The following is a 72,089-nucleotide window of genomic DNA, read 5'->3' on the forward strand; positions in this document are numbered from 1 at the left end:
ATTTAAGAATTTAATCTTGAAAAAAATTCTTTAGAAGTAACATCGAACGACTCGACGAGAAGTAAAAGATGTGCCTCTCATATCATTGACACCCGGTATATGTGAATACTATTTTTTTCAAATTTATCCAGGCTGTACTATCGTTCTTTGGAAAGCTTCTTATCGAAACGACATTTAGAAATAAAAAATGTACGGAAAAGTTGCAAGAAATTAAAGTGAACTTAATTAATTGATGAGTATTCAAGGCACAAAACCAATACATGCAGTTATTTAGGGTGAAACGAATAGGCAACGTCGTATAAAAGTTCCCAAAATATGACTACTGGTGGTAATTAACCCCTATATCAAGTTGGATCCCTGAGAAGTTATAGGGCTTTAGAGTAGGGCCCAAAATTTCGAGAGAAATTAATTTCTTTGAAACCCTTTTGATGAGATTATTGAAGGCATGTTATAATGGAGCAATGCAAGTAATGGTGAGTAGGAGGTGATTAAAGCATTTAGGGTTAATTTTAGGGATGACCTAAGTCAAAATTCCATAGTTTTTTTATCTATCACTCGATTTAAAAAATTTATTCTCATAATGTAAAAAATTAAACGGAAAACCAAAGACATGTTTCCAACAATGTTATTTCAAAAGTTAAGAGTTGGCATGAAATTTGATATATTCTAACGTAAAGTGAATCGACAGACCTTGAAAAAAATATATAACAATTCAAATACTACAAGTACTCGAATGAAAATTTTCAAATTTGACTATTTTGGGGCTTAATAATATTATTGATAACAGTTGATGAGTCTTTGGTTATTAAACTTTTTCTTGAAAACTACAAAGTTTTCGAATTGAGTTATCCATAGTATGAAAAGTATCTCACAAAAAATAAAGTGTAGAAAATATATTATCATATATTTGTAGTCAAATTTAAATGTTTTAAAAGGAAAATCATAGCTAAGAGAAAATTAAGTATATTTCAGAAATACTTGAATAGCTTTAAAAATTATTAGAGAAGAATACATATATTTGAAAATATTATACAATTTCTTCTGCCTTACAATTTTCTTCATTTTGATAATTGCTGCAAGTTATTGTGGTAGTGGAATCATTTTTGCAGACGAATCGCGTACACTGAGAGCAGCGAACCGTATGATTATTGTTTCTATGTTTGCCACAACATGGCATGGACCCCTCCTTGTTTTCTATAGGTTTTGGGACAACTCGAGTTATTTTTCATATTTTGAAAGGAAAGCTTTCAGTTCTAGTGAAAGATTCTTTATTTTGGCTACTTCTTTTAAGTGTTCTTCGACGAGTCCAAACGCAAGCCCTTCCAAAAATTACAATCTCTTTTTTTGTTCTATGATTGTCAGCTGCATTGTTCGCAGTATGAATAACAACAGCACTCTAACCAGCTAAGTCTAAAAATCTTAAGAAAATAGCTAGTGACCATCTGAATGTTTTCCTTTTTGTTGAGTAGTTACCACACTTAAGATCCGCTCCTTTTGTGCAATTATAGTCTAAAATTATTTGAGGCTTTTCGGTTTCAGAGCAAATATCGTCATCGACGTGTTCATCAAATATTAAGGAACCTACAGGGCGACTTGACGATGGTTAGAATTAGAATCCTCGAGAGATATCGGGCTTATGTTTTCTCATTGTTCCTAAATAAGTAATTGCATTTTCAAGCAAAAACATGAATAAATTATAGCTGGAGTGATAATTATCAGTCGTAAGGCTAGTTATAGGCTCTATTAGACATTTTACAATTTCGTTTATTGATTATGTTCTAGCAATTGATGTGATTTGTGGTCTACTAAGACAAAATTCATCGTTCTTTTCGCCTTGATCCAAAAATACATCAAAATCCAAAGAGTTCGCGCAGTAGGTTCAACTTCATCACCAGACAGTTCGCTGGCACTGGAATGATTATCGTTGATAATAGTCTCTTTCTCTCCATCGGAATCACCACTGAAGTGCTGCTTACGGCTCCTCTAGGAACTACAGTAATTCCTCATCAGAATAGAATCTTTTTAATCTACCAAATGAATAAATAAAAACAATAATAGTTAGTTATTGCGAAACTAACATACAAAAATTAAGAAAAAATTACTCACATGACGCCTCAAAAGTCCAATCGTTTGTACACGCTAGCGGCACGGGATACCGCAAAAATGAAAACTTTCTCTTTGGTCTCTAATTGATACTGAGTGTGAATCCCAGATATGCGACGCTCCTGTTCACTTATGATGCGAAAGCTTAATGAATGGTACTGAGGAGCTCGAGGAGTTGTTCATAAAATATACTTGGAAAATTAAAACTAACCGACATTGCGGCACTTAATGGTTTTGACAATCTGATACAGTGTACCAAATTTGGTGTTTTTTAGTTTGAGGGCCGAGAAGAAATATAATGAAGTGGAAAGATAATGGGTGACGACATCTATTATTGGGAAACTATTGTTCTAGATAGTTTCTACAAGTGCTAGGGCATATATAAAGCAGGAACTCACAGTAGAGCCGTGAGTTGAATACTCCTGAAGATAAGCGTCGAACGATATAGCAATTAAGACGGTGGAGTAGTAATATCTAAACTAAAGTAATGTATTAATGGAGTTTTATTATTGTAATAAAGTTTTTCGTATAAAACTTACTTTTACAATATTCGCCACGAGCATTTTACACTTCACAATACTTTCTGAATTTATACTAGTTTTCATTTTTCATTCGAGTAAATCAACAGTGTATATCACAAAAATAAAAGTTGATTATAAAATAATGAATATGAAAGCATTTTGCAAGTAAACACAAAGGGTATTATTTGGATCCCTAACCACATACAGTATTCATTTTCTTTGTTGCAATGCATCCCGAGGTAGATATATAAAAATTTATTAGTCTACCTCCCTTTCATTTGGAAACAAACCCCATAATTCTTTCAAAAGTTCAACTTGGCGCAGACTAAAAGAATTTATTACCATTTTCACCTCCAAGAGTTCACATACGAACTCTCTCGTAAGAACCCAAGCTTGTTTTACTGAAAAGTTATCCAAGTATTATGAAGTTGAGATGTATATCGTGAAGATGTGCATTGAAAAATATGATAAGTACGACAGATGTTCTTACTCACGACTAGAATGATGTGAACACTTGGGGACATTGAAACAAGGACTAGATAGTAAATGAAAATTTAGAATTTCTAATGTAATGTTAAATAATTCCGTCAAAACTACAGATCGCATTTTTGTAGGTGAGGCCATTATATGGAGATTCAATTCGATTTGTTGCAAGTTCCTTGTTTGTCTATTTTGAGTCGGATGAGGCAGGCTGGATTTTTTCTCGATTATGATTATGAGGCATATACAAGAGAATTTTATTGTTACGTTAAATAAAATATTATAATTTGTTAATGATACAATGAAATTATTAAAACACAATAACTAGTATTGTTAATCACACAACAGTTAGTCTTCTTCTTCTTACGACGCTTTCTCTCTACGGAGGTTGGCGATCCAAACGGCTACTGTTGCACGAGAAACCGCAGCTCCTGAAAATTCCTGTAGACATCTGTCGGAGCCATCTGCGCAAGTCTTTCAGCCATGAATTTTGTCCGACTGACCGATCGTTTTTCTTCGATCTTCCCTTCATTATATGTCCTAGGTACTGCAACTTTCTCTCCTTGATTGTCGTGAGAAGTTCTTTATGTTTACCCATTTGGTGTAGAACCTCTATGTTTGTCTTATGTTCCGTACAATATATCCTCAGCATTCGCCTGTATGCGTACATTTCGAACACATCAATTTTGTGGCCTCATCCATGGTCAAACTTTCGCATCCATACACAAGAACAGGAAATATGTAACAGCGAACCATTCTGGCCTGGACTTCCAGGCTGAGGTTGCGGTTTGCCAGAAGTATCCTCATGTTGTTCAGAGTTTTCCATGCTTTCTCAATTCTTGATCTGATTTCAAGTTTTGGCCCGCATTGCTGGTTGACGAGCGTGCCCATGTATCTTAGAGATGATACTTGTTCAATGATGACTCTCCATGGAGTATTAGGGTGGCGCTTCTTCGTATTTTTGGGAATAATAATAGTTTGATCTTGGACTTATTCATATTAAGGCTGAATTGCTCGCTGAGTTCTACAATAACGTCCATAAGAGATTGAAGTTTTGATAGGCCATAACAAGGGGTAGAAATTAAACAGCGATTGAACTTCACCATTTGTCTATTGTCTTAATAGTTTGGAATTACTTTTTACAATGAATGATGACACATAATATTGGTTCATAATTACGATATACTTTACCTACGTAGACAGTAAATTGCAATATCACCAAAACATAGGTTACCTGGTTATAAATAATTAACAGTTAGTGTACAGGGTGTATACATAGATAGAGATATAAAAGAATAAAATAATTGACTTAAAGGGCACCACAATAGTTTTGAATTCTAACAACTAACAAGATAGAATGCTGAGTATTAATCTAGAAAAATATTTTTGTAGACTATATTATTAAGTTTTTTCTTTGGGTGCAAATGTATGTAAATTCCGGGCATTAGATACACGTGAACACGAGACATAGAGTTGGCCATGAGAAAAGCCTGGCTTTTCTAAATGCACTCCTGCTACCTGTAATGTCTGCTCTTGTGCTTTGTTTATAGTAACAGCAAAGCTAAGCTTGACTGGAAACTGAACTCTTTTAAATTGAAAAGGAAGGTCAGTTGGAATAATTGGAATCCGAGGTATGATAACACTTTCTCCCTTGCCGATACCTGTGAAAATAGTAGCACCAAGTATATTCTGCCCCAATTTAAGTAAATTAATAAATAAGTAATTGTACGTACTGTTAATATAACAATGAATGCAGAAAACAACTATCGAAAAATCATAACACAGTAAACACTGAGTTATAAAGAATTTTCAGTCAAATTATTTATATAAATTATTAACAGTCGTTTTAATGTAAAAAAAGTATATTACTAAAATCAATTTTCGCTGCATATCCACCTATTTGTTTTTCAATGAGGAATTGTTGAGGCATTTTGAATTGCATTGAACTTTATGTTTAACGCAGTTAGGTTAGGTTAGTTATATCAAGTATTGACTATGTGTATATACAACATATATCCATATATCAGTTGTAAACTTCACTGCTCAAGTCAATCGTCAGAAGATAAATAAAGTGACTATTAATGCAAACTCCCGTAGTTAATATGAATATTATATACATGAACTAAGTTCACTCCGGAATTTCATGTAACGCCTAGACATTTCATATAATGCTTGAATTATATTATTTGCCCGTAACATATATGTACAAAAATTATTGGGATACTAAAAATTATCTACGACTTGGCCTCACTGTTCATTGAGCAAAATAATCAAGTCTCCGGAGAAATTAGAATAACTGACAAAGAGATATCCTGATCCCCTTGTTATTTCTCCCTCCTGATCTCAGACTTGGAAGCCTACTTTTGAAATCATTGTGCTGAAGGAGTAACTTTGGACAACAATGAAAATAAGTCTCGAATAGAGCTTCAAAAAACCTTAAAATTTTAGAGTCCTAATGTATAAAATTTAAGCTGGAAGTAAATCCCAGTAAAACTAAAATTGTGGTTTTCCATAGGAATGCTAATATGGGTCATAATTTTGTTATAAAGAAGCCTTTATTGAACTATATTGAAGACAGCGAGAACAAAAAACGAGAGTCTGCCAAGAGCTATTCTTAGAAATATAAACTCAGCGGGTATATCATCTCTTAACTCAATAAAGACCCTGTATAATAGTGTTGTACTACGTACCTACATACATGCAAGGCATATTTGGGCGTTAATATACTTGGAACATACAGAAGAAACTCTGGATTCTGGAAGAACCTGTTATTTCTTTAAATACGGACAGCAGCTTATGACATGACGAGGTCGGTTTCTGTATAATGAGCTACTTTATAATAAGGCATACTTTAGAACTCCTTCTAACGATAACGGAACAAAACCCCACAAGATACACTCCAAAAACACGTCTGATACAGTTGAAGGATCCTTACAACCACTTTTGTCAAAAATATAATTGGATTGATCGACTACTCCGCCGTATAATGAAATACTGGTATTATATTATAATCTAGATGTAATTAATTTCAACACAAGCCATATAAATAATGCGTTCAGAAAAACTCTTATGAGGATTTAGATACAATACTCTTAAGTACACGCCACGCATCCGGTGAACACCTTGATATATATATAAACAACTTCGATTTGCTAACTCCGATGTATATGTACGTAATAACAATCACAAACTAACTTGATATGCTCAATCTGTAATGAAGTAATACCAGAAATACTGGAACATATAGTTTTACTGTGTCCAATGTATGCAAGTAGGAATAAGAAACTATTTTATAAAACTCGGGGCCATACGGATGACTTATATTGATTACTTACCTCAAAAGACAGAACACAATTTATAAACGGGCCGATGGAAATCATATTGTTTATAACCAACGAATAACTTGAAAAACTTGAATTAAATTTAATATCAGTATTTCAATGCCAATATATGGGTGTATATAAGAGGTCTGGCTATTAAATAACGAGACTGCGCGTCTAGAGGGCGCCCTAGGTAGATGGGATGAAAAACGAGTAATTTGTGCAGTAGCAGTTTGAAACGAAGGTGTTTTTTTCTCGTGCCGAAAACCATGTGTGACGATAAAAATATCAATCTCAAATTTTCCGTTAAATTGAAAAAACACCGACTAAATGCTATAAATTGTTGCAAGAGGCCTATAGGGACAATTTTCTATCTCATGCGCGTGTTTTTGAGTGGTGTAAGCGCCTTAGAGAGTGCCGAGAGAGCACTGAACATCACCAGCGCCCAGGTCACCCTGTGACTATTTCAACTCCGAAAACAATAACCAAAATCAACCAAATTGTGCGTGCAGTAAACTCCGATAAAGAAAGGGCTAGAAAAATTGTAGACAAGGAATTACACATGACAAAAGTCTGTGTAAAGTTGGTGCCAAAAAATCTGACTCCTGACAAAAAGCTCTTGCGTCAACGGGTTTTCTTGGAAGGTTGGAAAGGTTAGGAAAAGTCGATGGAAGCGGTAAAGCAAAAAACAGCAGAGCTCCTAAAGACCATATCCAAAGAAGACTTCCTGCACTGCATAGATCAATTGAAAAAACATATGGAAAAATGAAAAAAAAAATGAAAAACTGAAAATTCTTATTATTATTTTTTATGTCTGATTGATAGTGTTGTATAGGGTCAAATTGTTTAGAGATAGATGAGAATCTCTCACGACTTAAAGTATAATATTTAGTTACCTATTATCTGTAGCAGTTTTCAGTCCGCCAGATTCACAATTTTCATTATTTATGATCTTCTATATCTCTTGACAGTTTCGACAACGATTCCCCCAACGTTTTTCCCATGTCACCAAAACTTCGTAAAATTCGGATTTATGTGCAATGTGAATCACTGAGATAATCCGTTGTGTTTGAGTTTAAGTCATACAACATTTTACACTTATTTACTAACAAACCATGGCTAGTGTCTAGACTCTAAGTACCTAATAAGAAATTGTGATTCAACATTCTTGTTGAATACTGTCAAATAGTAAACGGTTTACTTTTTACACGTTATTCTTTTCTTGTCTCATTCTTTTTCTTTATATCTTCAAATTATTATTATTATTTCAAAGATTCAAGTTATAATACAAGAAAGTTTCAATGTTTTGTTGTTGAACTTTTATTTGCCTTTCTATGTATTATACTTTCCGTAGTGTCCCAATTTTTCCGTTCACTAGAAGTTGGGTACGCAATAATCAAAATGACAAATTTAGGGATAGAGTACTTCATAACAAAGTTACTCTGGAGGGATTCAGAAACTGAGATAGTACAAACGGTATTCCATATAAAAATTCAATCATTGTTGTCCCTTTTCATGTTATGATATGTTTTGAGCATAGTCTTACGTACAGGGCTGGAAACCAAACCCAATTTCTATATAGCGGCTTGGTTCTCTTGTCCAAATGATTGAAATAGCCATGCCGCGGCGCTGCTATCTAGAGATGTTAAAGATGGACGTGGGTAGAGTACGGTTATATGTAAGACCGCAGGGAAGGGCAGAGATGAAAATTTCGACAGCATATTCACAATTATCATTATTTGTTGTTATTTAACTACTTCTATATAATTACATTACATATTAACTACTTTTAGACTACTATAATAATAACTACTATTCTTAGGATAACACAATTTGACACCATCTCTTGATTACAACGCCGACCTGGCGGCCACAGAGTAAGGTAATTTAGCGTCCGTGAAATGAACCCAACCCGTTATCCTCGTTTACAGACCTGTATGTAAGACCGTTGTTTTCAATTAATACAACCATATAATCCTATAATAAACAAACTTTATCTGTTGATAACTTGTTTCTATTCGTTTATTTCATTTATATAAGGTGCTCAGATACTTCAAACTAAATCCGTATAATCCAATAAATGAAACATCTAATAAGAAAATTTATTTTCCCAGATCACTAAGATTCAACCCTAATTGATTGTTGTTTTTTGTCTTCCACTTAATTTGGATCTTAGATTAATAATAATTTTTCCCTATATCAAGTTCATATTATTTGCAGGAAATTACCCAAAAAGATCTACTAGCTGTTTTCAAGATTGCAGCAGCTTGTGAAAAATCTTGGAGAACTGGCCAAGTCGTATTTTTAACGTGGACTAAAGAGGAATTCGATTACTAATATTTTCAGAATTATACACAAACAAAGAGTTCTAAATATGACAGAATTGAATCAGAAATATTTTTGTAAATTAACATATGTTTGTTATATGTTAAAATCATAAATTGTTTTAGCTATTATGAAGTTAATTTTAATCCATAGATCTTGCGTGTGTTGGATACCCAAGAAAATGATTAAGATTTTATAGTCATTAATTCTACTATTACTAGATAAATAAAACAAGAAATCAAAATAAGAGATAATTTTTTTTAATAAACTAACTATAATAACAAATCTACTATCCATTTTAATTCCGAGAAACTTTTTTCATTCAAAATTAAAAGTTTCTTGATGGATTGGTTTTATATTATAATAATTATAAAAGATCGTAACCAATAGTTTCTAGGTACCTTTTTTATTATTCCCATTGAAAATGATATTAGTTTTTTTGGTTTAATAACTTTAAAACTTATTATTCGGGAATTGTGAATATCTTGTTTGGTTTCGTAAATTGAAATCTGAATAGTACAAACATGGCTCTGAAGTACGATTCCAGGTCTTAGATCATGTCATTGAAAACTAGTGAAAAAATCTTTCTTCTTTTATTCTAAAAAATATTTGTCTCCCTTATTTTTTGTTGTATATCTGGACTGATCAAGGAAACAATGAAATGAATCATGATTTATTTCACTAAATCTATTTAAAAACGGATAATACCAGTCTCTGTAAGACAGTATTTCAATTTTGTAGAAGTTTAAATATAGGATTCATTATTAAGAATGATAAAGGGAAAACGCGATGAGCAACATAACTAGATTTTATTAAAACGTTGAAACGTTATGGAATTAAACTCGCAAGCATTATAATTCGTTTTAATGAGGAAATCATGCAATAACTTACGTCTGCAGTTACATTTGGGAGAGTGATGTGAGACTTGGAAAAAATATAATATTAATTTTCTATAATCTGCTCTTAAAGAAAATATGTAACCCACTAGTTTTCCATTTTCCAAAATTAAGCAATATTAATCAATAAAACTTACGGATCACATTTTTGCTTTCACACACTCACACAACATTCATAAAACTGTAGACTTCTCATCTTTTGCCGCCTCCACTGATATTCGATAACTTGGTTGAAAATTATTCAAATTACTTTCAATTTCAGTCACATACTGCCTTCAAAATAACACTAATACATCCATATTTATGGAATAAATTCAATTCTAGCGTTATCATGTATTATGTCAACAAAACCTCAAGCAGATCGATTTTTATTCTTAAATTGACAATTTACAATATGAAATATCAACCCTCTCCAGCATCCAATTATAAACACACCATCGAAAATTTCAAATAAGAAAGTGGGAGGTGTGGCACCTTGTTGGGAAGAAATGTTAGTCCTCTGCTCAACAATATGAAGTTTTTTAAATTTGGTGCAATCATAACTGAGAAAATTAATTTTTAGGATGTAAATTTTTGTCTATCATAAAACTTTACGTAGAATAAAGATAATAATATTAAGAATGTACTTTCCAATGTAATTTAATTGTATAATTAAATGCTCAGAATAACCATCATTCACTTCACAAAAATCGAAGCGTTTTTGTAATTCTCGTACATTTGACTCAGGGGTTATTTTGTTAATTTCTTCCGTTATCTCAGCTTTCAAATCACCAATATTGTCTGTTCCATTGAAATATACTCTAGATTTTAAATAAACCCATAGAATCTAATCGAAAGGAGTCAAATCGAGGGACCTAGCCGGCCATTTGATCGTTCTCTGTCTTCCAAATCCACCTATCGCTTAAATAATTTTTAACTGTACGTACAAAATGCGGTGAAGCTCCGTCTTGTTGGTAGTAAATAGATCGATCTATCTCATTTGGATTATTAACATCTGGAAAAGGTTAATCAATAAATCTAGATAAACCTCATCTGTAACTGTGCCCTCAAAAAAATAAGTACCAATAATTTTATTGTTAATGATACATACCAGCCCAAACGTTCACTTTTTTAGGGTATCCTCACACATCCTGAGAGGATTTTCTCTGCTCCAGTATCTAAAATTCTGTTTATTAACCGTTCCGTTTGAACGGAACGTCGCTTCACCGGAAAAACCTTTTATTTTATGTACTGCAAATCTGCGTTCATTTTGTTCATCATCAATTCACAAAATTCTTTCCTTCTATCAGAACCATCTTCATTTAACTTCTGAACCAACTAAACGTCGGTGGCAAGTTCTCGAGTTGCCTTATGCGGATTTTCCTCAATCTCTAGAAGTACACCTAACTTTTTTCATCAGTAAATTGAACATTTCTACCTGGTGTTTCAATATTTTTTACATGTCTAGTTTCAAGAAACTTTTTCTCAATTTTACTGTAGACCGCGAAACATGTTGACCATGGTATTTATTGTTATGTGTATGTGTATTTATTTAATTTTCCGAACCTCTTTTTAAGTTCTAAAAATTATTTCAACGAGATTTTTTCCAATAGTTGGATTGGAAGACGGGGAACGATCGAATGGTCGGTCGCCGATTTGACTCCTCTCGATGACTTCTTATGGAATTTTTGTACATTGACAAATACATTCTAAATATTATGCGAATTACGTTACTGAACTTCGAGAAGGCGTTTTTAAAAACGAATTACACGTTGAGAAACGTTTATTCAATACATTGACAAAACAGAATCTTCATATTATTACAAGTTTACAATATTTATATGTTTTACAAAGTGCCTCGTCGGCGTTATACAATAAAGCTTAATAAACAATGTTCATTGACATAACTTGCGACATCTTCATTCTACGTAAAATTTTGTTATACATTATCATAATTTCACATCTTAAAAATTTGAAAACTTAAACATATTGCTGAATAGAGGACTAAAATACCCTCCCAACAAGGTGCCACTTTACCCCCTTTCTTATTTAACATTTTCGAGGAAGTGCTTATAACTCAGAGGGTGCTGGAGGGGGATAATATGTTCATAGTGTAAATTGTCAATTTAAAAATAAAAATCGACGTGTTTGAGGTTTTTTTCACGTACGTAATAACGCTTGAATTGATTTTTTCATACATATGCACCGCAATGTATAATATAAATATAGCATACACAACGAGTGACGTTAATACATAAGTTTTCCAATAGGGACTTAACAATTTTGAATTTAGTTTGTGAACGCACCTTTTCACTTAGCATCGAACTGTCACTGTCGGTTTATTCAGTAGACATAAACTTTTATTCATAGTGAAGTACACGAACTGCAAATCTTAAAAATTTACTACAGAAATTCGGAGTCGGTGGCCGCTACTTTAAGAGCGTTACACCGATTTTCGGTCGTAATTCTCCTCCTAGTAGACAGGCAGTAACAAGTTTAGTGAAAAAGTTTGAGTCTATATATTCGTTGTGTGATGTTGCCGTGCTAGTGAGACTATGGGTTGGTCGAAGTTTCGAAAATATAGCTTCCGTTGATACGTCCGTAGCAAATGATCCAAATCAGTCAATTCTACGGTGTTCTCAAGAGTTGGGCATCGCCAAGACCACTTTATGGCGAATTTTGCGTAAGGATCTTACTTTACACCCATACAAGATCAGGTCATCGGAAAATCATCTTCAGTGACGAAGCTTATATCTGGCTTAATGGGTTTGTCAATAACCAAAATATGCGTTATTGGGCGGGTGAAAATTCACATGTACTTAATGAAAAACCACTAGTGTTATCTCAAGAAATGGACCAGTCGATTGGCCGCCTCGTTTGTGCGATTTAACGCCTCTAGATTTTTTTCTTTGAGGCTACGTCAAGTCATTGGTCTATGCTAATAAGCCGACGACGTTGGAAGAGCTCAAAGCCAACATTGAACGCAAAATAGCAGCCGTTTCGGCCGAAATGTGTGGCCGAGTCATGGAAAATTGGGTCCAACGAATCAACCGCTGCAAACGTGCCCGCGGTGGCCATATGAGCGAAGTAGAGTTCTATTCATAAATGTTTTGATTGTACTTCAACCCGATAATAAAATTTTTTAAATATCCCAGATGGTTTTCATTTTAATTTGAAAAAAAGTTCTTATTGGAAAACCCTTTATTACACTCACAGTTTATTAATGATACAATAAATATTTTTTCTTATCTATATGTTGGTTTTACAGTTGAATTATAGAAACACCTCACAACAAAGCTTTGCGATCCTTTGAATTCGTAAAATCATTAATTATCCAGTCTTATGTCCATCAGGTCTAATTCTATGTAAGAAAGAGCTAAAGCGTTTAGCGTTTTATGACATAATGTGGATTGTGCATAGATATCCACTCTTTTTAAGCGAAGAAAGCGCCAATCATCCGAAAAATTTGTCGTTAGTGTAGAATAATATGAAGTGCTATCTCAAAGTTCGGACAAATGACTTCCGATTTCTGCTTTCGCAGACACAAAGATTTTTAATGATTCGGATATCGGCTTCTAAATTAATAGGATAACATTAGTGCTTATACACTTCCACGCAATATTGATATAGCTGATACAAAGAGAGAACCTATGCCTCATTCTCAATTTAACTCGTAGGACTCCAATCTTATCCGAAATCACTTTTACCTGATATCCTAATGTTTGAAGGAACATTATAGAGCCTAAATTGAAGTGAATACAATTATACTTGTGTGTAATGAAATTGTCCCAATGTAAATTTTAGATTTTAACCATATATTTTTTTTCCAATTATTCATCAGATCAAAAAACTATGCTGTTTGAAAGACAATTTAATATGCTTTAATGTAAGTATAAATTTATGTAAACTTATTTTGACTTCCATGTTTAACATAGTGAAATTAACGCATTAAGCGAACTGAGCTTCTTTATTATCAACATAAATAGGGTTATTGACAATTTAAAACTTAATGATGGGTATGACCTCCTCTTGCCCTAATAACATCTTTCATATGATTAGGCATATATCTAATGAAGTTAGCTATTATTTCCTGTGGGATATTAAGTCACTCTTCTTCTACTGTTAAAATAAGCTCTTAGATCGAATTTGGAGTAGGAAGTCTAGCTCGAATTCTTCTTTTCAGCTCATCTCATAAATATTCTATCGGATTTAGGTGTCAGAACTGTATGCTGGTCACTCCGTAAGCACTCCGCTCTTCAAAGCTGCAATCTGCAAATCACTCACTTGGTGTTCGGTATATTTTCCTTCTTCGGTGGCTACCACGGAGACATATTCTGGTCTCATCTGAGAACAGAACAGAATCCCATTGTCCAACGTCCAATTCAAATTATCCTATGCAATACGCAGGTGTGCTTGCTGATGAATTGGAGTAAGTTTTGGACCAATCGCAGGTGTTTTGAGGGTCTTTGTCTTACTGCCACTCCTCGTACCTCACGGACCTGTCGTGAAATCGTCACCTTAGTGCCGTTCATCACGAGTGGTTGTTAATCGCCTTCTGCCTGTCCCAGGTCACCTATGAAAGGATCCAGTTTCCTCATAACGCTGGCACACTCTTCGATCAGCTGCGCGGGTCATACACAATAATTGTGTAATTATTGCAACAACTCGCTGACCAAGTTCATTTTCGATTAAAGCAATAATTTGGGTGGTTTTTTTGGTGAAATATGCTCCAAACTAACACACTTGAACACTATTAGGATTATAGATACGAATAATATGCAAATTTCTGTTGCAAACGCAATTATTTTAACATTTTACAGATTTGTTATTTTCGTTACAATCACCACATAAAGACGTTTCACCTGTTTACCGGCTGCTACGCCTTACTGATGAATTCATATTCACATTAAAAAATATTAAATTGTTTTTCAAACGGCATATTTCTTTTTTGGATCTGATGAATAATTTAGAAAAAAAAAATAGTTATACTTAAAAGATTATAGTGGTCCGACGTTTATAATGACCAAAAGAATAATTGATATTTTATAATATTTTCTATATTCCAGATCATGGCTAAAATGCTAACGATGCACCTGGTGCATGTTTCTGTGTGAAATAAAATTATTAATTTGAACCATGAAATCCCCATTAGAAGATTTGTTGATGAGTTTACCCCCTGTTCGTTGTATTGAATTGTTTGTATAAAGGGTGTTTTCTCTTTCAGAACAACGGCAGTGTGCCATGTCGCGTGCACATCTGTACGAGACAGATGCAAGGCCGACTGCGAATAGGGCGGAATTACCCTAAAAACTGGTCTAATGTACACGTGCCCGATTCTATTGTCGGTGTGTGCTTGATATAACTGCTATAATAAACAGGTCTGTAACTGGAAATGTTTCAATCTGTTGATGATTTTAGAAGTTCATCATAATTTAAACACTAATATTTCGTATTTATTACTGTAAAATTTCCAAGTAGGACACTTTCACAGTGTTACATAAAAAAATAACACATTTATAAGACTTTGATGGAATGATTAGTAGAAATAATGAAACTTGAGTAGAGGCCCAATTAGAAATAATAGAAAAATACCCACATGCTCAGAAACGTTTGCTTTTGTTGATAGGTATGATAATAAATCCTTTCTTGAGTTATTATATTAAAAAAAAGTATTCAATAATCATGTTTTTAAAAAAATATCGTGAAAAAATTAAGATGGCGTAACAGTTAGACAACATCTACTGATGTCATTTAAGAGATAAACAACAATTAATTGCTTTTTAGAAGATTCAAAGAGCTTAAAATGTCATTTAGAAAGTGTAAGTCTGATGCTGATGCATTTTATTATATATTTGGTATATTCGTTAAAGTATGAGATATGAAATTTTATTTAAATACGTCTTAAAATCTTATTCCAAATGCCCTGTTCGTAATTTGTATAAACCTTGGGCCCCACATGTTGCTTGCAGTAATTACAAAAGATGTTTATATGGTAGGAAAACAAATTTTTAATGAAAAAAACATCACTTTTATATAAATAGACTTTTATTGTTATTTCTATTTAATTTAGGCTGGCATTCAGGTAAGAAACGGAAAATGAAATTCGCAATACCAATAATCTCGGGAGTGCCATAAAAAACCCCGTCAGTGACTGTTAGTTTTGCAAAGTTATTCCTGCAAGAAGACATGAAGGCGAAAATTGTTGGAAGGGTTAAAAGGGGTTGTTGGAAGGGTTAAGAAGTTTGAGCATCACTGGGCTGTATATAATCTAAAATCGTGGCTATTTTAAAAAATGATTATTGGAAAAATGTCTTGCTTCTTTGTTAGGTCGATAACTTTTCAGACAACTCTCGTATATTCAGGAGCCTCATAGCTAAATTTTACCAGTCTTCTGAGAAATAACTTGTGGACATCAATTAAGATAATGCAGTAAAGCATTCTATATGTTATCAACATTACACATAACTATCCTATTGCTTCCAATAAACACAATTGGTGAAGAGCTACCATAAGAAACTATTACTCCCAACAGTCATGTGCCATAGTTTTATCAAAACCTATCAAATATCCTGATCTTGCTTCGTCTCGGCTCCATTGTCTCATAGCCCATAACTTCCAGTGCCTAAACCTCTTACAAAACTGTTGAAGTCAAGCTCATAACAGAGTTCAGATAAAACTATTAGATTTTTACTGTCGCAGAAGCTACCTAAACATCATTTTTATGCCTCAGAAGACTTAATGAGTTTGAATTTTCCTAAGAGCGCAGCAGAGCTTTTTGGGCTCCCGTTTGAAGCAATGAAAATTGCTTATTGATGTCAAAAAAACAGACCAACGAAGTCGGCATAAGATGTTTTCTACGTTATGTCCTTTGTTCTCCTGAGTGGCGTTTATTTATTGACAACTAGACGAAGAGCGTATAAATTTTTATATTTTAACGATATTATCGTTGTAAAAAAGGCAACAAACTTAAGACGAACTAGCCAGAGAGAGCACACGAGGAATGACGATCAGTTGACCTCATTTCAAATTCCGACAATTCGTCTTAGTAGATATATTGGATTTTGTCACATCTACCGCCTGTAATATACCACTCCTTACTTCATAGACATAAAGTTGATGTATCACTCAATTACCCTAGCTTGGCACCTTAAAAATTCATTTATAATGTGACACACTCATAGACACTGAAATCTCATTTCATGTTAGTATTTTTCACTGTTAACACCATAAAAATTCTTTCAAGGAATGTTATCGCATATGTAAATACCTATTTTGAAGAGAGAGGCGGAAACTATAAGTTGGAAGGGTTAAATAAGTTTGAGCTATAAGGTGGCTATTTTAAAAAATGATTATTGGAAAAATGTTTTGCATCTTTGTTAGGTCGATAGTTTTTCAGATAATCCTCGTATATTCAGGAACCTCATAGCTAAATTGTTCACGTCTTCTGAGAAATAACTTGTGGACATCAATTAAGATGAGGCAGTAAAGCGTTCTGTATATTATCAACATTATACATAACTATCCTATTGCCTCCAATAAACACAATTGGTAAAGTGCTACCATAAGAAATAGTCTCCCAAACTATTACTCAGTCATGTGCCATGGTTTTATCTATACCTATACAGATTCGCGATTTGTCGCTGGATACCCCTTTTTGCTTTTCAATGCTGTCGTTTCCTGCACCAGCTCAAATATTGACAATAGTGGTCTACAGTCAAATAAAACTAGTAATGAGTCTACCCTCCACTCTAAACTTTGGTCAGCAATTTGCCCACTTGGTCGACGTATAACCGTCATTGTAAAACAGTTAACAGGACAGTAGGAGTTGCGGTAACATAAATCAACATTAATATAAGTTATAATTCTACCCCCGTCAAATTTTTTGAAACGATAATTTTGATATCTTCCAACATGAGATATTTTGTTACACTTAACCTACTAGACGAACTCGGAATAACTAATAATATCTGTACTATTCGGCTTTCGTGCTCTCGTGAATAGGTTTCTCCAGAGAAAGACATCAACAAAACAACTATTTACATACAAAGAAATAAACATGATGCGTTACCCTCTGCGGATAGTTCAATACTCAACGCAAAGCGAAAGGTATAAATTTCTGTGATAGGATTTTCATGAAGTATTCAAACAGTTTTTCCCACTATACCTTAAAACGAAATTCATAGACCTTTTGCAGCCACCAAATAGATTCTTAAGTAGATCATACTAATGATAATACCTGCAAGTTACATAAGGTTATGTTTGGTACAGAGGGTGTCTCATTATTGATGTTGGTTTTCAAATGTGAAAATTCCTATGAAGAGAACACATTCCTCAAATCATTCTCTTTTTATTTATTGACAACGCAGTAAGTAATATGAAGTGAGATAAATATGAAATTCCAGTGTTTTCAAGACATCATTGAAAACAAAAATTTGAAGTAGCTGTGACAGCAAGAAAAATATGTGGAATTAATGGAAAATACACAGTTAATGATCACACAGCACAGTGGAAAGTCTTGTTGTGTGTGTGGTGAAATTATGAAGGTTTAGTGCTCTTCGAAATCATTCCAGATGGTCGAGAAATCAATGCCAGTTATATAGTGGACCGCTAATACGAATGTATGAGGTTTTATCGGATAAATACTCAGGTTTAATTAACGGAAAGCGAATTGTTTCATGAGAATATAATCGAAGGAATTAGTGGTATTGGAATTTAGCATTTAGTCCGCACCTTTATTCAGATCCATAAGAAAGGAGATGTTGAAAATGTAATGTGACAACTTTTTGCATTTAATCAGAAAAATGGTTTTACCAAAGAGCTTGCTGAAGGTTGAGTTAAGACCATGGGATGCGATGAGCTAGTATGGACTATGAGGAATCTCCCTTTGTACGATTATTCAATAAACAGTGAGCATTGAAAAACAAAAATATTTATGAGATACCCTCTATATTATCAAAAACGGATCACCCACAAATACCTGGTTGATATGAATTCTGACAATACATCACTAAAAAGCTATTACCTAGTGATGGACAAGAAAATTTAGAACTGTGTTCAAGCGAGGTTGAAGATGATGTATTGAAAGATCTATCTGAAGAATTTGTGGCATTGAATCTTCTGATCTAATCGAATATGACGTTTTTAAGATATTATAGGGAGAGGGCATCCCAAAAATTTCCTTTCTGAAAAAAGCAGTCATTTTTTACCCTGAATTAAAAATGAAATTTATATTTTCAATTATGGAAAATCTGTTTCTAAACATGGTCAAATAAAACATTATTATTATTATTATTATTACTATTATTATGACTTCATATATTCATAATATAGTGCAAAAAGTGAAGATTTATAATAATATCAAAGAAATATTTGAACTCCAGCCCTGAACTTCTATTACCCTCACTCTCAATGAAATTGCTGGATTATTACTAATCATACTTCATGAAATTCATTATCATAATGATGAATGGGACTCGTTGCAAATGTTTACCCTCCGAGGGGAACATGCGACCGAAAATTCACATCTGCTCGCATGTGAGAACGAGAAAAATGGGAATCAATTTCGATCAGAGGAACTGCGTACGCCGATAATCGGTTTTCTGACTTCTTTTTTGTGTCACTGTGGGAACTGTCATGGAAATCGCATGAAAGGTTGCCTACTTGTTTATTAACATTTAAATCTGCTCGGGATAAACTGGAAGGGTGCTTTAATTCCATCTCGAAACAATTGAATATTATACAGAATAATAGATGAAAATGTCTCTTTGAATCAGAGATTCAATTAGAAGGTTTGACTTTGCATCAACATAATCTCCACATCTGAGTTGTAATTAAAATCAGCATCAAATTCAGAACAAAAGGACTTCTATAAGATGAAGAGAAATTATGGAATAGCGAAGAAGAAAACGATAATGATCACAGTGCAATAAAAATTAAAAATGAGTGGAGGGATAAAAATACATAATATGGTGAGGAAAAGAAGAATAAACAATTTTCATTTCAGATTTCACTGAATTGACGCCTCGACCTAATTTCGGTCTTCAATAGGATATAAAGATAAAGGCCAAAACATAGAAAATGTTTTCTATGAAAAATATATAATTTTTCGTTGAATCGCCCCTTTTTTTATTAATATCAAGGTCTCAGTCTGCCTACACATTGAAATTTCACCTAGGAAATGAAAAGCTGAAATAAAAAAAATATGAAATGATCAAAATAGAAATAAAAATAATCACTGCTGGTCTTAAGTCTTTGCCAGCTAGATTATAAGAGTTTCCCTGTGGGATTATGGACAAATTGAACACCAATCTGTACTAACTTCAATATATTTCGAATACTTGTGTATTCATAATCTAGGAATCAATTAGTTACTTATTTCGACGTGTTAAATTTTGTAATATATTTCAAAAAATATTAGGTTCATCAATTTAAAAAATTCAATATTCAAATTGACGTTTGCTAGAAATATTGATCTTATTGCTTCTGAATTTATTCTATCGACTTACTGCCATAGATTTTCAAGTTGGAGGTAGGAATGGATTTCCAAGGAAACTAGACAACCTGGTTTCTACTGTCAAATAGGTCCCAGGCAAACCCATTCAAGAATATTCTTCCAGGGCCAAAGAAATCTTCATATTACGAGTAGACAGCATTAAGCAGTTTCAGTTATCTGGAATTGACGCTTAGGTTGAACAAATAAATTTTCTGGAAATTCTGAGGAAACCATCAAGGATTTCCAACGGACTAACGTCTTTAAAATAATGTTCTCGTTATGTCTAAAAACTACGAATATATTTATATTATCCACTTTGTATAAAATTAATTCCAATAACTATGTTTGTGAAAACAATATTGTCCTCAATTTTTTATTAAATCTTTTTCACTTAAGAAGAAGCCTACCATTAACCGTAAGCCTATAGTGTCGGTAGTACCACATAATTCTATATTTCTCAAATTTGTTTAAGAATTTTTATGATGTTCATTAACTTTCCAATTACTGTCGTTTTTACCCTAATCCTATTGCATCTATTAGTGCATCTAATTTGGAGATCAATATTACTATCAGTGCTTTTGTATATCATGTTCAAGAGGCCAGTATCACTTTCACAATTCCTATTCTACCTACATTCTACCAATTGCAAAAATGAATGTCAAACTGAAAAAATTCCATATGCTTTAACATCTGAAAAATACCAGTAGATATTTGAAACAAAACTTCCTTTGCTATTTGAAAAATAAAAAGAGGAACAAAAAAAAAACGTGAAAGTAAAAAATAAAAAAAGTTACGTAAAAAAGCTCATCAAGCAGTTAAACCAAGAAAACGAAAGATTTTATGGGGAATATGTTCAAAAATCATGAACAAAAACGCTATCAAAAATGTTTCTGCTTCTGTTAAGATCACTTATACCTGACAATGGACTTGACTATTTGGACTATTTGTGTCATAAATACTACAGAGAAAACTCAGATGATAACGTAGAAGAAAGTAATAGTGGAGAAGAAATTGAAAATCTTTACTGTTTCTTGTGATATAGATGCGGTGTTTATATGGTTAAAAACTAGTCCAATAACTGTACAGTTTCACCTAGCACACTTCTAGAAAAAAATCATAGACAGTTCTGAAAACATTCAATAATAACTTTATATAAATGGTAAATGATATCATTATCCTGGTACTAACCAACACAACGGAAATTAACACGTTGCTGGACACGGCTGTTATAGCCGTCCTGCTCACAGGAACACGCCTGCTGTAGCCGTCATATTTTTATAGGCTTTATAAGTATATGAGACACATGATAGGTGTCCCACCGGGCAAGTCGTATTATGTGCTGCAGCCCTTCATAGCCTCTAAATAAAATATTCTTCTGGAAGGAACATAAACTATATTTACTCGCATTGGACCTTAACATTACGTGTTGTGATGCATTATAATTTTTTTTATATTGTTGACCTTTCTAAACTTGATACTCTTGTGTTAAATCTAATGCAACCAGAGGGCACCATTTATTTATGGACAATTATTACAATTGCGTGAATCTTGCAAATAGACTTCTGCAAAACCAAATTCATGTGACTGGAACATTCCGATCTAATAAAAGAAGCAATCCAACATTAGTCGTAAAAAAACTGGCTCGGAGAGAACACAGAGAACAAAAAAGTATGTGTCAAAGTGGAGGGATAAGCGCGATGCAATTGTTCTCACAACGGGTCATCACCCAGCATTAGTAGATAATCAAAATCGGTATGGTCAAGCAAAAACAAAGCCCATGGAAGTTGTTGAATATAACAAATTTATGTCAGGAATAGATAGATCCGACCAAATGATTTCATATTATTCGTCTCCTCGAAAAACGATATTCTGGTACAAGAAGGTAATTTTTCACTTTTTGGACATATCAGTTTAGAGCAGCTATTTCATTTTCAAAAGACTAACTAATAATAACAAGCTGCAGTTTATAACTTTCAGAGAATCATTAATAAAGTCCTATTTCCTTTGCTGCAGAAATTGCGCAAAAACAAACAAAAGGAGAGAGACGAATCTAAGATGTAAGATATGCCAAAGTGAGCCCGCCCTCTGTGCAGTTCCATGTTTTGAAAATTGGCATCTTGGTATAAATAACGAATTCCAAAATTGTTGGAAGTATTGTAATAAATAAAGGAGTTCAAGAGTTCAAATCGTTTAGTCTGTTCTTTTTTATCTATAACTGCAATAACCGCTGCGTCCCACCCCAAACAAAAGACTTGTCCCGGGGGGCAAGACGGCAAAAACAGTCCACATATCTTTTCAATTCTATTTATTTGTGCAATATGTTATGCCTCAAAACATGTAACAAAAATACTTTAAAAAATAACTTTGAAACGTAAGTGACAAGATGAGGCCGGTTTACAGAATAAGAGTGTCCATCAACGTGTTAATCTTTAATATGCGAAATCTGTTACTCGAGAAAAATCTGGGTTAATTGAGGGTCACATAAAAGTAAGTGAATAGGATTTGAATAATAAGACGGGAAATTAATGTATTCTTGATTTTCTCTCAAAAAGCAGACTATTATTCTACCGATTAAAAAATCCAAGATTTTAAACATTAAACTTTCCGCAGTTCAGGCATAAACTAAATTGGGAAAGCAATAATGAGGACGAAATCCTGGAAGATTGGAATATGGCGTACTTTCATCAATATAAAAAAAAAGAGATAAGAGAAAGTTTGGTGATTATCGTGACATGAGTGTAACTAGCGTAATGGGCTGTAAGACAAAGTATGGAAAAATAAAATTGAAAAAAAATATAGAAATGAAAAAACATATCGAATTTCGTGCGGGACGCTTATGTATTGATTTGTTTTAAAGTAAATACTGGAGAAAAGTGAAGTCAGGACTTTAGCTACTCACCTCGTATTTTCGGATCTCGTAAAAGCCTACGACATGGTACCGTTGAAAACGCTATTGACGAAATCGGACCTCAGTAATATTCATGTTCGAGCTATTCAGAACAAATACGGAAAGTCAAAAGGTGTAGTCTAGCTAGAAAGTACCATTCTCGCATTCGTGATGTTTGAAATAAGGGTACAGTTTATCACCAACCTTATTTAAAATATACATTCAGCAATTTCTAAGTAGTTGGAGAATTAAAATTGCGAGAATGGGAATTGAGATAGACGATAATTGTCTAACAAAGTCTATTTGTCGCAGACAACCAAGTTGTTACAGCTTGCGACGAGGACGATATAGATTATATTCTGAGAAAATTGGCCGACGAATATTCAAAATGGGGTTTGAATATTGATATGTCAAAAAAAGGAAAATCTCCCGGTAGAGGGACGATCGTGCAGGATATCCAGAACACAGCATATACGAAATGAAGATATACGACTAAGATAAGGTCGAGTATACACGACTTCAGAGAGAATAAAGACTAAACAATTGCTCTGGTACGGACATGTGATAATGATGGAGCAAAACAGGTGGCCGAAGAAAGCATTAAAGTATTAAAACGCACAATAGAAGGAGACGAGGAAGACCTCAAAGACCTGGAAGAATATATGTTCTCAATAAACGAGAAAGTTTCTTATGTATCAATCTTCTACAAAAAAATCAGATGTGCGTTGAATATCATAAACTTACCTCAAAGTATTTGAGTGATAAAATTAGCTTTATCTTTTATTTAAATGAAATGGAAAATGAGATTAACGCCTCGGCAAATTTCGGGCTTCTTCGTATACTTTTATATCTTTTTTCATCTATCCGTGCGCTTGATTCTTTTCTTGTATGTTCCATTTCAACCTCTTTGTTCTTTGACATACCCTGTTATTTTGTTTCTGTTTAACTATCATTGGTACAGTCCAGAAAAGCATAAGAATCACATTAAGGACAGTTACAAAAACTATCACAATATATAAATCATATTCCTGGTACAGTTTAATAACTTTAAAGAACTCGAAGATTTTCTTGATGTATGTGAGGCTGTTGAGTGCTTTTTTAAGGTTGGTTTCAAATTAAACTGATGGTATGTGATAGAGTACTGTCTATAATCGGAGATAATTTGCTGAACGGACAAAGGAACGTGACAATTTTTGGAAAATAGGACGACTCTTAGGATATCAAATAACAGTGAAATGTTTGGTATGGTTAGAGCGAAGTCTTCTGATTGTTACGGCTTCTCTCCAACTAAAAAAATTCAGGAAGAGGTGAGAAGTATATGGATATATGTTGTCGTATCAATGCTTTATATATCGCCTTAAGAAAAGTCATTTTCAAGTGTTACTACGATATCTGTTGATTGTTGACGTGAAGATTGCAGATTCATTCCCAGTAATTACCGTGTGCGATGACAGCCAGAAGAGTGAGACTGTTATTTTTTGAGCAATAAAAGTGTGGTAGATGTAATGATGTTTTGGATAATTGGGTCATGGGTGAAAATAATTTTAATTGACTGTATGCACTAAGGAGAGTTTGTATAAGAAGAGTTATATTTGAAAGCCTGAAGGATAGTGTATAGTTCCCAGTGTAAGCACGTCAAACGCGGAAGGAACTTATAAGTTCGTGATTTGTAGTAACAGCGCAACTGCCACAGAAGTATACAGGATTGAGACGAAGGATTTCCTATGAAGAATTTAAAAAAATACTTTCTCCACAAGGACGCTAGGAACTTCATATTTTTTTATGAATGGTAAGGTGTCGATTATAGGAATAGTTGTCGCCCAAGGAGAAGGAATGGACAGAAAAGTGGGCAGGTCGAAGAAAGTATCGAAAATATTTCTGAAACAAATATATTCAAACAAATGAAGCAAACTAAAATATTTCTTCAATAAATAATATAATGAAAATAGAAAAAATAGAATTCAAGGATTTGAAATTTCTGGAACCGTTAAGATATTCATTATTAACTCACTTTTCGCTACCTCTACATCAATATTGACCCTTCGTCACAAGCGTTTCAACAAGAATTCAACTGCAACTGAAGAAGACTTGGATTCCAAAACACGCATCGGTTAGTGTATTGGTAAAGGTCAGTTTTAAGATGGGGCAAAATCTTTGAAAAAAGATAATCGAATTTTCTATTATGCTCAATAAAGTTCTGGAACTGTCCAAATATTTCAAGAAACTCAAACTATTATCTACAAAGTTATTCATGGAACTCTCTAATATTTTAAAATGTTAGCATTCTCCAAAAACTTAGAAATCACTGGAATGTTTGCGGAAAGTGCCAATAGGTCATGCAGCTTCCGAAAAAATTGTTCAAGAATTTCAATAATGTTATTTTCAAGAAATTTACCAGAAAGTAATGGAATATTTTCATTCACAAACAAATAATATAGGGAAAAGCACGCACATGGATAAACCGACCCAAATTCTTCAATAACCTACACGTTTTGTTATTGAAAATACATCCGTACAAATAACAAATCCAATATTATTCAATACCTTCGACACGTTTACACAAATTGTACAGTTGCAATAGATCCATATGCATTCATGTGATTAAAATCGTCCGCTCATTATAAAACCCCAAATGCTTAATGGCGATGATAACGAACAGCACCCTTTTTCTGTGCCGATCGTAATCCTTTATTGCTATTGTAACAACCCTAAAGGTTTTTTCTGCCAAACCGACCACAGACAATAGTATAACGTTTCATGTATTCTGAAAGTACAGGGTTGGCTTAGTGTATATTTTATATAAAGCGTTATTCGATGAAAAAAAGTTTCTAGATACGCTCAATTTTGTGTATAAGTTTTCATGCTTTCCTAGTGGCATATCTAAGACTAGGACTAAGTAGATGCTTTCATCCATTTCTCTTCCATCGCATGTTTCACGGTATTAACAGTGTTTCTTTTTTAATTGTTTTAATTAAATGTTAGCTTAAGCGCTTAAAGGTGCAAAAAATTAAAAAGCGAAAAAAATGTGAAACACTGAAAAATCGCATATTGCTAATAAATGTATTGGTCCCTTTTAGTTCTATTTCTACTTCTTTTAGCTTTGCACATCGATGAAATAAAACCATGATAGACGAGATATATTCTAAAATTAAGGGTAGATTCCGTTTAACATCACTAGGTGAGCGCTAACCACGTTTATGATGATTTTCTTGTATGCATGCATCTCAGTTAATGTTGAACCATCATAATTTTAAAATTTCGACTACAATTGAAAGTGCCACAAGTTCGGAGATATTGAAGTAAGGCAATTTATATGAATCGTCGACAATAACATGAGTACCAGCATGTTTGTACGAGATATGGCTATCAAATAATAATACTTACGGTGCTACAGAAGAACTCTGCATGCTCCCACACGCCAACAACTGACAGCTGTTAACGTTATTGTGAATTTCACGTGAAATCTGCATAAACCTCCACTGAAGCATAGTTTATAGAAAGAAGTGACGCATTGGATTTTTATCTCAAGCACCTGTTTTTGAGTGTTGTCAGCGTTTTCAATATGGCCAAGAAGACTTTATAGATGACAATAACAAAAAAATCGGTAATTTGATTCCATACCATTGCTGAACTGTGGAAAATTAGGAAATAATTCATGGGTTTTCAATTCAATTCAATTATTTATAGATTGGTTTCTGGCGAAATTCAGCATTCAACATTCAACATTCAGCATTTCTGTTTCCTACGATGAATCGTCTATATTTTGAGTCTCTTTTGATAGAGGATCAATTTAAAAAACTGTTCTGTTTCAAATAATAGAATCTACAATGAAAAAAATCAAATTTGTATCCGATGAAGCTTGGAACACGCGTCCAAAAAGAGTTGATAGAAAAATAATTCTAGCACCATTTCAAGCAATAGAAGTTTTGCAAGGGATGTTGTAGGGATATGGTAGGGGTAAATACTGAATATTTTTACAAGTAAATATATATTAACTCAAATTTAAATATTGTACAGCGTCAGTCTTGTTATTCAATAGCCACAGTTCATATTCATAGTATCCATGTAGAAACATCTTTTTTCAGTTTTATCAATATACTTTTTGGTCATCAAGTATTGAATTGATATTTTTTTAAAAATTGTATTATTTTACCTACAGAAACCGTGCACTGTACTTCATTAAAAAAACCTTCAAATATGATCTCTATTAATCACTGGTACAACATTGCACTCGCCAACTTGATTTTGATTTTTGAATAATTATCTATCTAAGCCACGACTAGTGATTTTTGGAAACTTATATAATATAGTGATATGTTAAAACTTATACAGTTTAACTGGTAATAGTACTTCAGTCTCTTGGCTGTTTTTCAATAAACATTTGTCAGAATTAATTTCGAAAACGTTCTGGTGCATATGTAAAAACCCATTACTCTTAGATTAGGGTCTTGCCTATTCAGCTTCGGTATTAATTAAACTCGTGGCTTACAAATAACGTGATGCTGATATATAAATATCGAATGTTATCATTGAATGGTATTAAATTATGCGCTACCGAACCAAAGGCAGTTCGTTTTACTTTATACTGGTTTCCGTTTTTGAACTGGGGTAAGGATAATGAGATAAACTTCAAGTTAATATTGCGCTTGTATGTATATTATTTCTGGAACTGATTTATATCTTATTATGTCTTGGAGATATTTTAATTTTTATGTTATTGTTCTCTGGTCTCAGTACGAGATCGGTTACCATTCTAATAGTTTCAGGTGTATCTATGGGTTCTAAAATGAAGTTTCTCAATATGCCACATAGAACTGCTTTTATTTCGAGCATCGCAAACCTTTGACCTAAAAATAATTAAACTTTATTATGATAATTGGATGTTTCTGTCATGCCAGGTATATGAATTGAATAACTACACTGAGGGTGTTACAGGAGAAGTAAGTCAAAATCAAAAAACCGACAACTATTGCGAATGTACTGTAATCAAATTATTATAGTCATAGTTTTCATTAGCACCAAAATTGTTTTTTTTTTCTGCTTGCAAAATTTAATTGTAGGGCAATGAATTGTGAATTTCTACATGAAAAGTAATTGTATCTTATAATTTATTGGAATAAATGTATGGTAGTTAATGGTTACCACTTGCACGTGATTTGAGCGATTCAGACATTCTCAGGGTGGCAGACAAGACGTATTCAAGATGATTGTCACTTTTCCACATAAAAACTCAGAGGCAGTATCTAAAACACGGTATTCCCGTGATTGTTAAAATTGATAATACATTGTTTTGAGCATATAAAAAACATATACCTCATTGGGCCCATTCTTAAGTTTGATTAACAAAAGGTCGCAAATATGTGTGTACGAATACTACAAAAACTATTGAAAATAGCCCAATTTCAATTAAAGGAATGATAGCATGCGTTGAATTATGGTTTATAATGATGGCAACAGGATATGAATTCATTGAAGAAGAGAGACAGGAAGGTAAACACATCCTGAAGAAGCTAAGAGAAGAAGAGGACTTCTAGCTTTTTTTAATATAATGGAAAGTTTGCATAAAGAATTATAGCAAGAGAGGGTATATGAAAGCTGTGTACATTCAAAATAAAATATTTTACAGTATGAGTTCAGTTATTCAATAGCTACAATGGTACATGATGTCTGGATCTAAAAACCCTTTCATTTTTCTAATTGTTGCAGTTACGAAGGTTTTGAGACAAACAAATGTTTAATATGGCTTCATTGTTTTTCAAAATATTCTCCATTAATATCAATTCACTTTTGCAGGCCTTTGAACTGAATTGTCCATTCCGATTGAGGTACCTCTAAACGTATCTTCAGGTGTAGAAAATTCGATGTTTTTAACTATTCAAAAAAGTTTTTGTTTGAAATGATGTGTGAACGCTCGCATTGTCGTGGTTTTCGTTACCTACAATTTGATTTCCCTGATTTTTTTCTAACATTTTTGAGAAAAAAATCTTGCTGTACCCTTCCGAATTGACCGTTCTATGTTGTTCTAATGGAAAGGTTGCCTATCTTATAGAAATATTTTGAAGCACCGCGAGTGAATTTTTTGTAACATTTCTTTTCACCAATCGACACGAGCTTTCCTTTAACGATTGTCAAATTATGACTAATGACCCAGAATGCCACGGTACCTATGTCACATGACGATCTTGCAATATCAGTTAATGCACAACATCGATGTTTGCTGATACAAATAAATGTTTCAACTATCTGTAAAGGACTTAAGTACCACTTGTATGACTACTGAGTACGTTCACCATTAAAAATCAAACTTTATAAAGGCAATATCAGGTTTGACATATTAACATCACTGTTGCCATATCTCAAAACATAAGTAGCATCCCTTGTATAAGATACTGACAACACAAATAATTTAAAACTTATCTAAAAAGTAAATGGAAACTTACCTATACAATTTCGAGGACCAGCACTAAATGGAACATAAGCATAAGGATGTCTATTAACACAATTTTCTGGTAAAAACCTATCGGGGTCAAATTTTTCGGGCTCCGGCCAATCTTTTTCATTTCGATGGATATCGAAAATGTGAATATTCACAATAGCTTTGTTTGGTAAAAGATATCCGTTAACGATTGTGTCTTCTTCCAAACTTCTAGATATAAACGGTACACTAGGATACAGCCTCAAGCTTTCTTTGATGAATCTCTCCATTAATCTCAAATCATTTAATCTATTTATGTCCGGATCTTCATTATCACCAATAACGGTGACAACTTCTTCATATATCTCATCCTGAAAATGAATATAACTTCATAAAAGACTCTGTATGTTGTTAACCCTTATATGCAATCATTCATTATGAATAATTTCCAGTTGTATGCGAGTTTTTTTTTGAAATTTACTATTTATGCATCAATACAACTTGATGCATGTTTCACAGTCGCAAATAAGATTACATTTAAAAAAATAGTTCTGTTAGAAGTATTTCTGTTAAAAACTGTAAACCTTTGAAAAGTGAAATTTTCTAAGAAATGCGTTGTGATGCTTTTTCACCTTAGATTTTTGTGGTGGAAATTTGGTAATGAAAGATCAGACGCAATAAAATGGATCAATAAATTGGCAGCGTTAATAACATGGAAAGTGATGGAAAATGAAGAAAAATGGAAAAAATAATCGGATTATAACAATCATTGGGTTCCACCATAACAACGCCAGGCCACAAATATAATGACTCTCTAAAAATTTGAAAAGTTAGTTAGTTGAAAGTTTTAATGTTCCCTCCGCCTAGCCTGAATATTGCACTGACTATCATTGGATTCGATATTTACAAAACTTTCTTGGTTACAAAACATTGAACAATAGAAGAGAAATCTTCAAACTTTCTACAATGATGAAATTCTCAGATTGACCCAACAACAGTAAAAGGACAAGGATAATTAAGGCTATTTTTAATAACAATTTTCATATATTTTATGAATTAATTTATTGAGATTTTAAAGATACTTTTCAATTAAGAATTAATGACATAAAATAGTTTAAGAGCTCAGCGAGCTAGATGGTTAGGACATACAGACAAAACAGAAAACATTGAAAGAAAGAGCTTTTTTGGAGAGGTGCGGAAATACTCTTCACGTACAATATGAGGGACTCACGACTCACTCAAGGAGATGCATTACCTACTAAAACCTCACCTCTCTCTACTTCCACCTTTCTAAACCTTTGGGACCGCGTAAGCATTACCTTAAAAGTTCAGGTTGCCTATACATTATTTTATCCCAAGAATATTATTCACCATCGTGGCAAAAGTAGTCCAATTTGTCAAAAACCAGCAGGGTGAGTACAACGTTTTCAGTAATAAGAATGGTGTTCATTTCATTCTGGCATATTTCTCTTTGTGTGTTCCACCAATCGCAGTAAGAGATGGTATGAAAGGCGTCGTCGTTGTTGTTACAGTACAGACATATTGGATTGTTAATGAAGTGAAACGATAGAGATAAGCTCTGCAACGAGAGCCTGTGTAAGGTAGAAATTCATTTTACTGCATTTTTTGTTTATCCGCTTAGGTAAGTTTTGAATGAGTGCTATTGTCCAGTTGCTTGTGTTTTCCCAGCGCTGTTGCCATCTTAGCATGGAGGTGTTTAAAGCTATCCATTCTTGAGTGCGTTTCATGTCGTTCTGTGACTAGAGAATTTATTGTTAGGCAGTTGGCGAAGTACTCCTACTAGGAAGAAAGAATTAAATATCTCGCAGTCTTAGGTCCTATAGGCCTATAGAACTGATATATGAGGTCAATTTGATTACATATTCAGATAGTTTTGAAAAAAACATATTTTTTTATGGAATTTTTGAACTGTTTTCCGATACTTCACCCATTATAAATCACAATCATTTAGTTCTTCTTCTTCTTATATTGCCATCTTCGGACGAATGTTAGCGACCATCGTGACTATTTGTTTTTTATTCACAACTGCTCTAAGCATTGGTTTTATTTACAGTGAAATCACCCCTTTTCCCTCTATCTTTCTCTGCATAATCAATTGGAATTTGTGTCGTTGTCCCCTCATTACATGACCGAAGTACTTGCGGGCTTTTATGATAGTCAATAATTTTCTATGTGTTGCCATTTTGCGTAAAACTTCATTTGCGATTCTATCTGTCCATGATATTCGTAATATTCTTGTCAATATCCACATTTCAATGGTTTCCAGTTTTTTCATTATTGCTTTCCGTACAGGAGGATCGAGAATATCTAACATTTTATCATCCTCTTTTTCAATCCGTTAATCAAGTTTCAAGTATCGAAAGAAGTTTTTCATTTTATAAAATGTACTGTGAACAATTTCAAGTCTTACTTTCATCTCTTCAGTGCTGTCATTTCTCGAATTAATTCAAATCCCTAGTCATTTGTATTTCTATACTTTTTCAACGTGGTTATTTCCAATTTGTGGCTTTATTTAAATTCATGCGTAGCCCATACTGCTCGCTGACTCTCCATACCTTTTCTGTAATTCTTTGAAGGTCTTCTATATTCTCCGCTATTAAGATCATCATTTTACAGAAGTTTGTGACGATTGTTTTCTTTGTGTAATATGAATAAAAGCATCCAAGAAAATTATGCAGTGTGGTATTTTGATTGGGGGCAATCTCTTCGTATTGAGTATTTTGAATTTTGCAATGCTGTTAACATTTAATGTTAGTCACTACACCAGCAACGGAGTTTTCAGGAAATCTTGAATAGAAATTGTTATAATTTCCAAACGTTCATTAACAAATATATAAATATCATGACCATTTGATTAAAAATTCTAAACTCTAAATGTTATACAACGTGCTGTATATTATATACTAGTTCACAATTTGGATAAACATTCGAAATAACGTTTTTTGGTATTTTAGAAAGAATTATGTACTTCACTTTTGGAGAAAAATCATATTTTTTCAACTTTCATTAAACTGGAAATTTATGTACAATTTATGTTTTACACAGAGCAGAATTTTTTGTTTAATAATTTTGTTTCATAATATTATTAATACAAAAGTTTGCGAAATCAAGTGACGATATTGTATATGTAAGTACATCATAATAAAATTTTCCATCAAATTTAAATAAAGATAAAATTCTCTCAATATTATGAAATCTATATAACGATTATCTCATCGTTATTGATAAGTAGAAGATAATAACCATATTTATAATGTGTGAATTGAAAAATTTCTCATATTCTTGAAAAAACAGTGATACCAGAAACATAAATATTTCCTCATAACTTTTGTTCATTCGATTATTATGTTAATATTTTACTTTGAAGCAATTTTACCATCTTCAAGACTAACAATTTATGGAATATGATCAATTTTATCAAATAATTCACGCTGGAAGTATGATTAATTATTAATAAGTGAAAATTCGAAACATTGTGAAACCAATCAAGATCCCCTTTTTCAACTACATTTATATTGACTACGAATCTACACAATACTATGAAGATGTACAAGAAAAATAGATCAGCGTTAACGTTAGCAAAGAAAAAGTATTAGAAAGAATTGAAAAAATAATGGAAATATACAACAAAAAAATAAGAAAAAAGACCCTTCAGTTTAAAAGATGGAATAGACCCATATAGTGTTACAATTTCCAAGATACTAGGCAAGTTGTCGATATCAAGAACGCCCGAAGCCGAGTGAGATCCTCGTAGACAGCCACAATGGACCCACCACTTCATTATTACCTTTACCGCCTGGATTACACTGTATCGCACTTAGGTATCTACAATATCCAGCTTAACTCCAGTAATGAGCTTTTGTCTCATATCTACTTTTGCTATGTTCCAGAGCATCTCTGATAAACTTTTAAGACTATCTAAAAATAGCCAACTACTTCCATAAACATCTAAGCATGGGTCTATAGTTATCCAATAGATGGCGTCACCCACCATCTTTTATATATTCCACTACATTAACTTATGACCCGTGTCATAATGGACGAAGAAAAAAATAAGAAGAAAAAGTGGCTTAGGTTGGTGCTGCAGATTTTTCTAATAGCTAATCGAAATGAAAGTTTGCACTATGCGAATAGGACATGTTAGGAATTAATATAACCACAAATGTACCCAGTATACTGATGGATAAAATAATCTCAATGAAACAGTAGAATTGTCTTCATGCAAAGTTTTCAGAAGCTCTTATCAAAAATGAGTACATATTAAATACAATGAAAAAATAAAGATCTATTTTGTCAAAAACTGGACTTATTGTGGCAACAATTAATTTCAAAGTACTTTCATAATAGACCCTCACTATAAAAAAACTATTGATACCTGTTCTAAGCTAAGGAAAATATGTGTGATTATATCATATATAGTTCTGATAACATCAACCAATTTGTTTCCACATAATTATAACAACAATATCAGCTCAAAATCTAAATTATGTAAATATAAACTTACCTGATATTTACGATAATTAGCTAATAGCATCAAGGTAAAGCAAATTGACATAGATGTTGTGTCGTGGCCCTAAAAAATTTCGGAATGTATGCTATTAAACTCGTAATAGATTTCACATTTTGAAAAAGTATTTTCATAAATCCAAACCCTTCTTATAAAAGGTTCGATGAGCTTTATTAATTAATTCCAGCTGGAACCTTTAAGGAGCAAATAAAATGAATGATGGCATACAAAAAGATTTGAATGCTCTATTAACAATACAATTTAAGTTACCGGCTCTTTAATAAAGTCAATAGTATGACATCGTGCAGTTATAGAATTGTATCTGCCCAGTGCAGAATCATGATAAAAATACAATAAGTAGTTTGCTTGACATTTTTCAAGAATTCATTTATTAATGACCCAGATTTTGTAAATTAGAACAATCGGTTTACCAATGATTGGATATGTTGATATTCTATTCGACTTTTTGAGATGGATTTATGAATTACAAAGAGTGACAGTTACTCAGGATTATAAAAGCATATCGCATTCCATAGAAAAATATGTTTTTGTCGAGCAATGAAAATATCCAGACCTAAGTTAAAGTAAACCTTACCTAATCGAAGCTAAGTTAAATGTAACCTTTCGTAACCTAATTGAAGCTAACATACCTCTATCTAACATAATTTGTTTTGTTCGTAAATGTGAAAAATCCATCATGATCACCCTGAACCCATGTGTAGTATCAAGCTCCTACCGACTAAAAACCTAACTTATATAATTCTAAAAACGATGGTTTTTGGTCTCCATTTCACTGTGCTATTCTCTGTTATTTCTCCTATAAGACATTGTTTCCCATAAATTTTTATTTCGCAGAATGTCCTCCACAGCGTTGATATAATCCAAAACGTGATCAGTCGCTGTACTTGTAGCATCATGTCGGCTTTATTAATTCCGAGATCTTTCCCTATATATCGCAACCACAAGGTATAGTGTAGAGAATCACTAATTCCAAGACTTCCTCTGGTTGCATTCTGCCCCTTTGATGTTTCGAGATTAGTTTGTTCCCTTCGTAATACATATTCCACATTTATCTAATCAATAACAATCCTACATTGGTAACGAGAACAGTCACGTGAAGTATTGACGATTAGTGACAACATACATTGAAGGCAACAATTCGATTGATATCAGGAATATTTTTCTTGCGGTTAATGGTGGTGAAAATGAGTCAAGCATTTTGAAAGATATGTTACTGCTGCAACAGGAGTTAGTAGCGAATCTTTGAATTCAAAAAGTCTGCTAGCTTCCAAATGAGTCATTTTATGAATTTTCTTTACGATTGCGATCATTTTCCTCCTACTTGCGAGTTTAATTCTGGTCGGTACGCACGTGGAATCCCTTAAAAAAATTTTTTCTGGAAAATTAATCTATACAGAAATCCCTCCTTGGCTTCTCGACCACGCAGAAGACAGGCTTTGTCAAAATTCTGTACCCTATCTCGACGAACACTACTGACTAAAAGTTTCCTTAATAAGAACCGGCAAACTCAAAGGTTTACATATAAAAATTCATATAGACCCTAACCTTGCTCTTGTAACCCAACTCCATAGTAAAATACCGTTTCAACACCACTCAAAGTAGGATGAAGGAACGGTTAGAAGGTGCGGACATCATAGAATCTGCTCACGGACCCATATCGTAGGTCTCGCCGGTGGTACTCGTTCCACAGCCTCATGGGCAGCTTGCAAGGCGGTCCATTGTGGCTGCTATCAATGATTCAGTCGTTTTTTCGAAAATAGTTATAAACACATTGCGTAGCCATAATGGTTTGTGGCACTATAAACGTAAGACAACTCCTTCCATCTGTTATCTATGTTGGGAATAGCAGCGATGACATACTGAATTTTGGGAGGGCTCAGCGCGATCATGATATAGCATCGAAAGAGGTTCATACAATTCTTCTAGAGGCAGGATTAATACAAAAACAACTACCAGTTTTAAGTCGGCAAGCTTTCATGCGTTGGCTTTGAGCTTTTAGCCAGAGGACTTCAAGCAGATCAAGCAAAATCGTGATTGTGGGAAAGCTAGCACCTGAATTTTCTAGATATCGTAGCATACTGCCAAATCTTCCTTCTATATCAGTACCCTTCCGGGCCTTGATAAAAAATAAGGCACATTGGTTGTGGGGTGGCTTTTAACAAGCTGAAGACAATTCTAAAACAGAAATTGACCAACGAATATTTCAATTCTAATTCAAGTCTGTTCAGAACTTCGTAAATTTCGTTACCAATGAGATAGTGTCTGCAGCAATAACACAGACAGTGCTTGCAGAGAACAATATCAAAGACCCGCTATTGAGTTCGCGTTCGCTATCTCTAAATTACTATAATCATCATGTCGTATCATTTAAGCATGTTCTCTCGGCAATCAGTGTTACTAAAGCTGATATTCTGATTCGAGGGAATCACATCATTTTGCCCTTGCCCTTGCAGAATATTCGGTGAACTATCACACCACTTCCCGTTCAACCATCGACATCACCGCTGCAAGTCTGATGTTTAAATACCCTTTCCCAATTGGCTACTTGCAGTGGTGAAGTTGGAAGTAGAAATTCAAGACTCTGTTAACAATAAAAAAAATTCCAACAAGTTCTTATTCTGGCTTGACCCAAATCCTTATGAGCCCGCGTCAGTGAATGGGAGCCAAGTTACTGTTAAATGTCAGAAAAAACTATAACACGAAACAGCTCGTTTTTCAAACGCATTGACAAAATGACGAATAATATATTGAAGGAGCAAATGTGGTTTCACATTCTAATGAAAGTGCATCATCAACCAGGCCCGCTGAAACTAAATAAGAAATCCCACCCACCACTCCTTCAGAAGATCTTTAAAATCATTTCAAGACCTTCGAGAGCTGTTAAGCTTCCAGATCAATTTATAAACTACTATTTGCTGCCCTAGCTGCTCACTTCGTAATACGTATTATACATTTATTTAATTCATAAGAATCTAACGGAGGTTGTGTTTCTATGATTTTCCTCCGTTATATCATGGATAATCTCAGGGATGTATTGAAGTTAAAGTATTTAATGATATAATGATAATATATTCCCAACCATGAAATCTTGTTTTTCGTATCGAATGGTATAACTTGGGGGACTTTGTTACTCGTGGTATATTTGGCCATCGTTTATTTTCATTAGCTATTTTTAAAGTGTCATCTAAATGATAAGTTTGGCGTAATTCAAATTTATGAAGATTTTTCTATAAAAATATACACTAAATAAAGTAAATTTAATTTTGTATTCTCTTCAATCCTGTTCCTTACAACATACCAGAGTGTAAAATTACCCACACGGGGATTATCAACATAAGAAAATTGTGGGAGGGCAATGTTACCCCTATCATGGCGATGACTTTGTCCACTCAGTTTTTAATTTTTGTAAAAAGCTAAAAAAATGTAATAGAACAAATATTAATTCAGTAGTTTCAGATCGTAGTCCCATAAATGGGGATTTTTTTTGTGGAAAATCCAACTAAAAATATTCGAAATTTGATTGTACACTTTAAAAATGGGCAAAATCACCACAATTGACGGTACGTCAGACGCAATTTATAAAAGTAACAGACAAAGTAGCATTGCACCCACAACTATATTGGATTTCACATCAATTCATACTCAAAATAAAATACATTGCTACCTACACATTATCATTGAAAAACCCTAACGCGGTTGGCCATTTCACTTGAGCACGATGCTAATGGTAATGAGGTATATATTGGACCCTTAAGAGTAATACGTTCTATTCTCCTAATTAAGGGCAATAAACTGAGATCGTTTGCTTAAGTTAACAACATTATTCGACTAAAATTATCAGTTGAAATTATTTTTGGGTGTGCCCAAAGGTAATTAGCCATTTATGAATAACCTTAATATAACTAACGCTGAAATTTTTTATCACACATACCTCGAACATAAAAGTATTAACCTCATCTTTTATCCCTTGATCATCTATATTTCCATCTTCTTTTCCATTTAGAAGCAAATCTAGAAACGCCAACTTCTTCCTCATAGAATAGCTATCATTTTCACTCGGAACTTGAAATTTTTTAAATTGTTTAGATCTTTCTGTTATAATCTTCTGGGTGAAATCATGTATATCATTCGTTATCTTTCTCTCTTTTATACCGTCTGGAGAAATATAATCGTAAAGTTTATTATAACCCCAAGGTCTCAATAGCCTTTCAGCCAATAGCCCTCCAAGTTCTAGAATAGCTTTAATATAGGACTTATCTGCAGATGTACTTATATTCAAAGTTGATCCCATCGAAGTCTCTGAAAATTTTTTTAATTAATAATAAAATCATTCTACTTATGAAATTAATTTAGAGATAAATCAGATAAAGATAAGCAAATGAGAAATAGAGACACCCAAACAGATTATTCAGAGTGCCAAATATAAAAATGCAGTAAAAGTAATAGACAATAAATATGAGGAGTGGTGGAGAAATTCGACAATATAGTTGTCGTTTAATGTTTGCTTGACTATCGGTCATTTATTTATTTATTTATTTATTTATTAAAGTGCAAATGCTACATGAATAATTTTTATACTGTCACTGCCAGTTGTGAGTGAGATGGCGACTGTGGTGCACAAGGTGTTCTGTATTGTTGAGTTCACAAGAAGTGAGTCGCAAATTGTAGTGCAGTGGGCATTTCGAGCCGAATTTGGTATTAAACCACCAACTAGAAAAAGCATCACTCATTGGTTTAATCAATTCAAAGAGACTGGAAGTGTGTGTTTCAGAAGATGATATCAGACAGATAGAAGACAGTTTTGATCGCAAGTAAGTCTGCCAATAGAGCTAGTAGAGAACTTAGAATACCTCAACCATATGTATAGAAAGTTCTGAGACGGCATTTGCTGTACAAGCTCTACCGTTTAGAACTCGTACAGGCTCTCAACCCTGATGACAAAGAGAAGCGCCTCGAGTTTTGCGGTAATGTGCTAGAAATTATGGAGGATGGCACACACACAGATGACGCATAGATGTTTGCCGTGCAGCAGCTGGAGGCCTCATTGAACACATGAAAAAAAAACTTTGAAACTCTTTTCATTAGTATAAAAATTATTCATGTAGCATTTGTACTTTAATAAATATGAATTTTTAAGCATGGGTCCATCATTTAGAATAATATGAAATTAGTTGAAAGAAAGATGAGATGCGAGAAATGAGGTTATTTATTTCTCAACAACATTGACTCTTTTATGTTCATGTAAGACTTCCTTCCAAGAAAACTAACGAGCTCCTTCGCGGTAGGTATATGTCTACTACAGTGTGTGTCAAAAATCCGTACATTTTAATGGACAAAGTGGTTCAACAGAAAGCATTACTCAGTAGAAGACGTTCAATCTGGAAAAGCTTCCGTTACCACACGTACCGACGCGAATCTTGATTGTTTGCTGCTTAACCATTTGTATGTTATCAAAAGTTTGAAAAAAGAAAGATGACGTTCGCAAGATCTTATACGGGGATTAAAACATAGAAAGATTCAAGCAAAGAGTTATTGTACGGAAGTCAGAGTGAAAATAGAAGCTGGATGAATGTGGTAAGACTAAATATTGCACCACTCCAACGCACTAGGTCTTTTCTCGTTGATAATCTGAGAGTTTTTGACTTAAAAGGTATGTTGATGGGGCCATATCATCCCAATAATCCGGATATTTCGGATTAATTCACGTCTCGAAGAAATAGATCATCGTGATCATCATCGCCATTTTCAACGTATCCTAGGTGAAATAAATGAAACTGTAGTAATTTTTCTCAATAGCTTCAAGTCGACAAGATAATATTATGAAATAACAAGAACTTCATCTACCATAGGATAGTGCTAAATGAATATATTGAGCAGTGACTTAAGATGAGTATTAATCTGTAAGAAATAGGGTCAAAGAAAATATTCAGAAAATCAAAAAAGATCATTGTGAAAAAGTTTCGAGTTATATGGAGAAATATATCTACGGGGGATAAAAGAAAATATGGGACTTACTCAGGAATAGAAAAAAGTCAATAAATGAATACGTAGAAAGCACAAAACTCACTATGGAAAAATAAGAGAGGTATTTTAGAGAACTCTACGACTCAACAACAAGTACCTACATCAACACAGAACTTACGTCAAGATGAGGAACAAATTGAGAGATGTTACCATATTTTTGGAGAAAATACAACAAATGGTGACTAAACTGGAAAACAGAAAAGCTCAAGGTATTGACGAAATATCAAACGAGATGATCAAGTATCAAGTTGGAGTAATGTCATCTGGTATCTCTGATTAACAGCAAGGATTCTGAAAGAACAGGTCCGCTATTTTTGTGATCTGCCAAATTATGGAAAAGGCTATAAAGCTCAATAAGAAGGTGCTTCAACGATCTCACCCAAGCATTTGATAGGGTACGATTAAGGGATGTAACAACTCTACTGAAGAGAAGGAAGATTCACCCCAACATAATAAAAGTAAATAAGCTGAGCAGTAGGATACCTCTGCCGACCGGTATCAATTAATGATAGGGCCTCTTCCCGATCTCGTTCAGCATCATAATGGATGAGATTATAAACGAAATAAAGCAAGCTGAAAGAGGATACCGGATGGGAATCAAAGAAATAAAAATAGTATGTTATGCTGATGGCGGAGTGATCATCTCAGAAGACGAAGATAATTTACAAAGGCTTCTGTATTGGCTTGAACAAATAGCGAAAGCTTTTATCATGCAAATATCCTTGGAGAAAACTAAACCTTCTACATTATCCGGAGAAACGAGAAGATGTAATCTCGCAATATACGATCAGAGTGTAGAACAAGTGATGTCATTCAAATATCTAGGAGCAAACATAACAAGTAATAGAAATCTGAAGAATTTAGTGGAAGCTCAAACAACAAATGATATACGCGATAGAAAACAGAGTAGAGAACACCATAACTAAGCGGCTTTTGAAAACTACTGAAATGCGAATGCTGAGATCAATAGCGGGGCACATATTATTTGACCACAGGAGAAATTATGAAATAAGGAAGATATGTGATATCCAGGATGTAATGAGATGAGCGAGAAATCTGCGAAGGAAATAGAGAAACCACAAAAACATCCCGACAACCAGGACGACCACCTACAAGATGATATGAGAGCTGGTCTTTATCATCCCAGCTGAAGCTAGGCAACCATTGATGCAAGCACAATACCAAGTCCTAACGTACGATGAAGAAGAAGAAGATTGATGGTCGTAGACGATCCTTTAGATACTCGACTTAAAAGTTTTAAAGGAATGCATGAAATAAGAATATAGCGCCAAAAAAAACAAATATCTTCAATTAACATTTGAGTTACATATCGGATCAGTCCGATTTCAATATTTTATTGCAACAAAGTCATTGAAGTCAATATTACAATATGTTTTCAATGACAAAGAAGGCGAAAGAGCCAGAGTATGTAAATGGTTTTTTCTAACTACTCTTGGGTTTTCTTAAGAAAATAACCCAGTTATTTATGACATATTAACATCTGTTCATAAAGATATAATGACTGGTATGACGTCATATTCGACTGACAAAAGAGGAAAGCATCCTAATCCTAAGAAAATTGACAGGAACATTATTATAAATCATATAGAGAGCTATAACCCAAGTATCGCTCACTACAGAAGAGAACATGCACCAAATCGACGTTACCTCCCAAATGATGTGACTATTCAAAGGATGTATGATGTTTTTTTACAAGCTAAAAACTCTTGTAACTGTTCTTACGATCTGTATAGAAAGGTTGTTAATGAGTTGAATATATCGTTTACAAAACTCGGTCATGAAGAATGTGGCATGTGCTTTCAATTTAAGGAACATGACAAAGGACAATTTATCACCAGACTGTGATACTTGCGTTTATTGGAAGTGCCGCATTGAAAAAGCTGAAAAGTCAAGAGACCTCTATAAAGAGCACGCTAAGCTGGAGTCTTCCACTGACACCTTACACTTTTGGGCTGATCTACAAAAGGTGATTATGTTGCCACGGATGGATTCCTTCAAAGAAGTCGTGTTTACAGAAAGAATGGTAGTATTTAATGAAAGTTTTGTACCTATTTGTACCAAGCAGAAAGATAAACCTCTCGCAGTCTTGTGACACGAGGAAATAAGTGGAAGAAAAAAAGAAGACATCTTAAATGTCATATCTGTATTTGGCTGGACAATTGCTCAGCACAAAACAAAAACTGGACTTTTTCTACCTTTTTGGTGTATTTTTTAAATTATTGCTCACACATTTCTGTAGACACCATTGACATTTTTTACTTCGAACCAGGTCATACGTTTATGGCAGCTGACTCTTCCCACCACCAAGTTGAATTGACTATGAAGCACAGTGGAAAGGTTTACGATTTCCAGGATTTTGTTAAGTGCGTTCAACAATCAAACTCAGGAAAAGTAAACACAAAAGAACTTGGTATTGGGGATCTTTTTGCATGGAAGGACTTCACATCAAAACAAAAACTAAAGTGTCGAGGTGACGTTGTCAACTCCATACCTTATCTCACAGATGTTGTTAAAGTAACTGCTAAAAGAGGAGATACAAGTCTTTTGTATTCTACCAAATATGAAGAATCTAGTTCAAAAGTGTTGAACTTTTTGCAAACTAAATGCATTAAGAACTTTCCCATGCCTGAAAATATTGGCAAAATAAGAGGATTCAATAAAGCAAAGAAAAAAGAACTAGTTGAAAAACTGTGCCCCCTATGCCATCTAACCGGCGTAGATTTTGGTTGAGCATCCAAGAGTCAGAAGTGCCAGATTTGGTGAACGCTGACTCATGAAAGAGTGAAAAGCACGATCTTAATATATGTAAACTGATTTTATTAACATAAAATCAGTTTATTAGTTTAATAAAATCAGTTAATAATGTTTGTAAACATTATAATTATGATCATAAGGGGAGTTAGAGCTTTTTGAAACTACTAGCAGCAAACTTTCATATAAAAAGCCCTAAATTCAGTTTTTCTTAAGGAATATGAAATATCAATTAATTTAACATTAAAACAAAGTTGTGTACATTAAAACAATAACTTTTACACATCAAAACCCTTTTAAAGTATCCAAACTTTGATGCACGTGAAGAAATTTGTTTTCTTTTTTTCCTATAAAATTCTGTTCTTCGGAGATAGGGCTTTCTATCTTATCGGGGCAGTTCTCAGATAGCCGATAATCACTTGGGCCAAATCTGAAGAATGTGGTGGATATTCGAAGTCCATATGATCTGTTACGCCTGTTGCAATGGTGGATCTGTGACTGAGTGCGTTATCATCACGCAAGATATCACATTTTCGCATTTTTCACCAGCACCAACACTATCGGTTAAAAGTTTTTACCACCCTATAGTTTACTTGGTACACAACAAATAAGAAAAATATGATCTATTTAGATAGACATGTTTCAAATGTGTAATATTAGTAATAATAAAACAGTCTGTAATTGTTATATATTTGAATTTTTGATTGATCGATGTAACCCCTTTTTGCTTTTATTATTACGGTACACAATTTTGCCATTCCCTCTCAAAATGGCTCCACAACAAATCATTCGGGTTGAGGTCGGGCGACTGCGATGACCAAATTCCTCTCCAATTCTTCAAAAGATACATTTTCTACCGATCAGGCGCTGGCTATTTTTTATAACGTTCTTTCTTTAAAATCTCTTTAATTTTTGACAGGCCTCTAATCGCCTCTTCCCAAACATTCCCAAACCATTATGAAGTCTTTGCCACGTTTCACAGTCGGTATTACACAACATCCGTTCTTAATTTGAAGTGCTCACTAACACTCTTCTCTTAGAACCAAATAACTCAAACTTTGAGTCATCGCTTCATAAAATTCTCTCCCAATATTCATACGTCAATTGTTTATGTCAACCACTATCGTTACAAGAAAGCAAGTTTCCTTCAATTTACTTTCCTTTGTAGAAGTAACCAGAGGAAGATTCTTTGATCTTAGTTGCTATCCCTGGACCCGTCGTTCACGTTTACTGATTAATACAATACATTTATCTGGAACTAAACTACAATCATAGACGCTGAAGAATAATTGACTGTTAAATGATAATAAATAAATCAAATAGTACTTGCAAGTTTGTAACTTGTCGACAACACCAATATTTTTGGTTTATAAGACACCGTTTCGACCTTTGCTTGACAATATTAAGGTTAAATTTATTAAAGTGTTCTATTTTGAAATTTTTTTAATGTATCATGGGGTAGGCAGAAAATTTTGACCGGTAGTGTATATCCTACTTCCATTCCTCACTATACTTTTGGGTCTCTACATCATAGTGATGAGTCATCCATAGTTACTAACTTTGCAAGAAACTTTTCTCGTTTGCATCTGTCCACATTCAAGAGACCACTATCCTCAAATATTGGTCTAATAGTCACAAATCGATATTATAAGGAAAAATCTTGGACTTTATTATTAGTTTCGTTAACGATAACATTCCTGTATGTATAACCTGCATGTACACTACACTAGCTTCTCACAATGTCCTATGATATTGCATAATACTCTAATGTATCCACCATATTTATGTGAGTTTCTGATAGGCTCCATTAAACACAATTATGCAATCACCGCACTTTGCTCAACACGATACATTTTTAGACTGAGATGCAACTCTCTCAAATTTGAACTTCTAGTCTTGAGAGGCTTCAGGCTATGCAACTTTTGGAATCAGTCTATACATATTGTACTACAATATAATGTAATTATGAACAATTGTTTTGATTAATAAAGGATTCAGGGGTATTTTGTTCACTATTCATAAATATATGACCTTCTAGTTGCTCTATGACCTCATCAATTTTCATACTGTATAAATTGTAGTTAATTACTTTGCCATAAAACATGTTGAATTTAAATATACTCACCTGTAATTGAATATAATGTGAATAACGAAATATGAGGTAAAATATTTATCCAAGGTTTATCGGTTTCTTTTTGTAAATCATTCACCAACTTTTTAGTTTCAGAATTGAAAATAGAAACGAAATTTTGCAATATACTGAAATGGAAAGCTGGAGTGAGAATTTTTCTGCGAGTGTGCCATAAGGATCCTAAAATAATAACGTCTAACAGTAAAAAAGTATTGTACTTGTTACATACCTATATAAAAATAAAATACTTTCCTGTACTTGTCAAAAGTCCTTGTCCCAACCATCGGTCAAATAGCTTATAAATTGAGCTCTTCTCGATATGTTTTGTTGTTGAGGCTATTTTCTATAAAAAACGCCATTGTTCAATTTTCTATGAAAAGTTGATTCCATTTTGACATTAATCAATCTTGATTGGATACAAATAAATACACAATCATCAAATATGCCTATTTTATCAATCAATAAAAGAATTTCAACAACTGCGGATTTTGATATCGGTTTGTAAAAGTTGTAAGTATTGAATAATTCTTTTGTTTTGCTCATTGATCTTTGTCAATTATACTTGGCTTTTCGCTGATAAGAGTCGATTTCAATAAAATCTCAACGTCCTTTATCTACAACGCTGAAGCGATTTGTTGCGAAACTATTCCTTATATCCCCTGTTCTGCAGCTGCCAGGTTGGAGTGAAAAAATTGAGAACTCCACCACTACACCATCAACTGCATCAGCGTCCGATTCTAGAACCACGATTAAGGGGAGTTACCATCTGGGCTTTGTTGAAGTAAGTTCGAGTCCTTACCTCGAATGTACATAAGTTTCAGTGTTTTTAATTTATAACTACTTTGTATTCGTTGAGCTTTTTTGGATTTTTATAATTATATGCATAATTCTTTAATGATGAATTTATTCTGAGGTTTTTGTTCTCTCATGATTTATCTAAACTATTTCTAATGGTGCGGTGAATTTATACACACTGTTTCTCACTTACTAAATTCATTTAAGCACTATACTTCATTATTTATAATAATTAACCACTAATAGTCAATTATTCACTATTTATATCATTTATTCAAATTCCTCGATTACTTTTAATATTTCGATCCGTTTAATATGACATTCAACAATTTACTGACTTTTTAGCTAATAAAAAAGCTAGTATACTAAAAATAATTTATCGAATAATTCGATACAAGAAAACAAACAAATAAATACGAAGGTCTTTTAATAACTCGGTTTTAAAAAACTATATCAATCAATCTCCGCTGTATGTGCAAAAATATATCAAAACACAAAGAGGCTTCCAAAAACCGCCGCATTTGCCAAACTTTAGACTCTTCCATCATGGCCGGACAGGACCGGCTTCACAGCTGATGTCGTGGACGAGACGTTATTATTTACTCTAAGTTTTTTCATTGTTTATAACGATTAATATGAATTCGGAGATTTGTTTTGGCTAAATTTTGTTTCAATTAATTTAATTATTTCGAAGGTGCTTTCACTTTTACATTATAATGCGAAAAGTAGATGAAAAGAAATAGTAGTAAAAATAGTCTATAATACTTGAAGAACTAAAAATATATTGAGGGGAGCGATTGCTATAAACGAAAAAAAAAAGAGACAGTAAATAATGATTTTATTAAAGAAAAGTATTCACGTGAACATGGGCAGTTATAAAATCAAAACAACTCATACTTATATCAGAGATAAAAACTGGAATTTATCTAAGGAAAGTTGGGATGGTTGTAGCCCTCATATGTGATGCAAGTAGCGGAGATAATGCATTTGATTGTTTTGTAGTGCATCGGTGGAGTTTTAATATAAGGCATAGTTTTACCACAAATTGACTAATATTCCCTAAAAATGGTACGCATTGTAGATAGACAAAAGTTCGTAGTATGTATTTATGAATGTGTGTATTGGGGTATCATATACTCTTGTACCCAAAGGATCTATTGTATCCTCATTTCTTGCTGGGGATCCCAGTGTTTACAGTTTATTTGCTAATCGCACTGCTTTTAAAAAGTTCAAAATATGGGATGCGTGTAGCTGCCAGAGATCTTCGTTCTCTATTTTAAAAGCTCCCAGGTGTAGTACTCTGGAGTGTCCTACTGTTTCACATTTCGAAAGAATGTGGATAGAGGCTTCGTCCTCTATGTAACAAAATCTGCACACCGTAATATCTGCTAAGTCTAGAGTTTTCAGGTCTTTATTGAAGAGACAGTGCCCCGATAGGACTCTTGTTAGTATCCGTAGAATTTTTTAACTTAGATTGATCCATTTAGAAGATCTTCTCTGGTTAAAGCTTCTCAGGAGAGTCTTTGTCTGTCTCAGTCCCTGTGAATTATCTCAATAATTGGTTTTGCTCCTACCTTTCTTCTTTTCCAGTGATTTTTCCATTGTTCTGTAGTTCTTCAGCCCCATGAAGGGCTTGTCTGCCGCCGCTTCAGCGAGTTTTCAGCTTTTTCATTCAACCGAATCAAACCGAGGCTACTTACATTATCGAACGAGCGATACTGCACAGAATTGTGCAATATCAGTCGTTTGTTAAGACACGCATGATCCTCACCTCTAGTTTAATTTTTGTGTTTTTCTTGGTGTTGTTCTTTTTACGAAATATGAGTTAAATTTATCCAGATAATTATAATTATCATCCAGCAAAGGACGATAATCATATTATAAGAACAAAATTTAAGTCTGAGGAGGAAATAAATGTAAGCAATTTATCATAAATAAACTCCGTTGATCTGCCAGCTATTTTGAAATTATTAGAAGAATGTCGAGTGGATCACAGATATTCAAGTATTATATCAAATACATATAATAACGCGACAAGAACGATCGGTAAATTGCAAGGAAATGTGCCAATCGGCCTTAAGAGAACCAGTCTTTAACCAATACGTCCTCCCAGTCCTGACTTTTGGGCGCGGAGACCCTGACATTAACTAGAAAATCAATACTTAAATTGCAAAGTACACAGCGTAAAATGGAAAAGTCTATGCTCGGCATTACTATGAGGGATGGGATAAGGAATGACAAATTGCGCAGACGATCTTGAGTTAAAGATATCATAGACCAAATACTGAGACTACAATGGTGGTGAGCAGGACATGTTGCAAGGATACATAATAACCGATGGACAAAAAGAATTCTAGACTGGGGACCGAGAACAGACACACAAAATCCAGGAGGACCCCTTACGAGATGGACTGACGATATTAAAAGAATCCGGACAAATTGGGTAGCAACCGCTCAGAGCAGAGAAAACTGGAAGTATTTGGAGGAGGCCTATGTCAGCAGTGGACGAGATAAGGCTGAATGATGATCATGAAACTCCATAATCTCAGTTTTCACACCATTCCAAATAATTCATCTAAAAGAAGTAATTGGATTAAAATTGATCCATTCGTTATCTCGACACATAACAATTTAATAAAATTATCAATTTCTGTTAATTTTAATGCAAAAAATTACAATATAATATATAAAATCAAAACTATATCCATGGACTTAACTTTTTTTCAAATGGAATGAAGGTGGCTCACCAGAATATTATTATTCAGTGGATTAGTGACTTTGAAAGCAAAAAATATTAGACTTGATTTTCAATAGGATAAACAGTGCCAGTATTAAAAGGTTTTACTCTTCACATGCCGATGTAAATGTAAAACAGGTACAGCAATTAAATGATTTGCAGTTTACCGTAAAAAGCAATAGTAACAAGAGTACTTTGTTGATATGAGTGTTGGGATGTGTAGCTATTATGTTGGAGAGAATGGTAAAATATGTAAGCATCAATTATTATTAGTCATTATGGATTTGAAACTGTATGTAACTACCTTACCCACGAAAATAAACTATTATTGTATGATATTGCTACTGGATCTAAACCTCAAAAGGAACTTTTTTTGCCATTAAAACTTTCAAACGTTTCAAAAGAAAATATCACAACACGTCAAAGCGAAAATATGACACCAACAAAAAAGGCAATAACCCTCCTGTAATAGCCAGCGAGAATCCAGAGGAAAATGAATTGAATACGGAGGAAATAATATCAACTACACAAGAAAATTGCTCAATATTTATCAAAAAATTTGATCACAATGTAATGGAATGGTTAAAGGACGACCCTCTTGGTTTCTCAGCAGCAATAAATTCATGAACTACATCATATAATAAAAAAAACTCATCATCTTCAAATTTAATGAGTGGACTTTTTCAAATGTTCAAATATCAACAATGTGGCACACAGAAACAGTTACGAAAAACCCAAATAAAAAGCAAAAAGATAAGTGTGCAGCCAACGTCTGTCGCAAGAAGGAAAACTTTAGCGAGTGGAAAAAGACGCTGCCAAGCCGGAAGAAAAGTGCGAAGCCTTGCAATAAAAAGAAGCAAAGCCTCGCATTCACTAAATGCATGCGTAAATTTAGATATTAGGCGACAATAAATTTTCTAAGTAGTTTTCTTCTTAATTATGTTAAAGCTGATATAATCTACTACGTAATATATGTTTTTCATTAATTCAAAATTATTCAAAATATTACCATAATACTATGTTATACTTTCATCTCTTTATAGGCATTTGTTTACTCATACGAAGTTCAACAGCGCATTAGACCATATCGAACAACTGATATTGCACAGTATTATGTTATAAGGGGGGCGCGTCCGATATAAACATAGGACGTGCATTTCCACTGTGTAATAAGCTACGTTCGATACGAATATGCGTCCCGGAATTCATTGCAAGGCAACATTATTTTTTTTCCTAGCTCGTTTAATTTTTCTAGGCAATCCTAAAAGGGTTTTGGATTTCATAATATTGGAGCTTACGTGCCCGCTTGGCTATCGGCCACGATGATAATCTCTTGGCTATAGTTCCTCTGTAGATTGAACGTTTTTCATTTGCATAAATTTCTGCTTAAATAATGCTTGGTTTTTTGCCCAGACTTTCAGAGTGTTTGGTTCTTGGCCCGATCACTCATATTCCAGTTCTGTCTGCTGTTTTAGATTCATCTGTATACCATTTAAGGCATTTCTGTATATTGATACACTTAGTATTGAGTTAAATTTCTTCTCAAAGCTAAGCTTTGTAATTTTTTTTCTGCCACGCTTTACAGTAGTATGTGGAGAGGTGGGAGATTTAGAATCACTTTAGAATCACGACAAAGTGAAGTTTTAAACTTAACAAAACGTCAATCTTTTAGCCAGTCTAGAAAAATATGAAAATCGATATGTTTTCACAATGTGAACTTACTTCAAATTCTTCAGACCCAGAAATATTGGCAGAAGGAAACAAACTTGTTGCAGAGATATTATACACCGGTCCATACGTTTTACCCCAGTATCGAAGTGTTTTGAATACAGATGCTGAAAAAAAGAAAAAATAAGTCCTAGATATATTGTTAATCGTATAAAATATTGTATTATAAAGAAAAATCGATATTCACACCAATAACCTATTTTAACAATGCTTTAAAAGTAAAAGTAAAAACATAAATGTGAATATAGCGATAAACTATTGAAATTAATATTAACAATTAAAGTTACTGTATCTGGAAACTATTCCATACATTTTTTAACTTGGCTTTTATTAACCATGTTTTTCAGCGCAATACAATGGAACAATGACATCCAGGATGTAGTGAGATGGGCAAGAAATCGGCGAAAGGGATGGAGAGACCACGTGGATAGAATATCAGATGATAGGTTGGCAAAGATTGCAAAGCAAGAAAAACCAAATACATCCTGACCACCTACAAGATGTATGAAAGCTGGTCTCCATCATCCCAGCTGCAGCTAGGCAAACATTACGCAAAGACAAGACTAAGTCTTAACGTACGATGAAGAAAAAGAAGAAGACAATGGAACTCCCCAATGAAAAAACTTTCATATCTGCCTGTTTCAGAGTCATAAGAAGGCGTTTCGAGATTATTGAATCCACTAATCTAAGTCTCAGATGTCGAAAATTGGTACTTTTTACCAATAATTTAGTTGTTTATAAAAACATATCGTTTTTCATAGAAAATATATATTTTTCTCGAGTTATTGGAGAATCGAAATGACTCATCCTAAACTAAACTAATCGTAGCTAACCTAACCTAACCAGTAAATGGATACGTTCTTCGATTTGCTTAACAAAAGCAGGATACAGTAAAAGATAGTTGAAAAAATAAGAACCTGAACAACAATTATTTTTGTTTGTTTTTTTCCTGCTGTTCCTCTTTGCTCTCTTCTGCCAAGCTCTTACCTCCTAAAAATAGAAGGTTTTATTCCATAGATACAATGCAAAAAGTCAATTATGGATTGGTCTTCTAATGACCAAGAATATTTTCTCCTCTTCGAATCCGTCGAATTTCTATCTGTAGTGAATGAAGACCATATCACACGAAAAAGTGATAGGAGGCCTACGTCCGATCACGATCATGACAAAGAGAAAAACGTTTGTAAATACATTCAAATGGATTCAGTTCAGCTGAAAGATTTGCGAAGTGAGATATCTTTTCATAAACTACCGTCTTACTGGCATCTTACATAACACACAGAAAACAATATGTACGAGTAATTTATGGAAACAGAATCTCAGATTTATGCAGTATATACAATGGCATCCCTCAAGGATCTATTTTGGACCCATTCCTATTTATCATATTTGTTAGTGATACCTTTTTTATCTTATTTGCAGATGTTACCACAGCCTTATCAGATGGTACAAAAGTGAGTGATAGCACTTTATTGGTTCACGGCTTATAAATTGAAACTAAAAGAGAATAAAACAAAACATCTCCTCTTTAGTGTGGGCAAATGGACTATGGAATCGATGCCACTATTAGGCATTTATTTGGATACCAATTCAAATTAAGCACCTCATATTGAATGAATTGTAGAGGAATCTTTGCCAACTATATTATGAGCGGTTTCTTATTGGAAACGTGGCAATAAAACACCAAATTGGACTAACTTCAATATATTTTCCGAGCTTTCGAATACTAATGTATTCATCGTCTGGGACTGAAATTATGGTTAAATACAATATAGGAAATATGTACAAAAATAATAAAATTTCTACTTACAATAATCAATTAAGATTTTCGGTGGTTTTGAATCGTATTAATTCTAGTAAAAATTTTGAATTCATAGGTTTCAAAATTGTTCAATGTTCAAATTGACGTTGATAGAAATATTGATTCTGGTTTCTATAGGAATATATATATTAGGACAATCATAATATTTAGGTACATGTACGATGTGGCTGGCAGTATTTACTAAACTAACTTTTAATGTACTCATGTATATTAATGGTGTCAAAAAACTATCTATTTATGAAAGTAATCCAAACTATTCAAATGCAATATATTTTTTTCGAAAATTGAACAGTGATTCTTCACAATAGCAGTTTTTCAACACCACAAAACCTTATGTTTACTCCTTTTATCCAAAAATTGAAATTTACGCAAACAGTTTTCTCCTATTATCGTTAAATTTGATTCCGAAATGTAAAATTACTACTGTTTCTTTTTTCTTAGAAATGCCATAATACACGAAATGTGAAAAGTGCCTCACGATTGCAAAAAATTTAGTCTTAGATATATTGTTATTGATATAAAATATTCTATTATAATGAAATTTAACTTTCTCACCAATTGCCTATTGTAATCATTTATCATTATCTCTTTTTCATTTTTAGATCATCACACACAAACAATATTTTAAGAGTAAAAGTAAAAAAACACAAATGTCAATATATCGATGAATTAATGAAACATTCTTAACAATAAAAGCCATCGATCCCACATTTACATAAAAATGCCCTCGTAACTTTGTATTATACTTGTTTATCACGAAAAAGTTTATCTCCTACAAGGTGTCACAAAAGAAAGATCACATTTGAAAAACCAATTATGAGAAAAGTAAAAAGTTGACTGAAACATTGTTCATTATATATTAGAATCCATTGGTTAGCAATATATTTCTCAAAAATAACATAGTCAAAATGTAAACGGCTGCGCTCACTTATCGCTCATTTAATAGAACACTGAAATTTCCTATGGCTGTTATTCCGTAACAGATATTTTCTTAATTATGCCAGGGAGATCGACCTAAACTTTATTGTGAAATCGGAGGCCAGCACATGTCTTGAAGACCAATTTGCCAAGAAAAATATGACGAAATTGGGTGAGATCTATTGGACGTGTATGAAGTTGCTCCGACCAGCTGAAACCATGTGCTTTGGCTATGACCATCAATACTATGCAATTCAGGTACGAAGAAGTCATCTAACATCCGCAGATAACGCTCAAAATTCACTGTAACTGTGCGTCCCCCTCCATCTTTAAAAGATTGAGGGCTTATAATTCCCAGCGCTGACATCGCAGCCCATACAGTCACCTTAGGCTAATGTGATGATTTCTGAGGTTTGTGTTTTGGATAGTAGTGGCAATTTTGCTTGTTGACGTTACAGATCAGATGAAACTGAGCTTAATCGAAAAACAAGATGTTAGTAAACGTTGGAAAGCGATAAATCATCCAGTTCATTGAGTCCCTCACAAGCATCCTGAAGCTTAATTACTTGCACCAGCTGAATTTTGTGATGGCAGCCCCATCTTTGTGTAAAATTCGAAAAAAAAATGATTCATTCACGTTTAAATCACGCTTCCGAATAGACAAGCCATGCTTGTCACGAACAGACCGTGAAATACTGTCTATGTTTTCGCCCGTTCGATCTATCTTCCAATCACGAGCACTTGGTGCATTATTTAAGTGGCATATCTACGGGCTAAAGTCGTCAAATTACCTTTTTTGTAAAAAACTCACACACGACACTGTTCTTTCTTTTAAGATATCTTGTACAAAATTACCTCCAGAACGAATAATATTAATCAAAAATATATATTATATAGAAAAGACGTGGAGTACATAGGTGAATATTCTGAATGATACTATTATGTTCTATTGCTAGTGATAATATTCTCAACAGATTATTTAAATGGTGTTGAGATTGCATCCTATCGCACGATAAAACCATCTTCGACAACAAGTTCGAACCAGTTGGCTCATTTTTCACATTCAACTGTTATATCCAATAACAATTTTAGCAATTAAATCCCGTGTTTCTCATCTTAACTGTCTCATCTTCACATTCCTTGCCAACTGTAAAGATACTAAATAGATGGATTTAAACATTTCATGACCATTTTCGACCTTTTTTTCTCAACTTAAAGCGAAACATATTGTTAATACGTTGTACGAGATCACACACTGCAAAGACAACCTTATTAAAGTGGCTATAGAATATGTAGGTAGATGTAGAAGTTAAAATAGATGTATCGTAAGTAATTTTTGCTACAAAAACTGAGAACTAATTCACCATATTCTCTAAAATGAAACGAGAAAGAAATACTACTACTACTAATATATTTAAATATGGATTTTTAAATGTAGCTACCACTTCTATACGCTGTTGAATACAAAGTAATTTTTCTTACCTCTACCCGTCTGCAAATAAACTAAATGTTTCAAAAAAATTTTGCTAGGTGGACCAGGTAATGCATGTAATAATGTTAAGATACGTAACCTTTCTTTCACAAGTAACAGTACATGTATTATTCCATATAATGACACAACTATTCCTACCCACCACAACAAAACCATTGTACTATAAATTAAATGTGAAAACTACGTAGATAAAAAAATAATAATGACTACGCTGAAATTTATCAAATATTCTTTGAGTACATTAGATAAAATTTGATTAATCGGATCAGTTGATTGAAATTTTTAGGAAATACATATATTTAATAGTACCTACTGAGGTATGATCTGAATTGGTCTTATCATACTTAGGCGCAGTTTAATACGTGTTTAGTTTAAGTTTTAACCTCAAATGCCAGTTTAAACTACACAATCGCCTTTTTCACGTTATATAGATGGCGTTTATCGACAAACTCCAGCTTAAACGGTACCGTCGTTCTTGGGTAGTTTAAACTTTAGTTTAATATGAAACTGAGAACTCCCAGCCCCCAATATTTTTTTTCGAATTATTCACGTTCTTGCGATATCAACTTTTGTGGATGATTTCAATTTTTCTAAAATGACTGAAAATTCTACTTCATATTTAATGGAGTCGATAATGATGTGATACACTCACTGCTAATGTATTAAGAGGTGAATAGAATTCAAGCTTAATGGAATCAACTCACCTGGAATTTTTGGATCAGTTGGTTATAATCTTTTTGAAAACACTAATTGCAACGCCTGACGAGCGTTTCGATCGCCAAGTTCTCATCTTCAGAGTCTGAAGGGAAACTGCTTCTCTGAAGACGATAAATTGGTTATCGAAGCACGCGTCAGGCAGTGTAATTGTGAGTGTTGGTGTAATGGTATTGTGAACAGTGTGTTCGGTTTCATTGAAACAGTGAATTGTAACGAAGTCTTTGCCAGCTATATTATGAGGGTTTTCTTATTGGGAACGTGGCAACAAATCACCAAAGTGGACTAACTTTAATATATTTTCCAAGCTTTCGAATACTTATGTATTCATCGTCTGGGACCGAAATTATGCTCAAGTACAATATAAGAAATAAATATAAATGTATAATAATAATAAAATTTCACTTACAATAAATATTTGAGATTCATGGTGACTTGTATAAATTCTTGTAAAAATTTTAAATTCATACGAGTCCAAAAAGTGACGTTGATAAAAATATTGATTAATTGAAATATTGCTTCTGGTTACTATAGTAATTTTTATTAATTTTTTATTGAATAGATTATAAATAACGTTGAATTGACCTGGTCAATTTGAATATTGAATTTTGAAACCTATGAATTTAGAAATTTTTACAAAAATCAATACAATTTAAAACCACCGAAAATATTAATTAATTATTTCTCAGACGATTAATAGATAAGTATTCGAATGCTCGGAAAATATATCAAAGTTAGTCCACTTTGGTGTTTCAATGCCACATTCCCAATAAGAATACGCTTATATATATATATATATATATATATATATATATATATATATATATATATATTATCAAAATATTACTGACAATTTGCGTATTTTTATTAATCGATCACCTTCATCATGAACATCAAAATAAGATTAAAAGGAAAATATAAATTTGTTCTAATAAGAAAAATCAATTATTTGTAGTTTTATTAGAATTTTCAAAATAGAGCTATAAATTTTACTTAAATTATTTAGGTCTTTTTATCATTTCTTGCTTTCTCGTTCTTATAAATGTGAACCATTTCTAAGAATTCTTCTTCTTTTTTCTTTTTCGTGTATTACATTCCGTTCCAACAATTCTTGAATCTTTAAAATGAATGTTTATTTACTATTTTATGGTTCGTTAATGCAATTTTTTTATTGTGTTGATGACCTTTTATTCCATTACTGAGTAAGGCACTTGATACATAATATTAATTGCTTTGTTTTTTGGTGTTTTAGATTTGAATTTAGTGAAATATTTGGATAAGATATTGAATATCATATTTATTTAAATAATTTGATAGTTATTAGGTCCTTGTACATATGGCAAGGAAAAATGTTTTATGTTTTGATGTCTCGTTTCTGTTTTGTTTTTTAATTTATTGTACTATCTGTTTAACCTTTTCTTGAATATTTTGTTTATCATTTTTTTGCGGATAATTATTGTCTTTCAATGCCTTTTTTGCTTTTTGAATAGCTAAGCATCTATTCAGGATCTGATAGTCGGATAGATCTATCAGTTCGATTTCGATTGTGAATTGAATTTTTTTATGATAAGAATTCAACTTTTTATTTATGTTTTCAATTTGATTCTTTGGTACGGCAGTAATGCAATCATCTATATATCTAAAAAAGAATGGAATATTTATATCAAGTTGCTTAGGAAAGTTTTCTCAAGATCTTGCATTTCTAATTGTGCTATAACACTTGAAATGGAAGCTCCCATAGTACAACCATCAATTTGTTTGTATATTTCATTTTCATATTTGAAGTACGTTGTAAGTGTGAATTCTATAGCTTTTATAAATTTCTTTTTGAGGTATTAGTGCATATTCTTCAATTTTGTCCCATTTGTTTATCAATATATTTTTCACAATGGTAATAGGAATATTTGTATATAAAAAAACCACATCTAACGAAATAAATAAATATTCGTTAGGAATTTATATATTTTTTCTTTGAAATCCCATGGGGTTTTGGTATAGTATGTGTTTTGACATAATTTTTTTTAAAATAACTAGACAATGGGGAAAGAGGAGTTTGAATACTTGAAACAATCGGTCGAAGGGGAATGTCAGGCTTGTGGAGTTATATGGTAAACCATATATTATAGGGGGTAAGGCATTGTTAATTTTAAATTTTTTTGCATCTGATGGCGAAATAAAAAGTTGTTCTTCCCAAAATCGAATTAGTTCATTATTTTGTTTTTGATAAGAATTCGTAGGGTCTTGTTTAGTTTTTCTCATCGTTTAATAATTTCATCATTTTATTATTATAATCTTCTCATTTCATAATAACATTTTTATTAGATTTATCTGATTTTCAAAATTTTTAGATATCTGTTTTGATTGATAAATTCTTTGGTTTTAGTTATATTATGGGGTTTGATATTGCTCGGCTGTTGTTTGTTTTTCAATTTATTTTTAAAATTAGTGATAATATTACAAGTATCAGGTCTTATTGTATTTTGAATTATTTTATTTTAAATGATATTGCATGAGAAATATTTTGTGCAAAATTGAGAACTAAAGACAAAACTTCTTTCACTTCATCTAGTATGACATTATCAGTTAAATTTTCGATCCATTTTGATTTTTTTTTTCATTTATATTTTTAGTAATAAGTTGTTGTTTTAATATTAGTGATTCAGCTCTTTTTGGACATTTTTCTTCAGATTTTTGTGAAATATTATTAGGAACTACTTCACTTGCTTTAAGATTTTTAAGTCATTTTTTTATTGAATTCAAAACTTATTGAAAAAAAAAACCAACTGAAGAGACCTAAAGTCAAGAACATTCAGAAGCATAAACATATCAAAAGGTCTAATAAATAAAAAATAAGAGAAATTTACATGCCTTACCTCTACCTTTCACCAAATCAGTCGAATGTGCGAGGAAAGATTTGGCCCGTGATCCAGGCAACAAATTTATATATTTGAATAGTCGTATCCATTGTTTCAAAGCCAATATAAAATAAATGGTAACAACAATTAACACTATATATCCAACGCACGAAAAAAACATCATTGTTAAACTAATTGATGCCAAATGATATGTAATATATCAAATATTGCGTAAAACCAATCTTTTCATGGATCAGTGTAAGTTCAGAGTTCATAAAATATTTTCATTTATCAATATACACTTAGTATATCTAATGGGGCAATCCGATCGGTTAGATTAATTAAATGTTAACCTTGGTGTGTTTCTAATTACAATTATTATCATAATAAATTCATTTGACCAGCAGAATAGACACCAATTAGAAAAATGGAAACAATCAACAAAAAAAACTTCATATATTTCAAGTAAAAAGTAATCCAAATGAATATCAAACATATTGATTTACGGGTATGTTGAAATGTTTCTATGCTCAAACTTTTCAAAGATCTCATTATCATGAATTCAGGGAATTATTGATTGAAATATGTTTTAAAAAAATGTTAACAGAGTGAGTCAAAAAAAATTAACCACATGACATTGCCATTAAATATATTATGTTCATATATAAAAGCTATTGAGAATGTAAAGAACGTTGAAAACCCCGTCACTGTTATTTGGAAAAAACAAAAACTATTGAAATGTATCTGCAAATGTGCGGAAACAACGTTTTGAAAAAAAGTTTTGTCCGAAAGTGATGCATTATGTTTGAAACTGTCCAAAAAAAGTTTAAGATGAAGAAAAGTTTAGTTTATAAACGGCCGTTTCAAAATAGCTTAAGCCCAGTTTTTCCCCAAATTTAGGAACTTAAATATTAGAAATTGTCGAAAAAAGCAATGTTATCATAAATTTTGTACAATATGAGAACAAAAATTGATGGATGCCTAAAATAGATATGATAATTCAGTACGGGATCAAACTCGTGACGAGAAGTGGACGATAAAGTTTGATTGAGGGATAAATTACAGTCTAGCAGTCTTCTCAAAAAAATTGTTTCTAACTTTGTCACTGTGGAAAATGTAACGACTGTCAGAAAGACAATGGCATGTGTTTTCCTGAATGTGGTGTTAAAATAAACTATAATAAACATTGCGCAAATGTTAACGTTTTTTCATTATAAATTTCAACCTCAACCGCCATATCTTGCACCCAATCATTTTCACTTGTATCCAACACGAAAAACTGCCTGTCAACTCAAAACTTTGACGACGACAACGAGGAGTCCCATAAATCTGGTTTTTACGTTTTGAAACATCATGAATTTCATTCTCACAAAATATATTTGATACAGTAAATGAATCAAGATGTCTTAGGCAAAAAATATAATTTCGTTAGATTATCATTTTCATACAATATTTGTTTTTCCGCACATGGGATTGAATAATATTTTATTAAATTGAAAACTTACTGAATCACATATTTTTTTATTTATAGTTGAATTTATTTTTTGTATCGATCGATCAAAAATAACTATTGTACACTGTGATTTTAATTGTTTTGCTGTCCAAATAAAGTGTTTTTTTAAAAAGTGACTTCTATGGCAGTCACTTTTAGTTGGCGCAGTCAGTAGGCTAGTGGAAGAGCCCTTACTGATCCTATTCGTTATTTAACGATTGTCAAGAAGTAAGTAAAAATAAAATTTAATTTGTTAGAAGTATTCATAGGTTAAGAAGAAAAAATAAAAGCCTTTGGAAAACTTTAAAGTTAGTCCAAAGTACTAAAAGATAAGAAAGTAGAAGCAGAAACACCTTTGGAAAACCGAGTGAATTCAATCCAGAAGTTTAAAGACAAAGGGAAGATAGAAAATAATAATAACCGAAATGCACTTCAGCATCATGGTTAGCCTATAAACAATCATAACATAAAAAGCAAAAGTATTCAGAGGATTTCTGGGATTATTGGGCAATTATAGAAAATTCATCAAAGACTTTGCCAGGATAATGGAACCTTCAACGGCATGCCTAAAGAATGACGCGAAAATAGAATAGACACCAGAACTTTTAAAATGCGTTAAGACATGTAAGAACCTTTTAACCAACGAACCATTGCTACAATATCCAGACTTTATAAAGCCGTTCAACCTCGCTACAGATGCAAGCAACTTTCGTGCTCTCTGAAGGTCCCATAGGAAACGACAAGCCATTTACATTCGCATCCAGAGCTCTGAATGACACAGAAATTAAATCCTCTACTATCGAAAAGGAAATGCTAGTAATAAATTTGAACTACCAAAATTCCGTATCTTTTTGGGTGAAAATGATTGGGATTGACCCAAGCTCCAAATTAGTAAGATAGCGACTAAATCTAGAAGAATTTTATCATGAACTTGCTTATAAAAAAGGCAAATCTAATAATAAAGCCAACGCTCTTTTTAGAGTTAAAATGAACGGATACCAATTCGTAGAAGAAACAGACATCGAAGACTTAGCATCATTATATAATCACCCAGACTCCTTCATCGACCCAAAAAATACTGAAATAGAATTTATGCAAACGACGGACCATCTTAATCCAGAAGAACTGAAAATTTTCGAAGAATTGTTGGGAGAAGGGGAGAATCAACATTCTCCACTGAACAACTTATCAAGCTACTCCACGAAAAAAAAACGCAATAAAACACACAGTCCAAGAAAATTGCCTACTTAGGAATTCCTCAGTCAATCACCGAAATTACTTTTACCAATAATAAATGGATTTATGCTCAAGTTGGAAGAAACAACCTAAAGAGAGACTTCTTCAAATTCTTCATCGACTCTCTCGATCCAAAAAAATACGCTCTATACTTTTAAGATGATGATCTTAACCCTTTTTAGAGCACGTCGTATGATTTGGTGAAATGCAACCAAGTTTTAGAGGATATCCAAAAACAAAAATAAAACATTACCATCAATAAATAATCAACCACCGTGGCATAAACGAAACAGAAACTCAAATTTGTACTATTGGCCCAGTCTAACGAAAGACGTTGAAGGAATTATAAATCCATGTCACACTTGTCTGACTAGTAAATCCTCCAAAACAGGATTTAATCACGATATGAACTAAAAAGCGGTTTAATCAACGGTTTGTGAAGCTTTATCAAGACAATATCAGAAAAATTGAAAATATTAAAGAAGAAGACGCCGAAAGATATTATAGGGCTATGCCCTCACTTGAGAAAAACCACAAGAATATAATAAGGGAAATTGACAGGTATACGAGTCTTAATAAACTGGTAATGGCGAACTTCAATAATACAGTATCACTTATTACATACAACCTAGAAAATATCGCTCTCGAAATAAACAAAATCAACAGCGATCTAAATAAATTTGTTCTCGACTCCAATAACTATATGGAAGTACTTAATATACTAGACTAACTCAACTTAACTCTTCAAACCGTTCTACATTTTCTTACGGATTTAGAATCATTTGCAAGATCATCCATAGCAGTCTATTTAACCCAGAAAAATCTCACGAACATCACTCATCCGAGCAATTGCCCATAGAACATATTTTACAAAATATTTCAACATTCTGAAAGTTGACAGTCAATACATCAACCATACAATGATATTTGTTATCCACTTTCCGGTCTTTTACCCAGATCCCTTCTCATCCCTTTGGATCGCAGTGTATACGATACCTCAAAATCCATACATACAAGAGATGTCAGAAGCCTATTACATAATTTTTCCTCAAGCTACTAATATTTTCACACAATGCGTTATTTCAAAAATTAAGATACTCCAAGTAACGTACCTCATCAAACTTCGAAGATGTAGTTTCAGAACAAATAAAGAACCATTTGAGAACACAAGATCTGTGATACGAAAATAAGTTCTAATCCTACCTAGGATCAAAACCATATCATTAACAAGGTTATCTATGATCAAACCTCTAACAATTGAGAAGATTCCTTTGGATTAACTCAACCTCCTCACCATCGAAGAAGAACGACTGCATTCAATACCCATCAGTTTACAAAAGGCAGATCCTACACACTTCTGGATGACTCCAATTTATTCAACTGTAACTATTTTTACAATAATAGGATTGTACAAACTCCAAAGACATCCAACAAGATATACCACCATCACAACCAATTTTGATAGTCCTTCACAAAAGTCTGAAGAACTTCTCGCGATGACCAGAAACTTTCTTTTGACAAGTCACTGTCCCTTCAAACATCACCTTTAGACGATAGGCATGTCAGAGGACGACAACTGCAGATTCTACGAGCAAGTCATGGAAACAGCAGATCATTTACTCTGCGAATATCCTGCTCATTTCACTAGAAGGATTAAGTATCTTGAAGGAGTAGTACTAATACTTCGGGAAGTGGGACACGAAAACCTCGAACGAATGAATTTTAAATTGTAACTGCCGCTTCAGTTGTTACTCAAATAGTAATTAATAGTGACATAAATTGACAAAAAATAATCTAGGGTGAATTGGGTTTGTGCTACCAAATTAAATAGAACGATAAATAAATTAAATTTTTTAAGTCGCAGTATATTTTACTTGGCACAAACATAAATAGTATGTTGATAATATGTCGAGAGGGTGTCAAAGTCCTTGTTAGTTTCACCTTTCAAGCAATACCAGTTATCAAAGGTCAATTTTTATATTTAGAACAAATGATTTAGATTATTAAACCAGCAAGTAATGGTTGTTTTCGATTATGTTTTATTATGAAGCCAAATTTGCAAGGATCTCTGATAAGCAGCCAATAAGAGGAAAAATTATTGAAAACAATTGAATACAGGAATCTAGTTCACGTAATTTTAAACCAAATACCTGAACGGGAAGTTAACACCTATAGATTGTACTAGACCAATGTGGATATCGCGATTCTATCAAATTAAAAGTCAAACAACAATTTTCAAATGGTTACGTTTTTGTCTGATCCAAATTATATTTCAATGAACTTGGAAGGTTGAGTGTGTTGCATTGAATCATGGGTAATTATAATGGGTAAATATGAGGTAAGATCCTTTCATACGATAGTTAAGTAGTTTTTGTCGAAGTAATATGTAAAAACAATAGGGATATGATATATCTCTGTCTCCATATAGTAAAGATCGTCACTAATGTATAACGTCCATTACCTCTTTGAAAGAATCAGCTCTTCCTACTATTTTTCATTTCTATGAATCTCTTTCATAAGATCTCCCAGCCTGATAAAATCTGCTTTTCTCTTCTTATATCGTGAGGTATATATCAATTCAAGCGACAATTCTCTGTTGAAAGCATTCTTTGGATTTCTGTTGGTTATAGGATACCAGTAATGTCTTCTCTTAACCTAGTCCTACTATGTTGCCACATTATTCCTATTTTTCTTTTAATATTATATCAGTGCTAATTCCACAAAAGTGTTTTGATATCCAGAGGAAATTTGTCCACATTTTTTGCTAGTTTACCACCTGTTTTATTTTCTCCGACACCAGAAGTAAGTCAGTTATTCGGACTTATATAGGAGCTTAAGTGAGAAAACGAAATTTGAAGATTGTTCAAGACCCCTATCAGAGATTTTGGCATGATATGTTAGAGATTACCGTAGATCCATAATAAGAGAAATTGGTCCAAAACAACTATAGAAAGATGGCCAAAATTTGGGATTTGTAATTATTTTATTACTATTCATAATTAGTTAACTAAGTTTTATGAGTAGTGAAGTATTACTTTCGATTGGGATTTAAAACCATGAAAACTAGTGTAATTTACAAACCCTATAAAAATAGCAAACAAAATGACAATATTTTCGTTTCGAAACCCAGCTTGCTAAAGTTAGCCTGTATTCATACAAGACTCGTAGATCATCGATGATCGGTTTACCATCTTATTCTTCTCTGCCTGCTCTTTCTCTCGTATTTCAATAGTAAACTCCTTATTCTGGTATTATATTTTTTGTAGGGTGTCCTTCTAAAGTTGTTTAGATTCGTCCGTTATTTTTTTATCCATACATACAATTATAGAGATTCCTTATTACTAAATACTATTAAGTTATTGAAAAGCTTCAAATTGGTTTGAACTAATAAAAAATAAAACAACAAGCATCCAGTTTATAATACATCGGATAGCCGATACTAGTCAATGAATATTCTTGGGTGGTTCAAATATACAACATTTGAGTAAACGCGCGAAAAATTTAGTGTCGTAGAGGTGGCTGTACTGGACTAGTCTATTATAAAGCACATAGAACAGTCGGGACGGCCTAATATCCCTTTTTATATTGTATTTATTGCGATGAGCGAGAAGAATGTACCAGTGTCTGTTGCGCATCGCATCATTATTCGTTTTTTTTGGTGAAACATAATGTAGAATCCCAGGAAATTTATCAAAATTTTGTAATGAGTACCTCTCCAAGTGACCGAAAGTGCCGGAAAATTCGCCCGAAAAACCCGATATGGTACACAAGTGAAATCTTGTGGAACGTGAAGCCGGACGTAGGTATTTGGGAAACTTTTCGCTTTCGGTTCAAAATTGTTTTTGTTGGCTTCTTTGAAACTATCTGTTTGCGCTACCCAAAATAAAAAAAAATCATTAGGAAACGATGAAAACCCGCTGAAATACAATATTTTTTCCGCGCGCGTGATTTCATGCCGCTTACTAACTTTCGGACGTTTCGCGCCGCCACCGCCAACTTCGCCGTCGCGAAAATGGGCTTCTAACTTTTTTTTGTAAATTCATTTACAGCGCTAATTATTAACCGATTTTTATGAACTTCTTTTTAAAATGTCTGGGAACAGTTGTATTTTTGCGAAAAGTCCTTCAGTAATGTTTATCAGCTCATGGTGCTCCAAGAAACTTTCAAGAACATTTCCTAGATAGCAAATTCAAATTGTTGTGATTAGAACAAAAAATCCATTATTGATTCGCAAAGAAACTAAGGCTATGAGCGAAAACTTTTAGTTGACGTAGCCTTTCACAAATAGAGAATGACCCTCGCTGTACGACCCACCCTAAAAATTTTTACCCGAGAGGGTAAATTTTTGACATGTGCCTTACCACTCCTGTATCACTCCGCTGCTGCCAGTCAGTTTGACGGGTGTACCACGTGAGGTTTTTCGGATGAATTTTCCGGCACTTTCGGTCACTTCTGGCGAGGGTTTCCCGACCTGCAAAGCTTCTAACGCCACTACACTGCTACTAGTTGAGAGTCCGGTCTCACGTTCCACTAGGTTTCACTCGTGTACCGTTTTTCGGACGAATTTTCTGGCACTTTCGGTCACTTCTGGCGAGGCTCCTCCGACCTCCAAAACTTCTGGCATTGTTACGGCGTTATTATTTGAGGTTCGGACACGACGATCCAAGAGTTTTCACTCGTGTACCATATGAGGTTTTCCAGCCCATTTTTTCACCCCATTTTCATATCCGACCAGTACAGAATGCCAGAAATGCCGTTTGGGGATGTACTAATTACGGGCGTCCCGTTTCCAAACTCAAACATCGTGTACCTATTTTATGTAGCTCTGGGACTCTAAGATTATTGGAAAATTTTGGCTGAGCAATGATTGAAGAGAGTCTCCTATCAAAGGATATCTGGAAAGAATTTTTCAAAATCATTTGAATAGAAAAGTTGTCAGTATAGTTGCCGCTTTCTGAATCTGCGAATAGATCAGTTAAATCTAAAAGAAATTATTGTTTTATTTTGAGGCAAACACAGATGATTCATTCTAGATAGAACTCTTCTTCAAATGGATAGAAATTGTAAGAAGTGTAAAAATATTTGAATGAAACAAGAACGAAATGTCCAATTGTTGGTTTTAAGAGTTGCATTTGATAAGAGATAAGTGAGTTGAAGCCATTAACAATTAAATTGATTTGTGGCAATTAGTTTAAATTTCGATTTATTATCTAAAATATAATATGTTGAAATCGATTCTATACTCTTATTTTGGAAAAAAATACAAGAAATTATTTATCACGGACTAAATCGGTTAGTGTCTTCGAATCAATTTATAAGGAGCTTTAGTTTAAAATGGTCGTGGTAAATACTTTACCACGACTAGATATTGTACGTTCTTCACACAACAGACGCAAGACAGCGCTACAGATCGGTTATTTCCTGGAAGAAGAAAGCTCTACAATGATGTCATCTATTGGCCAAATTGAACTTAGGCAGCTGTTTTTATCAGTATTCGATACGATCTGCCTGTGGTTATAAGAGTACGTGCCATACAAACAACATATTGTAATTGCGTATAAATTGAAGGATCGAGAAATTATTGTTTTAATTCGCGAAGTTCCGAAAAAAATTTTTCATTGAGAGTGTTTATAAATATTGTCTTCTGACGAAGATTCCCTTGACAGTTAGTTCCGAATAAAATTTTATTTTTCACTTTTATTGACCATTCCAATATAAATTGGAAAACGAAGTATCCAAGGAACAGCAATTGAATAATTATGTTTCAGGATATCAAACTACAATTTGAAAAAATTATTAAATCGGCCAAAAGTTTTAAGAGAAAATAATCTTCAAGATTAAGATTTTATTAAATCCTTTATTTTTCCGGAATGTTTCTATACATAACTTCATATATTTCAGAATATAACCAGTTTAATCAAACTAAAGGTAGTTTAAAATGATATGAATATAGACACAGAATAATTATTAAGACCAATGGATCATAACGATGCTTGTTTAAACGCTCATGTAGATTAATCTCTATATACATTGCACGTGAGCATAAAAAACTACATTTTCGGACACGTGTGATTTTCACAATGACGAGATTAAATTACCACTCATCCATATTAAGGATTACACATCATGACGTCATTTTTTAACAGATGGCTTGCGCTTGAACAGTACACCCCCTGACGATGAGATGTAGTCGATGGGGTGAGATGCAATCTGCTGGCCTTTGTTGTCTGTCGGAGCATTAATTTTCATCATTTTGAGGGAGAGTAATAGAAAGTTCTAGAGGAAATTGATTCGATAATATTTACAATTTATTTCCACGGGACTGAGAATGAGTTTTAAATCTATGAAATTAGAGTTTAATTCATGTGCTCTCTAAAAAGAATATGTTCAATAATTTCCCTAGGTTTTTGTATAATTGAATGAAATAAAATTTAAAATATGGTAGTAAACTATAATCATTAAACATAAAAATACAGTTTGTTCTAAATTATGATTCCATTTAGCAAGCCTCTAACTCAAGTAAATAAATAATATTTGAGAATGGAAAATAGTAACAAATAATATGCATAAAGGACGTAAAACCTTCACTTGCGCTTCTTCGAAATTTCGATATCGACACCTTCTGTATCTGTATTAGAACAACTTTCCATTCAAAAGTACAGCTGACTAATTTGAGGTTTCCTTTTATATTGTATACCTATCGTCCAGGCATCTAAAAATCACATCGAAATTAGTAACCATCACTTTTATTTTATCCGCAATACCCTCATCTTCTATATATTTATTTCGCTAAAATTGACGGATATTGTACATGAATCATATTCCACAATTTTTAAGAATAAATTTTCAAAAACAATGTGAGTTTAAGGTCGAAATCATGTAAACAACGTGAGGTCCTTTTCATATCACGTATATTTTAGTAATGTCTTCAATTCTCTTTTCTTGTTTAAAGTAGTTCGTTTATAACTTTCAAAAACATGCTCAAAATAATATAGGTACTTCAAATTAATCACGAAAATGATAAATATATGGATCAACTGACTAAAATAGCCTTCCCTATTGCTAATTTTGAAGGTCATTCTCCCCAATTATGAAAAATGAAACAGTTAAAATGAATAGTAAAACTTATACTTGAAAATTTATCTAACTAACTAACTATACTCTAACTAACGCTCTATACTAGCCACATTCGTGATTTACCTAAACTACTCGTTAGAGTTAGTTTATTAATGGTGTACATACTTTTCAATTCTATTTTTATTTTCAATGCTAACAAGTATCTCAATATCGTACCACAAATCGAATTTTGTACGATTTTCGTTAGTTTCAGTACCACAACAAGCTCTACGATGTATATTAGCTTCTAGTAGATCTTAGTTTTCTTTAAGGAAGCTTGACATGGTGCAATGCAATACAAGATGCAATATTACTTCATCAAAAGCATGCACAGTTTAGCTTTTTGCTTTTTACAAGTTCTCGCACTTGCAATATTATCGGTTTAATGGCATTTTTATTGCATGCACGTTCCAATTCTAGGGAGAAATGACTTTCTGATCTGCTGATGGTACGTCCCTCTCTAATAATTTCTCAGGTATCTTACGTTTTATTTTCATTAAGAGTTTTTTAACTGTTTCTTAATCCAATTTCAACTAATTTTTGTATGTTTTTCCATATCTAAACTCATGTTTTTCCTTGTTCTATCCTGCCAAGGCATGGCCCACCATCGTCTGGATGCTCTTCTATGTCCATCAAACTCCAGAAGCAAGGTAGAGACGATATAATAATTGCTAGTGATGTACTGACACCTCTCTTCTTGTTTATTTCTCCTAACAGTGTTATTTTCATTTCCAAACCGCTCACAAATATTACATAAAATGTGAGACTAGGAAATTGTTTACTTTTACTTATGGAATTTTGACTAGTGGCAACCATGATGTAATGGCAAGAGATTTGCGGTATTTAATGTGTTCTATTTCTAATATAGATTACTTAGGAATCAGAAAAATTTTACAGATTAACTTGTTTAGTAAAAATAGGTACGCACTGAGTGTATTTATGATAGGGGTACTTGATATCGTATTATACGAGTTCATGTACGAAATAATAATATAAATTTCTAATATAAAACTTACGTACGCTCATTTAAGTATTATTACGAAGCAATGTAAATATTTCCATGAATGTACCTGAGCTAATACAAGGTTTCGGTAACAATAGTAGACAACAAGAAAAAACGTTTGGATGCGCCAAAAGCCCTGTATATAGTAGCTAGATTTTCCAATAAAGGTTAGAAATATTGTTGTATTTAAATTCCAAGAATCTGTTCCAAGCGAATTTTAAAGAAATACGGTTGTAAGTTTTCCATTTAGTTTAGTTGCAGCTTGTAAAGTCTATGTGGACTATGGAAAATTCAAAATAACCGCCAAATAATCAATTCTTCAGCAGTTAATGAGGAAACTTCAATATCGAATTGTTTTAAATCATTCACAGGCTAGCATATGTAAAAGTTTTGAGGAAAATTAGTCATTAGAATACTTGGTGTTAGGAAATCTACGATTTACTTAGTTATTTTAAAAAAGTGCCGATTTTCAAACAGCTCCAGGAAAACCAAATTTTCAAATGGAAAATCATTGAAAGTGAAACTTCGAAGAAAAGTGCATGCGTTTTTTAGAAAATGAGTTGAAGCACGCTATGAAAATTTTTAAATTAATAGGTTTCTGCTGGAAAAAGCATTCCAGAAAGTATATTTTGATAGAAAGCAGCAGGGTGATTCCGTTCTAACTGTGATTTTTTGTATTCAAAATTTCAAGATTTTAAAATTTAACTTTTCTAACTTTTTTATGCATATTATTCATCTATTTTACTGTAAAAATAAAACTCTAAGAGGAATTTACTACAACTTCAAAGTATCACGAGCAAGACACAAATGTCGGATTTTGAGTTCCACGGTACTGACTCATTTATCCACGGTACTGACATGGTAACTTAAGATATTAAACAACAAGTGCATCAATTTTCCTCAGTTTGATCATAAACATTAGAATTTATAAGGTAATTAGTTTAAATCATTTGTTACGACAAAAAAAATTAATAATTTATCGGTAAATTCTAGGAATGGACATGACACGGTACTGACATGGTAACTTAAGATATTAAACAACAAGTGCATCAATTTTCCTCAGTTTGATCATAAACATTAGAATTTATAAGGTAATTAGTTTAAATCATTTGTTACGACAAAAAAAATTAATAATTTATCGGTAAATTCTAGGAATGGACATGACACGGTACTGACATTCAAGTGATGTAGTATAAGTTTTCTTTAAGTGGCAAGTTATATTGTATAAAAATAATGTTTAAATATCTTAAGAATTATTCAATTAACACAAAATTTTTATTAATTGATTATTAATTAATGACTAGTACAAAAAAACAATACAGGACATTGAATATCACAGTTATAATGGAATCACCCAGCAGGTCTGTAAAAAACCACAGAAGAACTTTACTTTGTTTAGATGAAACATTAATCAGCGTGGGACCTAAATCAAATAAATTTTGGCAAGATGAAAGCTAGAGGCACGCGTTTCTAGATAATTTATCGTGGAATGACTGCTGTTAAATCATCACCAGATCATTGTGAACTAAACCTGATTGAATTAGTATGGCCACAAATAATGAGAGAAACGTAATAGCAGCAGGAAGTGCCTTAGAATGCACTCATGGACATGATTCTCAACTAACTTAATCCTCACCAAGCCCCCATCTTTCAGGATGGTCTATCAATATCAATTGTTTTTAGGAAATTAATATAAGGTATACGTACTTACTTGCCAAAAGTATGATTTTTTTTACAACTGCACTGACTAGTCGGATCATATTGAAATATAAAAAACTGACATTATAAGAATACATTTTCTAAAATTTCATTTTTGTGACTGATACTATTAACAAGAAATAAGTGTATTCAATTTTTACTTGCTATTTACTCTTGCTGGATTTCCAATACTTGTATTGCAGCTGCAATTACATAATTTCCAATCCATCTTATAAGTAACCATGTGGTTACGTTAAATGTTTAATTGTTTTAATAACTTATTGTCAATAATTACAAAATATATGATAATTCGCAAAATTATAGAGGAAGTAATAAAAATATCAATAATATATCACAAAAATTATTGTTTTTTTCATACCATATTGTTTGTATTGGCTACTTTTCTATAATATTTTCGTCCAGCGTAGTAGTCTTCTAATATGACTATTGTTTTATCCTACTTTTTATTGCACTTCTTGCTACATACTGACAAAGTTAAAGCTAGGAGATAGTTTTCATAGAATACACATAACAGAAATGACCGCTTATTAAATCCAAATATCCTTAATCGAAATCAACACATCAACTATTCACTGGTTGAGTCTGTGAGGATGAACTTGCAAGAAGGATACCCTCCGAAAGTTGTATGCTGGAACGAAAACAAGTATCATGAAACTTGATTAGAAAAACCAATCAAACAAAGTTATTTAGGAGTTTGTTTCCATTTATTGCACAAAAGCTATAAGCCTTGTTTAATAGTGTCAATACTGTAGTATGGTGAGTATTAAAATTGAATATACATAGATGCATGCAGGAGTGATAGAAAGTACGAATTTTGTAGCATCTGCATTTATTTCGACTAGTATGTATCATAATCTTATATGCTGAGACAAGCAGTTATAGATTTGAACCCGTCCTACCTTATCAGTTTCTAACTATTGCTGTTTTAGTGAGATTGAAAGGATCATCAACAACGCATTTTGTGGAAAAGGTTCCAAAGAAATCTATAAGAGTTAAAAACTGTTTATAAGTGGCTAGAGCGATTTAAAAGTGCGATCAATAGATAACAGTATACTGTATAACGAGTGTTCAAAATGGAGGATTTCAGGCGAATTCACAGAATTGAGCTACGAGCCGTAGCCGTGAGCGAGCTGCTTTGGCAAACGATAGTGAAATCGAATTTTCAACACGTGTTATACACGATATTTTTCTGACAACCAGAGAAGAACGCGGTGATTATTTACTTTTATAAATTAAAGTTTATGATAAAGCTACTATAGTTTTGAAAATAAATTGATACTTGCAAACGGTTGTTGAGCATTTTAAGTTCTTGATACAACATTTTGAATTTCATATGTATCAGAATGAAACTTCTTTTCTGGATCTGCAAGTGTAGTTTCACAAAATAATTATACCATTGTGTGAAAATGTAGACATCTTCAATCATCGACCTGTGTGCAAAATAAAAACATACGTTCGTTAATCAGATTTATGAAATTTTCCATTTCACACGGGTATGCCATTCGTTCGTTTCCATATTGAAATTGCTAAAAATTCCGATAAGGTGAAACTGTATGAAATATGTCATA

At 33.0% G+C, this 72,089-nt stretch overlaps 1 protein-coding gene across 2 annotated transcripts; it reads right to left on the reverse strand.

Annotated features, from left to right (window-relative positions):
• Nucleotides 1-27,637: 27,637 nt before the first annotated feature.
• Nucleotides 27,638-58,171, reverse strand: LOC130899994 (cytochrome P450 4C1-like). Of its 2 annotated transcripts, none has more exons than XM_057810274.1 (8): nucleotides 57,974-58,171; nucleotides 50,149-50,261; nucleotides 45,145-45,237; nucleotides 44,889-45,072; nucleotides 37,899-38,266; nucleotides 33,944-34,012; nucleotides 29,444-29,789; nucleotides 27,638-27,850 (listed from the first exon to the last, which is right to left on the reverse strand). In XM_057810274.1, exons 1-8 carry the CDS (start codon nucleotides 58,137-58,139, stop codon nucleotides 27,678-27,680), a joined length of 1,512 nt encoding a protein of 503 aa, XP_057666257.1. In that variant the 5' UTR covers nucleotides 58,140-58,171; the 3' UTR covers nucleotides 27,638-27,677. The 2 variants fall into 2 exon arrangements, with proteins under 2 accessions (XP_057666257.1, XP_057666258.1); XM_057810275.1 differs by lacking the exon at nucleotides 57,974-58,171 and adding an exon at nucleotides 54,377-54,573.
• Between the last annotated feature and the right edge of the window lie 13,918 nt (nucleotides 58,172-72,089).

Source organism: Diorhabda carinulata, chromosome 12, assembly GCF_026250575.1.
Source record: "Diorhabda carinulata isolate Delta chromosome 12, icDioCari1.1, whole genome shotgun sequence".
NCBI classification, from domain to species: Eukaryota; Metazoa; Arthropoda; class Insecta; order Coleoptera; family Chrysomelidae; genus Diorhabda; species Diorhabda carinulata.

Coding starts and splice junctions, on each gene's coding strand:
- LOC130899994 (XM_057810274.1), bottom strand. CDS start 58,139: ATGATGTTTTTTTCGTGCGTTGGATATATAGTGTTAATTGTTGTTACC. Junction 50,262..57,973: donor TGATTTGGTGAAAGGTAGAG/GTAAGGCATGTA, acceptor TCTTTTTTTCAG/CATCTGTATTCAAAACACTT. Junction 45,238..50,148: donor CTGGGTCTGAAGAATTTGAA/GTAAGTTCACAT, acceptor CGTTTTTTATAG/AAAATAGCCTCAACAACAAA.